This window comes from Hordeum vulgare, chromosome 6H (genome assembly GCF_904849725.1).
Source record: "Hordeum vulgare subsp. vulgare chromosome 6H, MorexV3_pseudomolecules_assembly, whole genome shotgun sequence".
Lineage (NCBI taxonomy): Eukaryota > Viridiplantae > Streptophyta > Magnoliopsida > Poales > Poaceae > Hordeum > Hordeum vulgare.
In genome coordinates, this window is record NC_058523.1 from 10,493,787 (window position 1) to 10,565,875 (window position 72,089).

The window sequence follows — 72,089 nt, forward strand, 5'->3', positions numbered from 1 at the left end:
TAAGTACACATCAATAACATGTATATCAAATATACCTGATTTTTCTTTGACCGCCTTCTTATCAGCCAGATACTTGGGGCAATTGCGCTTCCAATGACCCATACCCTTGCAACAGTAACACTCTGTTTCAGGCTTAGGTCCAGCTTTGGGTTTCTTCGTCGGATTGGCAACAGGCTTGCCGCTCTTCTTTGAATTACCCTTCTTGCCTTTGCCTTTCTCTTGAAACTAGTGGTCTTATTCATCATCAACACTTGATGCTCTTTACGGAGTTCAGACTCTGCGACTTTCAGCATCGCAAACAACTCGCTGGGAGACTTGTTCATCCCTTGCATGTTGTAGTTCAACACAAAGCCTTTATAGCTTGGCGGCAGTGATTGAAGGATTCTGTCAGTGATAGCTTCTTGCGGGAGTTCAATCCCCAGCTCAGCTAGACGGTTTGAGTACCCAGACATTTTGAGCACATGTTCACTGACAGACGAGTTCTCCTCCATCTTGCAAGCATAGAATTTATCGGAGGTCTCATACCTCTCGATCCGGGCGTTCTTCTGAAAGATAAACTTCAACTCCTGGAACATCTCAAATGCTCCATGACTCTCAAAGCGACGTTGAAGTCCCGGTTCTAAGCCATACAAGACTGCACATTGAACTACTGAGTAGTCCTCCTTACGTGCTAACCAAGCGTTCTTAACATCCTGATCAGCCGTAGCGGGTGGTTCATCTCCTAGCGCAGCATTAAGGACATAATCCTTCTTCCCAGCTTGTAAGATTAGCTTAAGATTACGAGCCCAGTCTACAAAGTTTCTTCCATCATCTTTCAACTTAGCTTTCTCTAGGAACGTATTAAAATTCAGGGTGACTGTCGCGTGAGCCATGATCTACAACACAAATATTTTCAAAGTGGACTTAGACCATGTTCAAGATAATTAGAGTTTAACTTAATCAAATTATTCGCTAAACTCCCACTCAAAAAGTACATCTCTCTAGTCATTTGAGTGGTTCATGATCCACTTACACAAGCTCAAGTCCGATCATCACGTGAGTTGAGTATAGTTTCAGTGGTAAGCATCCCTATGCTAATCATATCATCTATATGATTCATGATCGACCTTTCGGTCTCATGTGTTCCAAGGCCATGTCTGCACATGCTAGGCTCGTCAAGCTTAACCTGAGTGTTCCGCGTGCGCAATTGTTTTGCACCCGTTGTATGTGAACGTTGAGTCTATCACACCCGATCATCACGTGGTGTCTCGAAACGACGAACTGTAGCAACGGTGCACAGTCGGGGAGAACACAATTTCGTCTTGAAATTTTTAGTGAGAGATCACCTCATAATGCTACCGTCGTTCTAAGCAAAATAAGGTGCATAAAAGGATTAACATCACATGCAATTCATAAGTGACATGATATGGCCATCATCACGTGCTCCTTGATCTCCATCACCAAAGCACCGGCACGATCTTCTTGTCACCGGCGCCACACCATGATCTCCATCAACGTGTCGCCATCGGGGTTGTCGTGCTACTCATGCTATTACTACTAAAGCTACATCCTAGCAAAATAGTAAACGCATCTGCAAGCAGAAACGTTAGTATAAAGACAACCCTATGGCTCCTGCCGGTTGCCGTACCATTGACGTGCAAGTCGATATTATCTATTACAACATGATCATCTCATACATCCAATATATCACATCACATCGTTGGCCATATCACATCACAAGCATACCCTGCAAAAACAAGTTAGACGTCCTCTAATTTTGTTGTTGCATGTTTTACGTGGTGACCATGGGTATCTAGTAGGATCGCATCTTACTTACGCAAACACCACAACGGAGATATATGAGTTGCTATTGAACCTCATCCAAGGACCTCCTCGGTCAAATCCGATTCAACTAAAGTTGAAGAAACTGACAGTTGCCAGTCATCTTTGAGCAACGGGGTTACTCGTAGCGATGAAACCAGTCTCTCGTAAGCGTACGAGTAATGTCGGTCCAAGCCGCTTCAATCCAACAATACCGCGGAATCAAGAAAACACTAAGGAGGGCAGCAAAACGCACATCATCGCCCACAAAAACTTTTGTGTCCTACTCGAGAAGACATCTACGCATACACCTAGCTCATGATGCCACTGTTGGGGAACGTCGCATGGGAAACAAAAAATTTCCTACGCGCACGAAGACCTATCATGGTGATGTCCATCTACGAGAGGGGATGTTTGATCTACGTACCCTTGTAGACCGTACAGCAGAAGCGTTAGTGAACGCGGTTGATGTAGTGGAACGTCCTCACGTCCCTCGATCCGCCCCGCGAACCGTCCCGCGATCAGTCCCACGATCTAGTGCCGAACGGACGGCACCTCCGCGTTCAGCACACGTAGAGCTCGACGATGATCTCGGCCTTCTTGATCCAGCAAGAGAGACGGAGAGGTAGAAGAGTTCTCCGGCAGCGTGACGGCGCTCTGGAGGTTGGTGATGATCTTGTCTCAGCAGGGCTTCGCCCGAGCTCCGCAGAAACGCGATCTAGAGGTAAAACCGTTGAGATATGTGGTCGGGCTGCCGTGGCAAAGTTGTGTCAAATCAGCCCTAAAACCTCCGTATATATAGGGGGAGGAGGGGGAGCCTTGCCTTGGGGTCCAAGGACTCCCAAGGGGGTCGGCCGAGCCTAGGGGGGGCAACCCTCCCCTTCCAAACCGAGTCCAACTAGGTTTGGAAGGAGGAGTCCTTCCCCCTTTTCCCACCTCCTCCTTTTTTTTCTTTTCTCTTTGATTTTTCTTCCTATGGCGCATAGCGCTTTCTTGGGCTGTCCCACCAGCCCACTAAGGGCTGGTGCGCTACCCCCAAGGCCTATGAGCTTCCCCGGGGTGGGTTGCCCCCCCCCCCCCCCGGTGAACACCCGGAACCCATTCGTCATTCCCGGTACATTCCCGGTAACTCCGAAAACCTTCCGGTAATCAAATGAGGTCATCCTATATATCAATCTTCGTTTCCGGACCATTCCGGAAACCCTCGTGACGTCCGTGATCTCATCCGGGACTCCGAACAACATTCGGTAACCATCCATATAACTCAAATACGCATAAAACAACGTCGAACCTTAAGTGCAGACCCTGCGGGTTCAAGAACTATGTAGACATGACCCGAGAGACTCCTCGGTCAATATCCAATAGCGGGACCTGGATGCCCATATTGGATCCTACATATTCTACGAAGATCTTATCGTTTGAACCTCAGTGCCAAGGATTCATATAATCCCGTATGTCATTCCCTTTGTCCTTCGGTATGCTACTTGCCATAGATTCGATCGTCAGTATCCGCATACCTATTTCAATCTCTTTTACCGGCAAGTCTCTTTACTCGTACCGTAATACAAGATCCCGTAACTTACACTAAGTCACATTGCTTGCAAGGCTTGTGTGTGATGTTGTATTACCGAGTGGGCCCCGAGATACCTCTCCGTCACACGGAGTGACAAATCCCAGTCTCGATCCATACTAACTCAACGAACACCTTCGGAGATACCTGTAGAGCATCTTTACAGTCACCCAGTTACGTTGCGACGTTTGATACACACAAAGTATTCCTCCGGTGTCAGTGAGTTATATGATCTCATGGTCATAGGAACAAATACTTGACACGCAGAAAACAGTAGCAACAAAATGACACGATCAACATGCTACGTCTATTAGTTTGGGTCTAGTCCATCACGTGATTCTCCTAATGACGTGATCCAGTTATCAAGCAACAACACCTTGTTCATAATCAGAAGACACTGATTATCTTTGATCAACTGGCTAGCCAACTAGAGGCTTGCTAGGGACAGTGTTTTGTCTATGTATCCACACATGTATATAAGTCTTCATTCAATACAATTATAGCATGGATGATAAACGATTATCTTGATACAGGAATTATAATAATAACTATATTTATTATTGCCTCTAGGGCATAATTCCAACAAGGAATGCCTCCTTCCAAAATTTTAGTGGCATAAAAGCATGAGCAAGGAAGGATAGACCAACTTTGAAAATATTTCTATGTTTATGTTTGGCAGAAGCATTTTGATGATGTGTATGTGGACATGAATCATGGTGGATGATGCCAATTCGCTCAAAAAAGGAATGAGTTTTTCGTACTCACCACCCCAGTCAGTTTGCATAGTAAGAATTTTGCGATCAAAGAGGCGTTCAACATGTTGCTAAAAATTATGAAACTTCTCAAAGACATTGGACTTATTTTTGAGCAAGTATATCCAACTGAATTTGCTAAAATCATCAATGAAACTCACATAATACTTCTGTCTGCCAACAGAGACAGGTCCAGGACCCCAGGACCCCACACATCCGAAAAACAAGCTCTAAAGGAGGTTTTGACTCACTACTAGATCGAGAGAAAGGAAGCTGATGGCTCTTGGCCATTTGGCAAGAATCACATACTATAAAATGATCCTTTTTATTGGAAAATGGAAGGGAAAAATCTAACAGAATATTTTGGACCACAGGTAAGGTAGGATGCCCTAGATGTCTATGTCACCGTGAGGTGGATGGCTTTATCATGCCAAGGACTTGACGATGCGGCACCTCTTGGTGGCCATGGACAGGAAAGAGCCCACCCCTACTCTTGCTTTGTAGAATGGTTCTCCAAGTTTCCTGATCCTTAACAAAAACAATTTCAGGGTAAATTCAAGAAAGGCATGATTATCAATCATAAGTTGGTAAGCAGATAGAAGACTCTTATTAGCTTGGGGAGCATGAAGGATGTTACTAAGATCTAGGGAGCCATAGGGAGTAGATAGAACTTAATGACCAACATGTGCAATGTTCATACCTTGACCACTCGTAGTGTGGATTGGTTCCGTGCCCGTGTGCCGATCACGGATGACAAGCTTCTCTACTTCTCTGGTCACATGATCTGTTGGACCGGTGTCGAGATACCAATTGGTATCAACTCCATAGGAGCGATGTCAGCCACCACTTCTCGCGGGATTGCACACGTTGTTGTTGTAGCCACGATCATAACGCATCTTACAACGCCACACACCGTGTCCAAGCTGCTTGCAGATCTGGCACTTCTCACGTTTTTGGTCGCCGCGGCCACCATGGTCACGACCGCGCGTGGTCACCACCAAAGCCACCAGAGGAGTTGTCGGAGAAGCGGGTTCCCGTGTTGGTGTTGTTGTTGTAGCCACGGAAACCGTCGTTGCTGCCGGAGTTTTAATTTCCACCGCCAGAGCCGCCGCGGACGCCGCCCTTAGTGGCGAGGTTGGCAGAGTAGGCGGTCGTCTGAGCGGTGATGCGCGCCTCGACAACAAGTAGAAGCGAGAAGAGCTCACCGAGGCTGATGGGTTGGTCAGTGATGGTCTACGTAGAGATTGTGGTCACGAACCCGTTGTACTCCGGTTCGTGCATGAGTCCCTCGAGGATATGAGAGACTACGTCTTCTTCCTCCAGAGGCTTTCGGCAGCAGCTAGCTCATCTGCAAGGCCCTTCATCTTTGTGAAGTAAACAACGGCAGAGAGGTCCCCCTTTCGGGTGCTATCAATCTGGGATTGAAGCTGAATGATTCTAGCACAGATTGTGAGGAAAAACTTTGCAGCAGAGCAGTCCAAGCGGTGGTGGCGGTGGTGCACTTGCTCACATGAAGCAAAACTTCGCGGGAGAGCGACGCTTGCAGAAAGGTCAATACCTGCTGATCTTGCGAGACCCAGACAACATGCTCGGGGTTGGGAACGAGGCTAGTTTCCTTCTTTCCAGAGATTTCCTTCTCCAGGAGGAGCTCGACAGCTGGTTCCTTGATCGAGCCATCAAGAAACCCCATCATGCCAGCGGCCCTTGGATGGGGCAGCACCTATACCCTCCATATGAGGAAGTTTTCACGGTCCAGCTTGTTTGTGATGGTGTGGCCTAGCGTAGCAAGGGAGGGGACACCATGGCGATGGAGGAGGAGGACGAAGACATGTACCCTAGGTGCGATGGAAGAAAATAGCTTTGTATACCATGTAGAAAAACATAGGTTAAGTGTATGCTTGTTGCAGGGACGCGTTGCGTGTTATATAGGCATCGAGATTACATGTAAGATTTACATGGTTTGTTGGGCGGATTGATCCACAAGGATTCTATCTCAACAGCCAACAACCCGGCAACTTAAACCGTACATATACGGTTTATACAAACACCGTAGATTACATGTTGTTTAACAAAAGAGAAGGTGCTGGAATTTCAACCAGAGTGCAAAAGGATCCCGGGGGCACAACATTAGAAACAGAGGCATTGCAACCGGTCGACCACCAACCTGTGGCCTGCCATCCACATGACTAGAGCACCGAACACCAACCTCCACTGCCCGGAGCCTCTGTGGTCGACATTCGTACTCACCATGAACCAGGAACGACCTGATCTAGAGCCATAACAGCAGATCCGAGCAGCAGCAGCACAGCAGGACCAATGGAGACCACCTTCCTTGGCGCGCAGACATCGAGAGGTAGAGGAACGCGCATCCCGCGGATCAACCCGGATCTAGGTGTGGGTGTCATATCCGCTGCTGAGGGGAGGCACCCACGCATGGGGAGTAGTCATTGCGAACGGGACATGCGAGACCGCCCATGGGAATGTATCGGGTGCATCTGTACTTGTTGTGCTACTGGTGCACCAAACGTTTTAAACATTGTGAACAAAATCTAGCATGTTAGCGCAACATCAATGTATGATGTCACAAAAATTCGTATAAAAATTTAAAATATTTTTTAAGATATGAAAATAAAAAATTTGACATTGGTGTGATAATGGGCCGAATCTAAAGCCCAGTTATCTTGTGTACTATTCAGTATTGAATTTGTCATTTTTATTTGTCAAGTTATGTTTCGAATTTTGACTTCAAATTTTGTGACAACCTACATTAATGTTCTATGAATGTGCTATTTTTTCAAATTGTTTCAAACATTTGAAAAGCACAATGTAAGTTCGGCGCACCGGTAGCACCACAAGCTCCGGTGCACCATATATTTTCCCCCTCCCATCCCAGTAGTAGGAGCATGAGCATCCACCACGACCATTTGCTCTCCCTGAGCCTCCTTTGGAAACTGGGGGTTGTTGCCACCTCAGCTAGGACGAAGATGATGGTGGAGGAGATGGGGCGCTGGAGGGGTTGACCTGCTAGCGGCAGCTATGGGTTTCCCCCGAACCGCTTGGGAGGAGTCGGATGGGGGCGTGAGCGGAGGGACAGAGAAGTATCCTTTTCCGTATCCACAATAGTGAATTGGCTGTTAGATAAAACGAGATTAACGAGGCACGAGAGACACGGATTTTTACGTGGAAACCCTTGCAGGAGAAAACCACGGACGCACGAAGGCGCAATCATTATGAGGGTGGAGTATTACAAGCATGAGACGACATGCCGTCTTTAGGTGCGACTACATGGAGTATATATGAGGGGAAATATATGAGAGTCCTTGGAGGACAAGTAAACGAGTTGTACTCGTATGCGTCGGTACCAACGCAAAGGCCCACACCGTTTGTACTACGTCTAGTCCAATACGGTAGAATTTGGATCATAATTTAACAATCTCCACCTTGAGCTAAATTCCCTCCAGTAGTCGAAGAAAGTGAATAACTCCATCCAAATCAGCATAAACACCTTGTGCGTCAAAGTCCATCGAACTAGTGAGAAATACCAACTAAGCTTGAGCAAAGCTCAAACTTATTGGTAGGAACTGGCTTTGTCATCATATGAGCTGGATTATCATGAGTATTTATCTTGCATACCTTCAAATCACCTTTAGCAACAACATCTCGAACATAGTGAAATCTGACATCAATGTGTTTTGTTCTCTCGTGATACATTGGATTCTTTGTAAGATATATAGCACTTTGACTGTCAGAAAATATGGTAGGGCAAGATGAATCTCCACAAAGCTCAGTGTACAAACCTCTCAACCAGATAGCTTCTTTGCATGCCTCAGAAATAGCCATATACTCGGCATCAGTAGTGGAACAAGCCACAATAGACTGCAAAGTTGCTCTCCAACTCGCAAAACAACCACCAATGGTGATAACATAACCTGTGAGCGATATTCTCCTATCCAAATCACCATCAAAATCAGAATCGACAAAACCAACAAGTCCATCTCCAGTTTTCCCAAACTGTAAATAAGCATTAGAAGTACCTCGCAGGTATCTAAAAATCCACTGAACTGCTTTCCAATGCTCTTTTCCAGGATTAGCCATGTATCTACTAACAACACTCAGCGCATAAGATAAATCCGGACGAGAACAAACCATGGCATACATAAGTGAACCAACTGCACTCGAATAGGGAACTCTAGACATGTACTCAATATCTGCATCTGACTCAGGACATAAGGCTGATGATAATTTGAAGTGCGCAGCTAACGAAGTACTTACTGTCTTGGCATTATGCATATTAAAACGATGAAGAACTTTATCAATATAACCCTTCTAACTGAGATATAATTTTCCAAATGGTCTATCTCTGGATATTTCCATGCCAAGTATTTTCTTTGCTGCACCCAAATCCTTCATCTCAAATTTATTACTCAATTGCTTCTTTAGTTCATCAATCTCTGACATGCTATTTGCAGCAATTAACATATCATCAACATAAAGGAGCAAATAAATAGCTGAACCATTGACAGTTTTCAAATAAACACAACTATCATAATTAGACCGATTGAAACCTTGAGAGAGCATAAAGGTGTCAAATCTCTTGTACCACTGTCGAGGGGATTGCTTCAATCCATAAAGAGATTTCTTTAACTTACAGACAAGTTTTTCTTTTCCAGGAATAACAAAACCTTCATGTCGTTCCATATAAATATCCTCTTCTAATTATCCATGTAAGAATGCAGTTTTAACATCCAATTGTTCAAGCTCAAAATCATTCATGGCAACAATACTAAGTAAAGTGCGAATAGAGCTATGCTTCACAACAGGAGAAAAGACTTCGTTATAGACAATACCTGGAATTTGGCTATAACCTTTAGCAACCAACCTTGCTTTATATCTTGCCTCATCATTAGGAGAAACACCTTCCTTTATTTTGAAAACCCACTTTCAACGAATAGGTTTCTTCTCTCCAGGTAATCTTACTAAATCCCAAGTGCCATTCTTTTCAAGTGATTCCATCTCATCATGCATAGCAGTCATCTACTTATTACTATCACCAGAAATAATAGCCTCAGAATATGAAGAAGGCTCAACATTACCTTTAATTTCTTCTGCAACAGATAAAGCAAAAGAAACAATATTGCACTCCTCAATTAACCTTTCAGGTGCATTAATACCCCGCCTAACTCTGTCATGAGCAAGATTCCAACTGGGTGGAACAATAGGCTGATTTGGAGTGACATGTTCATCATCAAAGACGGGTTCATCACGTGCATCAACATTTTCCTTATCACAAGTATCACCTGAATCGATAACATGCTCCACCTGAACAATAGGCTGCTGAACAGTAGACTGTTGTTCACTCTCAAGAGGAACATTAGTAGATGGAACATCATGTAACATAGCAGATTCATTAAAGATAACATTTCTGCTAATAACAATCTTTTGTGTTTCAGGATTCCACAGTTTAAAACCTTTAACACCAGATTTGTAACCAAGAAAGATGCACTTAACAGCCCTAGGCTCCAACTTCCCATTATCAACATGAGCATAAGCAGTGCAACCAAAAACTCTCAACTGTGAATAATCAACAGGTGAACCAGACCATACCTCAATTGGAGTTTTCTTATTAAGAGGAATAGATGGTGAACGGTTGATGAGATAACAACTAGTGGAAACGGCCTCAGCCCAAAAACGCGTATGCAAACCTGCATTGGACAACATGCAACGGGCTCTGGAAATAATGGTCATGTTCATACGCTCAGCAACACCGTTTTGTTGAGGAGTATAAGGAACGGTGGTGTCTGACAATGCCTTCAGACTTGCAATAATTCCTAAATTGCTTATAACAGAATTCCATACCATTATCAGTGCGAAGTATTTTTACCTTCTTTTCAGTTTGTCTCTCAATCATAATCTCCCACTCCTTAAAAGCTGAGAAAGCTTGCCATTTATGCTTCAAGAAATAAGGCCAAACCTTTCTCGAATAATCATCAATAATAGTCAACATGTAACTAGCACCACCTAGTGACTTTTTGCGAGATGGTCCCCATAAATCAGAATGCACATAATCAAGAATACCTTCAGTTGTATGAGTGGAAGTGTTGAACTTCACCCTCTTGTGCTTGCCGAAGATACAATGCTCACAAAATTTCAATATACCAGTTTGGTATCCTTTGAGAAGACCTCTCTTATTTAACTCTGCCAAACCAAGTTCACTCATATGTCCAAGACGCATATGCCAAAGGTTAGAAGCATCACAACCAGAATTCTTTGAAATAACTTGAGTAGCGTTACCTGAAACGGTAGAACTTCGAAGGTAATAAAGACCATTCATCGAACTTAAGTCACCTTGCATCACAATGAGAGAACCTTTGGTGACCTTCAAAACGCTATCTCCACCTGAATACTTGTAGCCCTTTGCATCAAGGGCACTCACAGAGATAAGATTTCTCTTCATCTTCAGAATATACCGAACATTTGTCAAAGTTCTGATTGTGCCATTAAACATCTTGATTCGAAAGCTATGCCTTCAATCTTGCATGGTGAATTATCAAAACCCAAAACGGAACCAGCAGTAGTAGTAGAATCAAAAGTAGTAAACCAATCTCTATGCGGGCACATATGAAAAGTACACGCAGTGTCAAGTACCCTCCCATCATTGGTCTCAGCACATCCAACAATAACAACAAGAGCATCATCGAAACTTTCATCACGAGCAACATTAGCAGAATTTTCACCTTGTTTGTTACCTTTCGGTTTATACGTACCATTCCTCTTTTCCTTGTTCTTCAACTTGAAACATTCTGAGATATCATGCCCGTCTCTCTTGCAATACCTGCAAGACTGCTTCTTGTCTCTGGATTGTGACCGGCCCCTCTGGCCGTTCTTACTTTTGCCACGGTTTCCATTATGTGAGTTCTTCTCCTTTGTCCTGCCACGAACAGATAATCCCTCGGCTTGGGATGAACTTGAACCATCATGAGGCACCATTAATTTCATCTTCTCCTTAGAGTTCAAAGCTTCATAAACTTCATTTAGCGTGAGAGTATCACGACTATATAATATGGTGTCTCGAAAATTGGTATAAGAACTTGGCAGCGAACAAAGTAACATTAAAGCAGTATCTTCTTCATCATACGTAACCTCGATTGCGGCTAGATCGGATATGATCTCTTTAAATTCTGAAATATAAGTCAAAACATTACCTCCCTCGGGTAACCTGTGCATGAATATTTTTTGCTTCAAATGCATCTTGCTGGTGAGATCTTTTGTCATGCAAATCCCTTCCAGCTTTAACCATAGAGCGGCGATAGTTTTCTCACTTAAAAGTTCCTGCAAAATATTATTATGCAAATGGAGTTGAATTTGTGACAAAGCCTTACTGTCGTGGGTATAAGCCTGACAGTAGATGTGTAGGGTATGAAAGGATGGGCAGAGCCTTAGCTACGGCGAGGTTGTATGAGTTCAGGCCCCTCTACGGTGGAGGTAAAAGCCCTACGTCTCAGTGCTCTTGGGAGCTTGTTGTCGAGTGGAATATGGATTACAGTGAATTGCTAACCCCTGCACCAGTGGGGAAGGGCGGCTTATATAGAGTGCGCTACCCTTCACAACGGTTCGGTGCGCAGGGGTGGAGTAGTGGTGAATAACTGCATACGTTACAGGTAACGTATGTCTTAAATGCTAATAAAGGTATATGGAAACGTATGACTGTTGCCCTCCACGGGGGTTACGATGTACAGAGTGGAATCCAGTCGGTAAGCTTGATACGCTCCGAATGCTCATCTCCGACTGGATGATAGAGGAATCGTCACCGACTGGATGATGGGAAGTCCTTAATTCAGTCGGAACTGACTAAGAGCCTTATCCTTCATGAAGGGTAGTCCTTGGGTAGGCCCCACAGGGCAGGCCTATGACCCTACCCTAGGACTATAACCCCATCATTAGTCCCCGAAATGGATTGGGGTTGGAACGACCAAGCGATGCTTGGAGTACGGATCCGACTGGTACGGATGCGACTTTGGCGTTGTTTGCCTCGATGCATTTTATCTTCTTGACCAGTGATCCGAGTGGATGTATTTGTGAAACGAACCGTCAGGGACCGAGTGCTTCCGTGGTATCTTTTGATGTGACCGGTCAACTGACAGCGGCGGATCTTTCGGGATCCTCAAATTTCGGTTGCCACGCGCTCGGCGGGGGTGACGACATCGCAATCGAGTAGTATCTGCTGCCTCGATTTCTGCGCCTTCATCTCTTCCACTAATATCGCAGCGACCGGTCGGGGGATAAGATTTCGGGGCCACCTACTAGTGACCCAATCGGAACCTTATTTAAACCTCTACAGCGAGGGTTTTTCGTTGCGCTCAATTGATAGCTCGCACTTGCCCCGCTTCTCTCGCCACCTCCTGCGCATCTCAAGCTCTTTCCTTCTCCTTCTCCCCCGCGGGTGTGCAGCCTCCACCATGACAAAGGGGCAGACGAGCAAGCTTGAGGCGCGGAAGAAGAAGGGGAAGGCGGCGGCTCCTGCTCAGCGGCGGCAGCGAGCACTGCCGGCGGGTTGGATCCAGGAGGACTTCCTCCCCTCCATGGTGACGGAGGAGGACATGCTGGAGCTGGTGGAGCACGGCATGATCGAGCACAAGACGTGGAGGTTGCCGGCGGAGGGCGAGACCGAGCCGGCGCCCCAGGAGGGGGAGCACGTCTTGTTGCTCAGCCACGTGCACCGAGGCGTCTCTCTGCCTCCTCATCCCTTCTTCAGAGGTATCTTGAACCACTTCGGGGCGCAGCTCCACCATTTTCCTCCTAACGTGATAGCTCATCTCTCTGCCTTCGTCGTGCTGTGCGAGTGCTTTATCGGCTCTCCTCCCCATTGGGGGCTTTTTAAGAACATCTTCTCTGCTAGATCTCAAACCATAAAAAGGCTGAACCAGTCGGATGACAAAACTCACCTCCTCCAGCTCTGCGGAGGCTTAGGCTTCCAAAAGAAAAGTAAAAGTAGCTATCCCGCTCTCCAGCTGTCTGAATCCGTTAGGAACTGGCAGTCGACTTGGTTTTACTGCCAAGACGTTGCTAGCCCGAATGCGACCACTGGACTACCACCTTTTAGCTTAGACCGAACGGCTCTGCCTAGGCAACTCGCGCTCTCGAAGATGGAGAAGATCCAGATCCAGCCTCTGGTCGATGAGCTTGTAGAGGTCGTCCGAAAGGGGGTCACTGGCATAGACTTGCTGGAGGTTTTTCTGGGTCGGCGTATCCAGCCTCTCTAAGCTCGACACCACGCCATGTGGCACTACACGGGGCCTCGTCAGCTTCTCCCATGGTTCCGAGTGCTCGGAGCACAAAGAGGACCAGGGACTCTGCTGCTGAGCCCGCGGGCCAACCCTCTAAGGTGGCCAAACCGAGTGGATCTAAACCTCGGAAGGCTTTGCCGCGGATGAGGATCGCCGTTCCCGTCGCCTCAGCGTAAGTGCATTGTTCTTCCATCTTCTTCCAGTATTTGATTGAACTCATGCTTATCGGTCGAATGAATTTAACTTGACAGAGCTGCCACCTCTACCACTTCTGTGCCGCGCCAGGAAGACGATCCCATGGACACGGACAATGTTGTCACGTCCCAGCAAGGTACATCGTGGCGACTCCGAGAGCTTACATTATTATTTCGCGAATTCCGTCTTTGGTCTTGTCCTTTTTCCTATGGTCTCACGTCGTTTGGTCGGGCTTCCTTCAGAGGTGATCCATGTGGAGGATGACGATCAGAAGAGGTCCGAGCAAGCTGTGGCGCCCGTCATTGAGGCCGTTCCGTCTATTACCACTCCTGCCATGGAAGTGCCGCCAACTGAGACGATGCCGTCGACTGACACGGCGCTCATCGTTGCTGAACCAACTGGAGCGGGACTTGGGATGCCCAAGGAGTCTCTTGGGGTGCCAGGTCCGTCGACTCTCCAGTACGACGCCCGACGCCTCCCAGAGGATCAGGTGGGAGCTGCTAAGGAAGCCATGGTGCAGGCGGAGTTGATGGCAGGCGATGCCAAGAGAGCGTACGACTCCATCGCGCCTGTGTACAAGCGAAGCTTGGTACTCAGGGACGATATCCGAGTAAGTGGGCTAGTAAGTATTTTCTTTCCCCTTGTAACCCACTGGGTGTTTAAGCCAGATACTCGGATACCGAATGTTTAGTTTGCGGTGGGTTCACTCTTAGTGAACCCAGTGGGTGTTGTCCCCGAGACTTCTGTCGAGTGCTTGCACCGGCAGTTGTCTTTATATAAAATTTCTTTTAACTCAATCAGATCAAAACTAATCTGTTCGAATGTTACTGGTAGGGGCATTCCGAGTGCACCTACTGGATTAGTCCTCGAGAGTAATTTTACTCAAGTCGGGTAGTAGTAGCCTCATAGGCTTGTTTTTTGTTATGTATCTCAATAGGGCGGACCTGTTTGAGCGTCATGCCAGTGGGGTCACTCTTAGTGAACCCACTTGGTGTAGTCCCCGAGACCGCTGTCGACTGCTTGCGTCGGTAGGGGTCTGAAGAACTTTGAGTTTATATTGTTGTCCTTGCTGAATCTGTCTGATCGTCTCTTCGCGCTGACATGCAGAAGACTTGCGAGATGGCATCAGCGTACAAAACTCTGAGAGCTGAAAAGATTCAGTTTGCTGCGGAACTAGATGCAGCAATGCTTGCCTTGGCTGGTATGAAGGGTGTTCTGGCTGAACGAGAGAAGTCCTTGGAGGAGTCCCGTGAAGCAAAAAAGGCATTGGTTGCCGAAGTGGAGAAGATGGGTAAACAAAGAACTGAACTGATGGGACAGATGCTGGTGCTGAACAGGCGGTGCATAGCACAGGAGAAGTACGTCAGTGACTGGGCAAGGCAGATGATTGCGCTTCTCGGTGGTAAGTTCTGTTTTTCCGAGTGTTTGTTGACCGTGTAGTTCATTCTGCGCTTACTTGTTGCTCGTCTTGTCTTTGCAGATTTTTGTATGGACGCTGAGGCTGAAGCAGCTGACGTGGAGCGGTCGGTTATTCCGAACGTTCCACTCAGTGACGACGCCAATCGAGATATGCTCCGAGCGCACATTCGCCTGGGTAAGGTGGGACCTTTCATCGGGCGACTGAGAGAGGTCGTCAGCCGAATCGACAAGGAGCTATGGCCCGAAGACGAGTCTCGGCAAGAGATGGAAGGTTTGATGAGTCGGGTGGAGGAGGTCCCGAACCGTGTGCAGGCGTGGAAGAAGTCTGCGGCTCGTTGTGGTGCGGACGTGGCGCTGTCGCTGGTCCGAGTGCACTGCAAGGAGGCTCGCGAAGAGAAGCTAAAGGCGTTGCATGTCGCAAACACGAAGAAGCTTCGATTCGAAGATTTCATGGAGACCTTCCTTGAGAGCGCCACTCGCATCGCACACGGGATCGACCTCGACACTTTCGTCGAGCCTGCCAGTCCCAGTGCCAGTCCTGATGAGTCTTGAGAAAACTTTTTACCTCGGTATGCCGAGTGTTAGTTGTATGAAATTTTGGCCACTTCTGTTGGCCGTCACATTTGTGGTTCGGTGTGGATAAGCTTGATCTACACCGAACCAACTATCTTTAAACGAACTTTGAATTTGAATCGAATCGTTTGCTCTTCCTTTGCCAAAGAGTTGCTGACACGATTTTGGCTCGTGGTTTTTGTTTGGCGTTTCTTGGTGAAGCCAATGGCAAACATGCGGAGCATGTAATTGTCAGTTGTCTTGACATCTGCATGAGCCTCACTGAGGGTCTGCTGGGTCGCCGAGTGGATCTGTAGGATACACTCGAAGGCAATTGTGTACTTAGGCGATTCGTGATCGCGGCTAAGTCTTCGAGTGCGACTGTAAGGTCATACTCGGAGCGAGTTGTTACTCATGTATTTGTTAGTTGTCTTGACATCTACATGAGCCTCAATGAGGTTCTGCTACTCATGTAATTGGCAGTTGTCTTGACATCTGCATGAGCCTCAATGAGGGTCTGCTAAGCCTCCGAGTGGATCTGTAAGATACATTCAAAGGAAGCTTACTACTTAGGCGATTCTTGATCGCAGCTAAGTCCCTGAGTGCGACGTTTAGTGTAGACTCGGAGAAGGTTTGTACTTAGGAGATTCTTGATCGCAGCTAACTCCCCGAGTGCGATGTTTAGTGCACACTCGGAGAAGGTTTGTACTTAGGCGATTCTTGATCGTAGCTAAGTCCCCGAGTGCGACGTTTAGTGCGGACTCGGAGAAGGTTTGTACTTAGGCGATTCTTGATCGCAGCTAAGTCCCCGAGTGCGACGTTTAGTGCACACTCAGAGAAAGTTTGTACTTAGGCGATTCTTGATCGCAGCTAAGTCCCCGAGTACGACGTTTAGTGCACACTCGAAGAAAGTTTGTACTTAGGTGATTCTTGATCGCAGCTAAGTCCCCGAGTGCGACGTTTAGTGCACACTCGGAGAAAGTTTGTACTTAGGCGATTCTTGATCGCAGCTAAGTCCCCGAGTGCGATGTTTAGTGCACACTCGGAGAAAGTTTGTACTTAGGCGATTCTTGATCGCAGCTAAGTCCCCGAGTGCGACGTTTAGTGCACACTCGGAGAAAGTTTGTACTTAGGTGATTCTGGATCGCAGCTAAGTTTTTTTTTGAGACCGGAGTCTGCGACCGCGGAAGAATTTTGAAGCTGCAAAAACTCAATCTGCTTTGTATTACTTCAACGATACTTGTTCTTTACATTGCTTCAGTCGACGGTCACGTGTAGAAGCGCTTCAAGAGATCTCCGTTACATGCTCGCGGCTCGTCCGTTTCCCTGTCGAGGTTGTAGAGTCGATAAGCTCCGTTGTTCAGCACCTTGGATATGATGAAGGGTCCTTCCTAGGCGGGGGCCAACTTGTGAGGTCTCTGCTGATCCACTCGAAGCACCAGGTCGCCTGCTTGGAATGTGTGACTCTTGACGTGTCGCGCGTGAAAACGCCGCAGATCTTGTTGATAAATGGTTGAGCGAGTCAGTGCCATCTCGCGCTCCTCCTCTAGAAGATCCCCTCCGTCTTGCCTTGCTTTCTCTGCTTCAGCTTCGGAGAAGAGTTCAACTCGTGGAGCGTTGTGAAGCAAGTCACTCGGAAGGACTACCTCTGCTCCGTAAACGAGGAAGAACGGGGATCGCCCTGTAGATCTGTTTGGGGTTGTATGGAGACCCCAAAGCACCGAAGGCAGCTCGGTGACCCATGCGCCGGTGGCATGCCCCACTTCTCACAGGAGTCGAGGCTTCAAACCTTGCAGAATAAGTCCATTCGCCCGCTCTGCTTGCCCGTTTGTTTGTGGATGCGCCACAGATGCAAAATCCACTCGGATACCTTGGCATGTACAAAAACTTTTGAATCTGTCCGAGTCAAAGTTTGTTCCATTGTCAGTGATTATGCTCTGAGGTACCCCGAATCTGGAGATGATGTCCCTGACAAACTTGATGGCCGTAAGGGCGTCGAGCTTTTTGATGGGCTTGGCTTCAATCCACTTTGTGAACTTGTCGACTGTCACCAACAGATGAGTGAATCCCCCTTGGCCTGTCCTGCATGGACCGACTGTATCTAGTCCCCATACTGCAAATGGCCAAACAAGAGGGATTGTCTTCAACGCAGACGTTGGTTTGTGGGACTTGTTAGAGTAGAACTGACAGCCTTCACATCGATCGACCATATCTTTCACCATTTCATTCGCCTGCAGACAAAAGAAGCCAGCTCTGAATGCTTTGGCGATGATTGCTCTTGAGGAGGCGTGATGACCGCAGGTTCCCGAGTGAATTTCTTCCAGGATCAACTGTCCCTCCTCAGGGGAGATGCATCGTCGAAGGACGCCTGAAACGCTTTCCTTGTACAACTGGCCATCAATGACAGTGAACGACTTTGACCTGCGGACGATCTGTCTGGCTTGGACTTCGTCTTCTGGTAAGCCTCGGGATGTATGCAATGAATGGCACAGTGCACTCGGGGATGATATCAAGAACCTCCATGATCAAATCAACTACAGCAGGGACTTCGACTTCAATCGGATCTGTCGAGCTCTTTGGTTGTACTGGTTCCTCTGTGAAGGGATCTTCTTTAACTGAGGGAAGGTGGAGGTGCTCGAGGCAGACGTCACTCACGACTGGTCTCCGAGTGGATCCGAGTTTCGCCAACTCATCAGGTGCTTTGTTTTTCAGTCGCGGAACATGGTGAAGTTCCAGACCTTCAAACTTTTTCTCGAGCTTCCTCACTGCATTGCAGTATGTGGTCATGGTGGGATTCCTGATGTCCCACTCCTTCATCACTTGATTGACCACCAAATCCGAATCGCCATAGACCATCAGGCGACGGACGCCGAGTGCGATGGCCATGCGCAGTCCATAAAGGAGAGCTTCATACTCTGCCTCGTTGTTGGAGGAATCAAAGTGTATCTGCAACACATACTTGAGTTTGTCGCCCTTTGGCGATACGATCACAACGCTAGCGCCAGAGCCATTCAACATCTTGGACCCATCGAAGAACATTGTCCAATGAGCCGAGTAGATGTGGGTCGGTTGCTGTTGTTCTACCCATTCTGCTATGGAGTCAGCCAGAGCTTGAAACTTTATAGCTTTCTTGGCCTCGAACCTGATGTCACAGTATAACATCTCCATTGCCCACTTCGCCACTCGGCCCGATGCGTCCCGATTGTGTAGGATTTCTGACAACGGGCATCAGAAACGACAGACACCGTGTGGTCTTGAAAATAATGAGCCACCTTCTTCGCAGTCATGTATATCCCGTAGATAAGTTTTTGATAATGGGGATACCTGTGCTTGGAAGGAGTCAGGACTTCGGAGACATAATACACTGGCCGCTGAACCTTGTATGCTTTGCCTTCTTCTTCCTGTTCGACTGTGAGAACAGTGCTGACGACTATAAGAAGGGGTTCTTTACTGAGCGGAGCAGTAAGAACCGGCTGGGTGGAAAGTAGGACTTTGAGGTCGTCGAATGCGATTTGGGCTTCGTTTGTCCACTCGAAAGTATCTGATTTCTTCATGAGTCGGTACACAGGAAGTGCCTTCTCGCCGAGTCGACTGATAAATCTGCTCAAAGCCGCTAGGCAACTTGTGAGTCTTTGAACATCGTGTATTCTGACCGGCCGCTCCATTCGGACGATGGTACCGATCTTTTTGGGGTTGACATCGATCTCTCGTTCGGAAACGAAGAAACCGAGTAACTTTCCGCTGGGAACGCCGAATGAACACTTGGCCAGATTGAGCTTGATATCGTACCTACGAAGGTTGGCGAATGTTTCTGCCAAGTCAGTCAGCAGGTCGGAACCCTTGCGTGACTTGACTACGATATCATCCATAGACGCCTCCACATTCCGACCGATCTGGTCGAGGAGGCATTTTTGGATCATGCGCATAAAGGTTGTTCCTGCATTCTTCAAACCAAATGGCATAGTGATGTAGCAGAAGCACCCGAATGGGGTGATGAAGGCTATTTTTAATTCATCGGGGCCATACAGACGGATCTGATGATAGCCCGAGTAGGCATCAAGGAATGACAACCGCTCGCAACCCGCAGTCGAATCGACAATTTGATCGATGCGGGGGAGCGGAAAATGGTCTTTCGGGCAGACCTTATATAGATGCTTGAAGTCGATGCACATTCGGAGCGACTTGTCTTTCTTGGGCACCATGACAACATTAGCGAGCCACTCGGAGTGGTGTACCTCGCGAATGAAGTTGGCTGCCAAAAGTTTAGCCACCTCTTCTCCGATTGCCTTCCTTTTGTGCGCGGCGGACCGACGCAGGCGTTCTCGGACAGGCCGAGCGGCGGGATCCACATGCAGTCGGTGCTCAGCCAACTTCCAGGGTACACCTGGCATGTCAGTGGGCTTCCATGCGAAGATGTCCCAGTTCTCACGGAGGAATTGGGTGAGCTCGGCTTCCTATTTAGGATCGAGGGTGGTGGAGATGTTCATCGGGGCGGCGGTGTCGTCCGTCGGGTGGATGCTGACCTTCTTCGTCTCTCCCGCCGACTGGAATGCGGACTCCGAAGCTGGCTTCTTCGAACGCATCAAGTCAGCGGGGTCTACTGTCTTCTAGTACTCGTTAAGCTCGAGGACAGCCATCTGCTGATCGGCGATCCTCGATCCCTGCTGCAGACACTCCTCAGCCCGCTGCTGATTGCCTGTGATAGTGATCACACCTTTTGGGCCTGGCATCTTCAGCTTTAGGTACACGTAACAAGGCGGCCCAGAATTGCGTTGTACGCACTCTGGAAGTCCACCACCTCGAACGTCAGCTTTTCCTTGCGGAAGTTCTTGTCGGAGCCGTAGACGACGTCCAACGCGATCTGGCCGAGTGACTTGGCCTTTCGTCCCGGGACGACTCCGTGGAACTGCATGCTGCTCTTAAGTTTGGACATCGGAATGCCCATCCCCTTGAGAGTGTCAGCGTACATGATGTTTAAGCCACTGCCACCGTCCATGAGGACTTTGCGCAGTCGGACTCCTTCCACCACCGGGTCGACGACCAGAGCCTGCCTCCCTGGGGTGGGTACGTGTGCTGGATGATCCGACTGGTCAAAGGTGATCGCAGTCTGAGACCATTTGAGGAACGTCGGGTTGGTTGGCGTGGCCATGTTCACCTCTCTGTTCACCAGCTTCAGTCGACTCTTGCTCTCAATGTCAGCAAAAATCATCAATGTTGCATGGACTTGGGGGAACGGATCCTCCTTGTCCTCCTCATCCTGTTCATTGCCCTTTTCACTCGATTGTCCTTCGTCGAACCCCTGGATCAGGAGACGACATTGCCAAGTGGTATGCTTCGGATATATGGCGTTGCCCTCTTCATCCATCTTCGTGTGAATTGGACATGGCTGGTCCAGGATGGGGTTTCCGAACGGCTTCTTCTTGGGGGTGAACTGAGCCTTCCCCTTGCCCTTGAACTTGGCATTGGTAACGGCTGCGGCCTCTGCCTGCGGAGTGGACGGGGCTTTCTGCTTCTGCTTCCGAGTGCCGTTCCCATATCCGTCGGCGACTGCTTTCTGCTTGCCGCTACGAATGCGGTCCTCTTCTTCGCCATTTGCATAGCGTGCCGCTGCCTCCATCATCTTACTCATGGAGATGTCGCCTGTTCGACCGAACTTCAGGTAAAAATCTCTGTACCGCACGCCTGCCTTGAAGGCGCAGACTGCTTGGTGCTCTGTGACGTTCTCCACCGTGTGGTAGAGGGTCGTCCAACACTGAATGAAATCGCGCAGGGGCTCATTCTACTTCTGGACACAGTGCTGGAGCTCCACGAGGCCAGTAGGGCGTTTGCACGTCCCTTCGAAGGTCCTAATGAAGACTCGGGCCAGATCTGCCGAGCTGTAGATGCTTGAAGGAGCCAACTGATTCAGCCACGCTCGTGCCGAGCCGTCGAGCATCAGAGGTAGGTGTTTCATTGCGACGTGGTCGTCCCCTCCTCCGATCTGGACTGCCACTTGGTAGTCGTCCAGCCACGTTTCTGGCTTGGATTCTCCTGTCAACTTGCTGATCCCCGTCACCAAACGGAAGTTGGGAGGGATGTCAGCTGAACGGATGGCTCGACTGAAACACTCGGGGCCAGAGACGATGGTCCTGCTTCCACTCGGACGGTCCATATCGTGGCCATCGCGGTGGGCTCGGCCCCTGTCGACCCTCCTCTGGGCGATATGCCCTCTCGCGTCGGGCCTAGGATCATAAGTGTCACCGACTGAACGCCGATCATCATGATGTCGGGACCCATAGGGCCCACCCCGCGGAGGGGTGCGTGAGCGGCGACGATCTTCGGGATTCATGGAACGGCTGCCTCCCCTATGTCGCTGATGAGAACCGGGGCTGTGAACAGACCGATGCATGTTCGCGTGAATAGAACTATTGTGAATCCTGTTGTGCGACTGGGAGACCGCTGAATTTTGCTGTTGCGCCGTGTGTAGCAGGGCACGGATTTGCTCGATCCCTCTGCGAGACTCTGAATCAGTCGGCTGGAGAGAATCGACTATCTTGGCGGCGTCAGCCAGGTTGAGGACGGGTGTGCGGTACACCTCCACGTTGCTCCGTCGAGTGTGCCGACTGGCAGAACGGAGGGGCTGACGGCGAGCGCCGGATGTTTCGCCGACCTCGTGCTCGTTCCGGCCAGTTTGGCGGGGACTTTCATGGGAGTTGGCCATGTGCACTTCAGCTGCAGGCCCACGACCCAAGTACTCGAAAGGAAACTCAGTCGGAACTGAGTCCGAGCGCTGGGATGGCGGTGCAACCACAACCGACTCTAGGACCGCCACTTGTGAGGACGCGTTCTGGCGCGCCTGGGCGTGTTGCACCCATCGCTGGAGCCGCGGACGGCGGGACCGCTTGTTGCGGCGCGCGATGACGGCGCAGGTCGACACCGGAGCCGACTGCTGGAGAAGAAGAATACCACGGGCACCGGCACGGAAGTGCGTAGCCCCGCGGATGGGGAGCGCCTCGACGTCGAGAGGGGCATCCCAAAGCCATGCCGAATCATCGACGATGAAGGAGAGAGCGCCGAAGAGGATCTCGTGACCCATGCTCAGATCTCCACCGGATGACATGATGAAAAGATGTAGTCGCAAGCTCGCCGGAAGTCGCTTAGACGCCTGCCCCACGGCGGGCGCCAACTGTCATGGGTATAAGCCTGACAGTAGATGTGTAGGGTACGAAAGGATGGGCAGAGCCTTAGCTACGGCGAGGTTGTATGAGTTCAGGCCCCTCTACGGTGGAGGTAAAAGCCCTACGTCTCAGTGCTCTTGGGAGCTTGTTGTCAAGTGGAATATGGATTACAGTGAATTGCTAACCCCTGCACCAGTGGGGAAAGGCGGCTTATATAGAGTGCGCTACCCTTCACAACGGTTCGGTGCGCAGGGGTGGAGTAGTGGTGAATAACTACATACGTTACAGGTAACGTATATCTTAAATGCTAATAAAGGTATATGGAAACGTATGACCGTTGCCCTCCAGGGGGTTACGATGTACAGAGTGGAATCCAGTCGGTAAGCTTGATACGCTCCGAATGCTCATCTCCGACTGGATGATAGAGGAATCGTCACCGACTGGATGATGGAAAGTCCTTAATTCAGTCGGAACTGACTAAGGGCATTATCCTTCATGAAGGGTAGTCCTTGGGTAGGCTCCACAGGGCAGGCCTATGACCCTACCCTAGGACTATAACCCCATCACTTACGATCCCTTCTTTTCTCATCAGCAGTCCAGTCCTCAATTCTATTCTTCCCAAAACTATCCAGTGCATCATCATAGTCGGCCTGTGCGAACAATGCTCGTATCTTGAATTGTCATAGGGTAAACCTTGTGTCACGGTCCAACAACGGAAGATCATACTTCATGGGTGTCATGAGTAGATAAATCTGTGTACACAAAGTAGTACAAGCCGGTAGAAATTATTTTGATAGAATTAATTTACGGATCAAACGGAATAGGATAAATAGCACCTGGTAGTATGTCTCGGATGTAGACGTAGCAATTGGAGAAAAAAGAAACAAAGTCGAACTACTAGTTAGTCTTCACGAGCGGTTGGTATCTCCACGTCAAAATAGTAGCACAAACTTTGCTTGATTTTTTTTTTGAAAAGGAGGATGAGCCCCCGGCTTCTGCATCATGATGATGCATGCAGCCATTTTATTTAGTCGCAAAGGTTGAACCGTAGTGCAAGGTACATAAACAGCCAGAAGTCTACCGAAAAGGAAAAATAAATACATGCCAACATGGGCTAAATCAAGCTCAGACTAAGATGCCTATACACCTAGCCTGTTAGTGTGCAGCCATCCATATCGGTTGAAGATAGCCCGCGCTGCCGTCTCCCACCGGTTGCACCCAATAGCCAAACGATCCCTGAACTCCGGAGGCGTGAGTAACAACCACGTACGGATCAAGGAGGTTGCTCTGTATATGACCTGTAAGAAGTTGTTGAATCTATTATTGTTAAAAATCATATCATTCCTGCTATTCCAAATAGCCCATAATAAAGCACATGATCCAATCCTAATTTGCTTGGCTATATTGTCTTGCACTCCATTAAGCCACGTCCCAAATAACATGTTCATACTTAATGGAGTATTAATATTAAAAGCTATATGAATAGTGCGCCATAAAAGTCTAGCCAATGGACAATCGAGAAAGAGGTGTTTTATCGTTTCGTTGTTATCACAGAAGCAACATCTAGGGTTACCCACCCATCTTCTTTTAATCAAATTATCTTTCGTGAGTATGACCCCTTTGTGAAGAAACCACATAAAAATCTTAATTTTTAGTGGTACTTTAATTTTCCAAATATGTGAAGAGGTAGGAATTGTTCCGGTATTAATGGTGTGTGTGTACATCGATTTCACTGTAAAACTACCACTTGTAGTTAACTTCCAGTGAATTTTGTCTGGTTGGTCAGATAGCTGTACATTCATAAGCCTTCTTACCAAGTGTAACCAATAATCCCATCTTTCTCCCAGCAGTGACCTCCTGAATTGAATATTTAGGGGGGTTGTCTGCATAACTGTAGCGACATAATCCTGTTTACGCCGTACAATATTATATAATACCGGATACTGCGCAGATAGTGGTGTATCTCCCAACCACGTATCCTCCCAAAATCTGGTCGTGGTACCATCGCCTATGTGAAACTTCACCATACGGAAAAAGGATTGTTTTATCTTCATTAACCCTTTCCAAAACCGTGAATCCGTGCGTTTCACTGTCACTTGTGCCAGAGTTTTGGTTTGTAGGTAGTTATTACGCAATTTGCACCCATATTCCTTCCGTCTCCACTGAAAGTTTATAAATCCATTTGCTTAATAAGCACATGTTTTTCACCTGTAGGTTTTCTATTCCTAACCCTCCTTGATCCTTCGGCCTGCACATCATGTCCCATTTGGCAAGCCTATATTTCTTCTTACTTTCATCACTTTGCCAAAAAAATCTAGATCTGTAAAAATCTAGTCCTTTTCGTACCCCTACAGGTATCTCGAAAAAAGATAGGAGGAACATTGGTAAACTTGTTAACACTGAGTTAATAAGCACTAGCCGGCCCCCATATGACATAAGTTTGCTCTTCCAGCAACTTAGTCTTTTCTCAAAACGATCCTCAATGCTTTTCCATTCTTTATTTGTAAGTTTTCTGTGGTGAATAGGTATACCCAAATAAGAAAATGGCAACGATCCCATCTCGCAACCGAATAATTGTTTGTAGGATTCTTGTTCCTCCTTGGCTTTACCAAAACAGAACAATTCGCTTTTCTTAAAATTAATCTTTAGCCCCGAGAGTTGTTCAAACAGGCACAGTATAAGTTTCATATTCTTAGCTTTGGCTATGTCATGCTCCATAAAAATGATTGTATCATCCGCGTATTGTAAGATGGACACTCCTCCATCCACCAAATGTGGAATCAGTCCCCCAATAAGTGCCTTCTCCTTGGCTCTATTTATTAGGATCGTCAACATATCAGCAATTATGTTGAATAGAATTGGGGACATAGCATCTCCCTGTCTTAATCCTTTGTAAGTTTGGAAATAATGACCCATGTCATCGTTAATCTTTATCCCTACACTACCTTTTTGGATAAAGGTCTCAACCTGTTTCCTCCAGGCTTCATTGAACCCTTTCATTCGCATCGCTTGCTGTAGAAAAGGCCATTTCACTTTGTCATATGCTTTCTCAAAATCCACTTTAAAAACTACTCCATCTAGTTTCTTAGAGTGTATTTCGTGTAACGTTTCATGCAGTACGACAACCCCTTCCAGGATGTGTCTACCTGGCATGAACGCTGTTTGAGTTTCTTGAACAACCGAATGTGCTATGTGTGCCAATCTATTCATTGCAACCTTTGTGAATATTTTGAAACTGACATTTAGCAAACAAATTGGCCTAAATTGCTCAATTCGAATGGCTCCTTCTTTCTTTGGTAGTAAAGTTATGGAGCCAATGTTTAAGTGAAATAAATGGAGCTGCCCGTTAAATAAATCATGAAACATGGACATAAGGTCATCTTTTATGATGTGCCAGCAGCGTTTGTAAAACTCAATTGGAAACCCATCTGGTCCAGGGGCTTTGTTCTGTTTCATTTGCATAATTGCATCAAACACCTCTTTCTCAGTAAACGGAGCTGAAAGGACCCCATTCTCATCGTCATTGAGTTGAGGTATATCCTCTGTAGCAGTTTCATCTAATGTTACAGAGTTCACTTCGGGAGTACCAAATATTTTTTTGTAATAGTTTGAGATATACATTTTTAGGTTCTCATGCCCAATAATTGTAGCCTCATACTGTTCAAGTTGCAATATTTTCTTCTTTCTACGTTTGCCATTGGCTATCATATGAAAAAATTGTGTGTTATCATCCCCATGGACGACCGCAGACACTTTAGCTCTTAATGCCCACTTAATCTCTTCCTCTCGAAGTAACTTTCGAAGCTTCTCTTCTGCCTCAGATTTACTACTCCTATCCGCAATATTTAGCGGTGCAATCTCAGCTTTCAATTCCAAACTATTGATAAGCTTAATCAATTCTTATTTTTGAATTCTATAATGCCCACTTTGGTTTGTGCCCCTGTGGCTGGGAAGTAGCAGCGCAGCGATACTTGATGTCCTCGGGACTTGAGCTTGAACGCGGTGGATCAGCGGTGGAACTCGGCGACTTGCAGCTTGTACAGCACGCGGTGATGCGAGAAAGCGAAGGCTGGTAAGGGCACTTGCCGCCGAAACCCTCGATCAAGACTTGTATCCTGTGCACAGCAGCGGAACTCGCGGATATATACTACGCCGCGTACGACAGCTGCAGCAGCCTGTCGAACTCGGCTCCGTAATCGATCTGGCGATCGCCAGGTCGCGTCGGCGGTGGCTCACATGATGCCGAACCCTATCTCTCGTCTCAAATCTCATATGTTTAGAACCTCAACTCTGTATACCATTTGTTAGATAAAACGAGATTAACGAGACACGAGAGATACGGATTTTTACGTGAAAACCCTTGCGAGAGAAAACCACGGACGCACGAAGGAGCAATCACTATGAGGGTGGAGTATTACAAGCACGAGACGACAGACCGTCTTTAGATGCGACTACATGGAGTATATATGAGGGGCAATGCATGAGAGTCCTTGGAGGACAAGTAAACGAGTTGTACTCGTACGCGTTGGTACCAACGCAAAGACCCACATCATTTGTACTACGTCTAGTCCAATACGGTAGAATTTGGATCACAATTTAACAGTGGCATTACATTCATGCATTAATATTTTTTTTGGATTTATTTGGTTTACTCCAAATAAAATACATTACTTCATTTAAACAACCATGGTGTCCGATTCTTTTAATTTTTTTAACCCACGAAAATCAGGATGTTACAATTCACAATGCCCAACCGTCAGGTCCAGACATAATAATATGGTAGATCCGTACCATAACTTCACTTTTTTTGGGGCAATAACAAGAATGGAACTTTTTCAATCTGAATACTAGTATAAACCGGACATTATTTACTGCATTATACAGACTATACTTTACCCTCTCCATCAAACGACAAAAAATAATATAGCTCTTCAATAAAAAAGGCAGACAACCACACATTAATGTTGAGAACATGATCAGCTAGCGCGGGAGAGTCGCCGATGCCATGAACTCTTGCTCCAAGCTGTAGCAATTTTGGTTCCTTTGAGAAGCTATATTAACTCGGTCTACTCTACCACTCGGAGCAGTCAACATCGGAAGAGTGTCTTGGCTTTGTCCACTTAACAAGGGTTGCATGTCTTCATTTTTCAGAACAACCTGAGAGGATCTCAACCTATTAGATCGCACAGACTGCAATTTCATCTCCACTTGTTTCATTGTAGGTCTCTCTTCACCTCGTAGTTGCAAGCAAGTCTCCGCAAGATTGGCGACATCATTAATCTCTTCATTTGTTGCTTCCTCGAGAACTTGAGTAGCTACTATTTTTGCAAGTGGTTTCTCCCTCATCTCCCAAAGGAAGTAGTTGGACAAGTTTTGCGCTAGCCCAGAGTCACTTGTAAAAATAGGCTTCTTTCTGAGCAGCAACTCTACAAGTACTACACCAAAACTGTAGACATCACTCTTCTCATTCAACATACCCGTGTGGTAATATTCCGGATCCAAGTATCCAAATGTGCCTTGTATATTTGTAACAACGTGAGTTTGGTCAATAGGAACCAACCTTGAAGCACCAAAATCTGATACTTTTGCAGTGTAATTTCCATCTAAGAGTATGTTAGTGGACTTCACATCACGATGAAATATCGATACCGAAGCAGCTGAGTGGAGGTAATACAGTGCTCCAGCAGCTTCCGCAGCAATTTTCAAACAATCATCCCAGGAAAAGATAGAGCTGCTAGTGGTACCGGCATGAAGGATTCCAAATAATGAACCATTAGGGATGAAGTCATACACTAGCAGTGGGACTTCGGTCTCAAGACAACAACCCAAGAGCTTCACAATATTCCGGTGATTTATTTGGGAAAGAACTGCAACTTCATTGATAAACTGGCTTATCTCAACTTGCTCAATGACTTTAGACTTCTTTATGGCCACTACCCGTTGATCGGATAAGATGCCTTTATAAACCATGCCATGCCCTCCACGACCAACGATACGTGTGGGATCAAAATTATTTGTTGCCTTTTCTAACTCTGATAGTGAGAAAATCTTAGTGTTGTCACTTGCATTTTCATCTGACAATATCAATTGTTCGAGGAGTAGACCTTGGTTCTGCTGAAAATGCTTTCTTCGCAGTTTCTTCTTGATGTCTGTTTTCCATCTACGGATGAGTAACATTACAATTGACATGAGAAGTATAATTCCAAAACCAACGCTAATCCCAATGGCGATGCCTGTAATGATTATGCCTGTCATCACTGTTCAGGATTTTATGTAACTCATTAAGTGGAATTGGTTGTACCATGGACTCACCTAGTACCAGATTTTGTTTTTTGGTCGATGTGCACATCCTTGTTGCAGCGTGAAACACTGTATCATTAGGACATTCAGTGCAACGGTAACTTCCTTCCGTGTTATCACAAGTCCCATTACATGTGCCTGGTTTCGTGCACTCGTCAACATCTGCAACAATAAGTATGTATAACGCAAGATTAAAATACATAAGTATTGTAATTAAGTTTCCCATTAGTGTCTGCACGTAATACTACCGTAGGTTATTTGAGCTTAATGTAATTTGAATATTAGGGGCAGAACAGAAATTATAGAATGAACCCATACAGATCTTTGTTCATAGACAACTTATAGATGTTACCATGTGCACAGAGTATATATAGAGGTCGAGCTTGAGCACGTTTTTGCATATCTATATTTTGTTTACTTTGAGATTGTTTGGAGATATAAAGGTATCACTTCTCGAGAAGGTGTGTGATTACCCATTCATTATGGCATTTCCCTAATAGAGGAGGAGGCGGAGAGATGCAGTGTGTACCTTTGCACCCGTCGGAGATATATGGATTCCCGGCAGAACCGGCCATACATGTGCAACGGTAACCATAATATTCTCCTTCGGAGTTGACAGCCAAGCATTCGCTATTCGTGCTGACACATGCATATCCGGTCTTATTCGCCTGTGCCTCGGGGCATGTTAAATTGGCTACGGCCCACTGTTGTGGTACTGGATCTTGATCTACATTCACTAGCCCCTCCAAGATATTTATATACTTTACATAAGTGATGTATTCTGTATTGCCGTTCATAACAAGAAACTGGAGGGTAGACAATTGAGCTGAAATGACATCCTTGCAGAACAACCGTCCTCTAGGCCAAATGGGAAAGGGACATTGATTTCCCCACACCATCTAGAGCAATTGGTCTTCCATTGTATCGGATCATACCCTGATTGAATAAAAAAAAGTCAGTGCATATATTTTGAGATTACCTAATACAAGAAGAAAATCCTACCTAATACAAGAGCTCACGTGATCAACTCCTAAAGATCCTAACAAATTAATGACACGACCAACACAAACAGTTTCATATGTGGAATATTTTCATATTTTCATACCATGACCAGAATTTCTGAAGTCCATCATTGAGATATTTGGAGAAGAATATTTTCGAGCTGCAAATGAAGCGGACATCATAAGAATTTTTGAGACGGGTTCATCAAAAGGCTTTCTATGAATGCTTGAAAGTATCAATTGCATGCACTGAAAGTGGAAGCTTTGCCCTACTGCATAGCATGGACAGTTCAAGGAAAAGATAACGATGCAACTATAATTCTAGACCTGACTGTTCTGCAAAGATCTCATCGCTTTTCAAGGCTTTCTGTTGGCGAGGAACCTCCTGTGAATTTTGAAATTAATGGCCGGGAATACAACATGGTATATTATCTTGTTGATGGATCCGGCATGGGCAAATTTTGTGAAGATAATTTCAAAGCCTCAAGGTAACAAGAATACTCACTTTGCTAGGAGACAAGAAGCATGTAGAAAGGATCTGCATGCATTCGGGGTCCTCAAAGCTCATTTTGCAATCTTTCATGGTATTGGTCGCTATTGGCATAAAAAAACATGTGGCACTTCATGACCGCGTGCGTCATATTGCATAACATGTTCTGTTGGAAATATGCCCTAAAGGCACTGATAAAATAGTTATTATTATATTTCCTGTTTCAAGATAATTGTTTATTATCCATGCTATAATTATATTGAATGAAAACATAGATACATGTGTGGATACATAGACAAAACAATGTCCCTAGCAAGCCTCTAGTTGGCTAGCCAGTTGATCAAGGATAGTCAAGGTTTTCTGACTATATGCAAGTGTTGTCACTTGATAACTGGATCACATCATTAGGAGAATCATGTGATGGACTAGACCCAAATTATGAACATAGCATATGATCGTGTCATTTTGTTGCTATTGTTTTCTATGTGTCAAGTATTTATTCCTATGACCATGAGATAATATAACTCACTGGCACCGAAGGAATACCTTGTGTGTATCAAACGTCGCAACATAACTGGGTGACTATAAATGTGCTCTACAGGTATCTCCGAAGGTATCTTCGAAGATGTCCGTTGAGTTAGTATGGATCAACACTGGGATTTGTCACTCCGTGTGACGGAGAGGTATCTCGGAGCCCACTTGGTAATACAACATCACACACAAGCCTTGCAAGCAATGTGACTAAGTGTAAGTCACGGGATCTTGTATTATAGAACGTGAAAAGAGACTTGCCAGTAACGAGATTGAAATAGGTATGCGGATACCGACGATCGAATCTCGGGCAAGTAACATACCGAAGGACAAAGGAAATGACATACGGGATTATATATATCCTTGGCACTGAGGTTCAACCGATAAGATCTGCGGAGAATATGTAGGATCCACTGTGGGCATCTAGGTCCCGCTATTGGATATTGACCGAGGAGTGTCTTGGGTCATGTCTACATAGTTCTTGAACCCGCAGGGTCTGCGCACTTAGTGGGCTGGTGAAGCCAGCCCAAGAGGGCTATGGCGCCACAAGTGAAAAAACCAAAGCAAAGAAGAAAAAAAGGAAAAAGGGAGGTGGGAAGGGTGAGGAGGACTCCTCCTTCTCAAATCGAATTGGAGAAGGAGTCCTCCTCTCCACTTCGGCCGGCGCACACTTGGGGCCCTTGTGCCCCAAGGCTAGCCCCTCCCCTCCTCCTATATATACTGGTGGTATTAGGGTTATATAGACATAACTTTGCCACGTGCAATTCAAACTTATACCACATAGTTTTACCTCTACATCGTATTTCTGCGAAGCTCGGGCGGAGCCCTGCAGGATTAGATCATCACCACCACCGGAGTGCCGTCACGCTGCCGGAGAACTCATCTACTTCTCCGTCTCTCTTGCTGTATCAAGAAGGCCAAGATCGTCATCGAGCTGTACGTGTGCTGAACGCGGAGGTGCCGTCCGTTCGGTGCTAGATCGGAACGGATCGTGAGACGACGGTGATTTGAATCACGAAGCTGTACCACTACATCAACCGCATTTCTTAACGCTTCCCGCTTAGCAATCTACAAGGGTATGTAGATCGAATCTCCTCTCGTAGATGGACATCACCATGATAGGTCTTCGTGTGCGTAGGAAAGTTTTTGTTTCCCATGCAACGTTCCCAACAGTGGAATCATGAGCTAGGTGCATGCCATGTTATCTCGAGTAGAACACAAAAGGTTTTGTGGACGTTGATGTTCGATTTGCTGCCCTCCTTAGTATTTTCTCCATTCGACGGTATTGTTGGATTGAAGCGGCCCGGACCGACATTACTCGTATGCTTACGAGAGACTGGTTTCATCGACCGACATGCAACTCGTTGCATAAAGATGACTGGCGGGTGTCGGTTTCTTCAACTTTAGTTGAATTGGTTTTGACCGAGGCGGTCCTTGGAGAGAGGTTAAATAGAAATTTGCACATCTCCGTTGTGGTTTTTGCGTAAGTAAGATGCGGTCATACTAGATACCCATAGCAGCCACGTAAAACATGCAACAACAAATTAGAGGACGTCTAACTTGTTTTTGCAGGGTATGCTTGTGACATGATATGGCCAATGACGTGATGTGATATATTGGATGTATGATATGATCATGTTGTAATAGTAAATATCGACTTGCACGTCGATGCTATGGCAGCCGGCAGGAGCCATAGGGTTGTCTTTAAATTAACGTTTGTGTTTGCAGATGCGTTTACTATATTGCTAGGTCATAGCTTTAGTAGTAATTGCATAGATAGCATGACAACCTCGATGGTGGCGCGATGATGGAGATCATGGTGTGGCGCCGGTGACAAGAAGATCATGCCGGTGCTTAGGTGATGGAGATCAAGAAGCACAAGATGATGGCCATATTGTGTCACTTATGAATTGCATGTGATGTTAATCTTTTTATGCACCTTATTTTTCTTAGTACGACGGTAGCATTATAAGGTGATCTCTCACTAAAATTTCAAGATGAAATTGTGTTCTCCCTGACTGTGCACCGTTGCGACAGTTCATCGTTTCGAGACACCACGTGATGATCGGGTGTGATAGACTCAATGTTCACATACAACGGGTGCAAAACAGTTGCACACGCGGAACACTCAGGTTAAACTTGATGAGCCTAGCATGTGCAGACATGGCCTCGAAACACATGAGACCGAAAGGTCGAGCATGAATCGTATAGTTGATATGATTAGCATAGAGATGCTTACCACTGAAACTATTCTCAACTCACGTGATGATCGGACTTGAGTTAGTGAATTTGGATCATGTACCACTCAAATGACTAGAGAGATGTACTTTTTGAGTGGGAGTTTATCAGTAATTTGATTAGTTAAACTCTAATTATCTTAAACATAGTCTAAGTCCACTTTGCAATATTTGTGTTGTAGATCAATGGCTCACACAGTAGCAACCTTGAATTTTAATACGTTCCTAGAGAAAGCTAAGTTGAAAGATGATAGAAGAAACTTTATACACTGGGCTCGTAATTTCAAGCTGCTCCTGCAAGCTGAGAAGAAGGATTATATCCTTAATGCTGCGCTACGAGATGAACCACCCGCTACATCTAGCCAAGATGTTTTGAACGCCTGGTTAACACGTAAGGAGGACTACTCAGTAGTTCAATGTGCAGTCTTGTATGGCTTAGAGCCGGGACTTCAACGTCGCTTTGAGCGTCATGGAGCATATGAGATGTTCCAGGAGTTGAAGTTTGTCTTTCATAAGAACGCCCGGATCGAGAGGTATGAGACCTTCGATAAATTCTATGCTTGCAAGATGGAGGAGAATTCGTCTGTCAATGAACATGTGCTCAAAATGTCTGGGTACTCAAACCGTCTAGCTGAGCTGGGGATTAAACTCCCGCAAGATGCTATCACTGACATAATTCTTCAATCACTACCACCTAGCTATAAGAGCTTTGTGTTGAACTATAACATGCAAGGGATGAACAAGTCACCAGGCGAGTTATTCGCGATGCTGAAAGTCGGAGAGTCAGAACTCCGGAAAGAGCATCAAGTGTTGATGGTCAGTAAGATCACTGGTTTCAAGTGAAACGGCAAAGGCAAGAAGGGTAACTCCAAGAAGAGCGGCAAGCGTGTTGCCAATCCGACGAAGAAACCCAAGGCTGGACCTAAGCCTGAAACAAAGTGTTATTATTGCAAGGGATTGGGTCACTGGAAGCGCAACTGTCCCAAGTATTTGACTAATAAGAAGGTGGCCAAGGAATAATCAGGTATATTCGATATACATATTATTGATGTGTACTTAACCAACTCTCGTAGTAGTTACTGACATTTATAACTCGAAGCAGGAACTAGGGAATAAACGAAGGCTGGCGAAGGATGAAGTGACGATGCGCGTGGGAAATGGTTCCAAGGTTGATGCAATCGCCGTCCGCACAGTCTCACTTATGTTACCATCAGGATTAGTTATGAACTTAAATAATTGTAATTTACTGCCTGCGTTAAGTATGAAAATTATATCTGGATCTTGTTTATTGCGAGACGGTTACTCATTTAAGTCAGAGAATAATGGTTGTTCTATTTCTATGAGTAATATCTTTTATGGTCATGCACCCAATTTGAGAGGATTGTTCATATTGAATATTGATAGCAATGATACACATATACATAACATTGAGACCAAAAGATGTAGAGTTAACAATGATTGCGCCATGTTTTTGTGGCACTGCCACTTAGGTCATATTGATGTAAAGCGCATGAAGAAACTCCATTCCGATGGGCTTTTGGAGTCACTTGATTTTGAATCACTTGACACGTGCGAAGCATGCCTCATGGGCAAGATGACTAAAACTCCGTTCTTCGGAACAATGGAGCGTTCAAGTGACTTGTTGGAAATCATACATACCGATGTATGCAGTTCGATGAGAGTGGAGGCGCGCGATAGATATCATTATTTTCTCACATTCACTGACGATTTGAGTAGGTATGGATATATCATCTTGATGAAGCACAAGTCTGAAACGTTTGAGAAGTTCAAGCAATTTCAGAGTGAAGTGGACAATAATCGTAACAAGAAGATCAAGATCCTACGTTCTGATCGTGGGGGTGAATATCTGAGTTTCGAGTTTGGTGCTCACTTAAGACAATGAGGAATTGTTTCATAGTTGACACCGACTAGAACACCACAGCGTAAAGGTGTGTCCGAGCGTCGTAATCGTACTTTGTTAGAGATGGTGTGATCTATGATGTCTCTTACCGATTTGCCGTTATCGTTTTGGGGTTATGCATTAGAGACAACTGCATTCACTTTAAATAGGGCATCATCAAAATACGTTGAGATGACACCATACGACCTGTGGTATGGCAAAAGACCAAAGTTGTCGTTTTTTAAAGTTTGGAGATGTGATGCTTATGTCAAAAAGCTTCAGCATAAAAAGTTGGAACCCAAAGCGGAAATGTACGTCTTCATAGGTTACCCAAAGGAGACAGTTGGGTACACCTTCTATCTCAAATCCGAGGGCAAAGTGTTTGTTGCTAAGAACGGAGCTTTTCTTGAGAAGGAGTTTCTCTAGAAAGAGTTGAGTGGGAGGAAGATAGAACTTGATGAGGTTGTCGAACCTCTAATCCCTCTAGATGGTGGCTTGGGGCAAGGGGAAACCCGTGTCGAAGCGACGCTGGTTGAGGAGGAAGTTAATGATGATAATCATGAAACTTCGGATCAAGGTCCTATCGGACCTCGCAGGTCGACAAGATCACGTAGTACTCCTGAGTGGTACGGTAATCCTGTCTTATCAATCATGTTGTTGGAAAACAATGAACCTGCGTATTATGAAGAAGCAATGGTGGGCCCAGATTCCAACAAATGGCTGGAGGCCATGAAGTTCGAGATAGGATCTATGTATGAAAACGAAGTGTGGACTTTGGAAGTATTACCTGAAGGCCGCAAGGCTATTAAGAACAAATGGATCTTTAAGAAGAAAACGGACGCAGATGGTAATGTGACAGTTTATAAAGCTCGACTTGTGGCAAAGGGTTTTTCACAAGTTCAAGGAGTTGACTATGATGAGATGTTCTCATCGGTAACGAAGTCCGTCCAAATCATCTTAGCAATAGCTGCATTTTTCGATTATGAAATCTGGCAGATGGATGTCAAAACGGCGTTCCTTAAGGAAGAATTGTATATGATGCAACCCGAAGGTTTTATCGATCCAAAGAATGCTAACAAGTTATGCAAGCTCAAGCGATCCATTTATGGACTGGTGCAAGCATCTCGGAGTTGGAATAAGTGCTTTTATGAGGTGATCAAAGCATTTGGGTTTATACAAGTGGTTGGAGAATCTTGTATTTACAAGAAAGTGAGTGGGAGCTCTGTGGCGTTTCTAATATTATATGTGGATGACATATTGCTGATTGGAAACAACGTGGAGTTTTTAGAGCGCGTAAAGGATTACTTGAATAGAAGTTCCTCTATGAAGGACCTAGGAGAAGCTGATTACATTCTAGGCATTAAGATCTATAGGGATAGATCGAGACGCGTGATAGGATTTTCACAAAGCACATACCTTGATAAAGTTTTGAAGAAGTTCAAAATGGAACAGTCCAAGAAGTGGTTCTTGCTAGTGTTATAAGGTATAAAATTGAGTAAGACTCAGTGCCCAGCAACTGCGGAAGATAGAGAAAAATGAGTTCCGTCCCCTATGCTTCAGCCATAGGTTCTATCATGCATGCAATGTTGTGCACTAGACCGGACATCAGCTTGGCCATAAGTACGGAAGGCAGGTTTCAAAGTAATCCAGGAGTGGATCATTGGACGGCGGTCAAGAATATTCTGAAGTACCTGAAAATGACTAAGGAAATATTTCTCGTTTATGGAGGTGACGAAGAGCTCATCGTAAGGGTTACGGCGACGCAAGTTTTGACACCGATACGGATGACTCTAAGTCTCAAACCGCATACATATTTATTCTTAATGGGGGTGCAGTATGCTGGTGCAGTTCCAAGCAAAGCGTCGTAGCAGATTCTACATGCGAAGAGGAGTACATGGCTGCCTCGGAGGCAGCAAAACAGGTGCCATTGCTTTAGCAAAGGAACCAAGGTGCCTCCAGAAGTAGTTCACGACGGATCTTGGAGTTGTGCCGAGCGCACTAAATCCAATAACTCTGTTCTCTGACAACACTGGTGCCATTGCTTTAGCAAAGGAACCAAGGTTTCACAAGAAGACCAGGCACATCAAACGATGCTTCAACCTCATCCACGACTACGTCGAAGGAGAGGACCTGAATATTTGCAAAGTCCACACGGATCTAAATGTAGCAGATTCGCTCACTAAACCTCTTCCACGGGCAAAACATGATCAACACTAGAACTATATGGGTGTTAGATTTATTACAATGTAAATCGCATGGCGATGTGAGGACTAGATTATTGACTCTAGTGCAAGTGAGAGACTGTTGGAAATATGCCCTAGAGGCAATGATAAAATAGTTATTATTATATTTCCTGTTTCAAGATAATTGTTTATTATCCATGCTATAATTGTATTGAATGAAAACATAGATACATGTGTGGATACATAGACAAAACAATGTCCCTAGCAAGCCTATAGTTGGCTAGAGAGTTGATCAAGGATAGTCAAGGTTTTCTGACTATATGCAAGTGTTGTCACTTGATAACTGGATCACATCATTAGGAGAATCATGTGATGGACTAGACCCAAATTATGAACATAGCATGTGACCGTGTCATTTGTTGCTATTGTTTTCTGCGTGTCAAGTATTTATTCCTATGTCCATGAGATCATATAACTCACTGACACCGGAGGAATACCTTGTGTGTATCAAACGTCGCAACGTAATTGGGTGACTATAAATGTGCTCTACAGGTATCTCCAAAGGTGTCCGTTGAGTTAGTATGGATCAAGACTGGGATTTGTCACTTCATGTGACGGAGAGGTATCTCGGGGCCCACTCGGTAATACAACATCACACACAAGCCTTGCAAGCAATGTGACTAAGTGTAAGTCACGGTATATTGTATTATAGAACGAGAAAAGAGACTTGCCGGTAACGAGATTGAAATAGGTATGCGGATACCGACGATCGAATCTCGGGCAAGTAACATACCGAAGGACAAAGGGAATGACATACGTCATTATATGATTCCTTGGCACTGAGGTTCAACCGATAAGATCTTCGAAGAATATGTAGGATCCAATTTGGGCATCCAGGTCCCGCTATTGGATATTGACCGAGGAGTGTCTCGGGTTATGTCTACATAGTTCTCGAACCCGCATGGTTTGCACACTTAAGGTTCGATGATGTTTTAGTATAGTTTAGTTATATGTGTGGTTACCGAATGTTGTTCGGAGTCCCGGATGAGATCACGGACGTCACGAGGGTTTTCGGAATGGTCCGGAAACAAAGATTGATATTAAGGATGGTTTCATTTGGTCACCGGAAAGTTTCGGGCATTTCCGACAGTGTACCGCGACTGACGAATGGGTTTCGGGTGTTCACCAGGAGGGGCCCACCCACCCGGGAGTGAGCCCAGTAACCCCAGTGTGGCGCACCAGCCCTTAGTGGGCTGGTGGAGCCAGCCCAAGAGGGCTATGGATCCACAAGTGAAAAAACCAAAGGAAAGAAGAAAAAAGGAAAGAGGGAGGTGGGAATGGAGAGGAGGACTCCTCCTTCCTAAACCGAATTGGAGAAGGAGTCCTCCTCTCCACTTTGGCCGGCGCACCCTTGGGGCCCTTGTGCCCCAAGGCTAGCCCCTCCCCTCCTCCTATATATACTGGTGGTTTTAGGGTTTTTAAGACACAACTTTGCCGCAACTCAAACCTATACCACATAGTTTTACCTCTAGATCGGATTTCTGCGGAGCTCGGGCGGCGCCCTGCAGGAGTAGATCATCACCACCACCGGAGCACCGTCACGCTACCGTAGAACTCATCTACTTCTCCGTCTCTCTTGCTGGATCAAGAAGGTCGAGATCGTCATCGACGGCCGTCACGCGTGTGACTGAGTGGTGTGTCCTAAGGCATTATCTATTTTTTTTAATTAAAAACTAAATAAAAATATTCAGGGAAGGAAGATTAAATGAACTCGTAACAGTACCACTCGTACAAGTCACCTAAATTTAACAGTCATGTGGTAAAATCTATTTTATGAGTAGTTTTTTGAGGTAAACATTTGGGGCCGGCGCTTTGGACGGCTCACATGCCATGCTGGCCCCAACGTCCATGAAAACCATCCCGCGTAAGACGCGTGTACTGGTGGGCCTTCGCACAACCACCCCCTCTCATATCCTTATTCTTTTCCAGGCCTTCCCTTTTTCTTTTCTTCTACCTCCAGCCGGGACTCCCTATCCACTATTTCTCTCCTCCCTGCTACTCATATACCACTGCAAGCTCTCCTCGTTGCCGGCTAGATCTGTTCGGATCCACGCCATCGGAGCTCTACCTGCCTCGTCGGACACGGCCACGTCGGAGCTACAACCTCCTGCCGGCGGAGCATCAAGGCTTGTCGGTCACCACGGTCATCCATCAATTTTGCTACAACCGGTGTCGACATTTCCTACAACCGGTGTCTGATTTTGCTACATTGCACAAGCTGACGTCAGGATTTTTTTTGCTACAACCGTTGTCATGCCATGCTACAAAAGACACATAGGATTGCTACATCCAGCACGGTTGATCCGCGGGTACGACTTTTTTGCTGCAACCATCGTAGCTTGTTGCTACATTCGGCAATGAAGTTTGCAACATCCATATTCATTCAGATGCAAAAATGCTGCTATCTCTAACGGCGAGCTACTACCGAAACAATGACAATGACTTATTTGCTGCAACAGTTGTCTAAGAAAGCTACGTCCGTTGATGGAAAAACCTTCTACTGGAAGCAAAAAACCTTTAAATTGTCAAAATAGCTTCAACCGTTGTGAAAATAAAGCTTCAAGAGACATGGAAAAGAGCTCAACCATGGAAAAAGTTTCAGCCAAAGTGACAAAAGCTTCAACCGAAGTTTAAAAAACATTCAACTCGGGGGCAAGTCTGTGCACGCACGAGCATTGATGGTGACGAGCGATGAACGGCGAGGGGAGAGGGCATGGGGTGCTGCGACGAGCTGCGACGATGGGGAGAAGACGCAGGTGCTCGTGGAACAGGAGGTCGGAGGCGCATGGGGCGGAGGCTCATGAGGACAGAGGTTGAAGACGAAGTCAAAATGAGGATGAGATGCCAGATCTTATTGTTATTGAAGCCCAGATAGAACGGCTGCTATCCGAACGACCGAAAATTCGGTCGGTGCAGAGTGTTGCCAGAGTTGTTGCAAGGGAAACTCCAACGTCGTGCGTTAAATTGTACACATCAAAGCGTTAGGATTTGACCGCGGACAGTGCACAGGGAGGCGGCCGGCCAGCCAACCTGGTGCACCAAAAGTCCGAGCTAGTTCAAGTTGAATAGATTGATTCCTTGACAAGTATTACAAAGGGTTACGAGAGGTATATATGAGGGGAGAGCCACGTCCTATACAAGTGGCTAGTGGCCAACGTGGTCTTCCCCTGATCCTACTTACAAGGAGATGATACAAGTGCTCAAGTAATCTAACACCCCCCCCCCCCCCGCGCGCAGCCGGAACACCGTTTGGAAGGATGTTCAGGCTGTACCAAAAATCGGTGAACACTTGTGATGGTAAACCCTTTGTAAAGACATCAGCAAATTGAGAACTCGATGGTACGTGGAGAACGCGGACTTCGCCAAGTGCCACACGATCACGTACGAAGTGTAGATCGATCTCAATGTGCTTGGTTCGTTGATGTTGTACTGGATTTGAAGCAAGGTAGGAGGCACTGATGTTATCACAATACACCACGGTTGCGCGTGTGGGCGGTAGATGAAGCTCATGGAGAAGTTGACGTAGCCAACACGATTCTGCCACACAATTTGCCACGCCACGATACTCAGCTTCGGCACTGGAGCGGGATGGTTGGCTGGCGTTTGGAGGACCAGGAAATGAGGTTGGAGCCCAAGAAAACACAGAAGCCCGAGGTGGACTTGCGAGTATGTGGACAACCTGCCCAATCAGCGTCCGTATAAGCAATGAGCTCACGAGAGGGCGACCGGTACAGCTGAAGACCATAGTGTGATGTGCCCTGGAGATATCGAAGAATGCGTTTCACGAGTTGCATGTGTGTGTCACGAGGGGCGTGCATGAACAAGCAGACTTGTTGAACAGCGTAGGTGATATCAGGTCATGTGAGAGTGAGGTACTGTAGGGCGCCGGCCAAACTTCGGTATTTGGTGGGATTAGAGAGAAGGTGGCCGTCATGGGAAGAGGTCTTGGAGCTAGTGTCGATGAGCGTGGAGACCGGCTTACAGTTGAGCATGTTCGCACGATCAAGGATCTCTAGTGTATATTGTTGTTGACATAGGAAGAGACCGGATGTATTTGTGGTGACATTCATTCCCAAGAAGTGATGGAGAGAACCGAGATCCGTCATGGAGAACTCGGCCTTGAGGGAGGCGAGGACGGAGGAGAGTGTTGCCGAAGAGCTGGCTGTAAGGATGATGTCGTCGACATAGACCAGCAAGTAAGCAACAGAGGTGCCATGATGCATAATGAAGAGAGAAGAATCGCATTTGGATGCGTGTAATCCCAAGGAGAGGAGGAAGGCTTGGAACCTAAGAAACCACGTGCATGGAGCTTGCTTGAGACCATATAGCGACTTGCGGAGAAGACATACATGGTCGGGGCGCGTGTGATCAACGAAGCCGGAGGGTTGAGAGCAGTAAACCGTCTCGTGGAGATCACCATGTAGAAAGGCGTTCTTGACGTCCAGTTGGTGAATTGGCCATGAGTGGGAAGTGGCAATGCTGAGAACCACACGAATGGTAGACGGCTTGACCACCGGACTAAAGGTTTCGCCATAGTCCACGCCTTCTCGTTGAGTGAAACCACGAACAACCCATCTGGCCTTGTAGCGCGCCAAGGATCCGTCATTGTTGAACTTGTGACGAAAGATCCATTTCCCCGTGACGACATTCAGACATACAGGCTTAGGCACCAAAGACCACGTAAAGTTATCCATTAGGGCATGATATTCATCGAGCATGGCTTGTCGCCAATGGGGGTCTTTGCGAGCGGACTTGTAGGTGGGTGGAATGGGTGAGATGGCGGTGGAGGAAGCAGCCGTGAGAAACAAATGTTTGGGCATGAGATAACCCGCCTTGGCACGTGTGGACATTCGGTGTGCATTGTGGGGTGGATGTACTGGAATGGCATGTGCGGGTAGATGTGGCATATGGGGTGTGGCTGGAACGGAAGGCGAGGCTGATTCTATGGGGCCCGCTGGTTGTTGGGAGGTAGTGGCCGGCGAATCTGGTGATGACTCCGAGGAAGTAGCAGAGGAGGTGACAGACGAATCGGGCGCGGCAGGCGAGGTGGATAGGGGAGGCGCGTGATTCGGTGGGGCAGGGCGACCAGGTGGCCCGGGCGGTGGGAACGAAGAGGAGTGGGCGGACGACGCGGTCGAGCCAGCTGGGCAAGGATACGCAGCAGGGGAGTGCGCGGGCGCCGGTGCGTTGCATGCGGGAGTGGGCGGTAATGATTGGCGGGGCCCGGGCGGATCAGGTGGTGCGTGATCCAAGAGATTCGGATGTGGGGGAGCGGCTGCATGGGGATTGTTTGAGGACGTGGTTGGCGTGTGAACTGGTGGGTGTGGCTGGTAGGGAAATAGATGCTCATCAAAAATTACATGGCGCGAGACAATAACCCGACGGGATGTGAGGTCGTAGCAGCGATACCCTTTGTGCTCTAATGGGTAGCCGAGAAAAACACAAGGGGAGGAACGTGGGGAGAGTTTGTTGTCCATAGTAGCATAAAGATTCGGGTAGCATAGGCAGCCAAAAACACGTTGGTGATTATAATCCGGTTGCACGCCATGGAGTACGTAGTATGGTGTGTATGGGGTGATGGCACGAGAGGGTCACCGGTTTAGGAGATAAGTGGCGGTGTGGAGAGCCTCAACCCAAAAGGGTGGAGTGAGGTGGGCTTGGAGAAGAAGCGTGCGCAAGATGTCATTGATAGTGCGGATGATGCGTTCTGCTTTGCCGTTTTGTGGTGAAGTGTGGGGGCAAGAGAACCGATATGCTATGCCGTTGGAGGAGAAGAAGGAGCGAAGAGAGTTGTTGATGAATTCACCACCGTTATCACATTGCATGCTTTTGATGACGACATGAAATTGTGTGTGGACAAATGTGAAGAAGCGCTGGAGTACAGTGGATGTCTCATGTTTGTTACACAAGGGAAACGTCCAGGAGTAGTGTGTGTAGTCGTCAAGGATGACCAAATAGTATTGAAACCTGGAGAAGCTCACAACAGGGGAAGTCCATAAATCACAGAGAATTAAATGAAAGGCAGCATATGTTTTGCTAGAGGAATAAGAAAAGGGAAGACGTGTCTGATGCCCAAGTTGGCAAGCACTACAAGGCGAGTGGGGAGCTTTATTACAATCATGAAGAAAATCTCTAGTAGTAGAAAGGGTAGATGTGCTGGGGTGACCGAGACGACGGTGCCATAGGTCCGAAGTGGTGGCGAGGAGAGCGGACGGCCGAGCTGGTTTGTTGCCGTTGAAAGGGTATAGGTCGCCGGTACTAGCGGAGATCATGAGAACCTGTCGAGTGCGAAGATCCTTCACAAGAAAACCACAAGGAAAGAATTCAATAGAGCATGAGTTATCAGTGGTAAATTTGCGAACGGAAATAAGACTAGTAACGACGGTGGGAGAGACCAACACGTCGGTGAGGCGAAAATGGTGTGGGTGGAGTGTGGTGGAGCCAGTGGCTGTGACAGGAATGTGGTGACCATTGCCAACAAGGATGCTCGAGGGAACATGCCGTAACGAATGACTAAGCGAGGTCAGGTTACCTTGTGTGCCAGTCACATGGGAGGAAGCGCCGCTGTCCAAATACCACTCGGGGTTGGGGTTGGAGGTGATGTCGGAGTTGGTGAAGGCGGCGTTGAGCATGGCGAGATGCTCCCACGACGGCGGCCCGGCGTTGTACGGTGCAGGTTGTGGTGCTGGGTGGTACATGGGGTAGGTGTTGGAAATATGCTCTAGAGGCAATAATAAATTAGTTATTGTTATATTTCTTAGTTCATGATAATCATTTATTATCCATGCTATAATTGTATTGATTGGAAACACAATACTTGTGTGGATACATAAACAAAACACTATCCCTAGTAAGCCTCTTGTTGACTAGCTCGTTGATCAAAGATGGTCAAGGTTTCCTGGCTATAGGCAAGTGTTGTCACTTGATAATGGGATCACATCATTAGGAGAATCATGTGATTGACTAGACCCAAACTAATAGACGTAGCATGTTGATCGTGTCATTTTATTGCTACTGTTTTCTGCGTGTCAAGTATTTGTTCCTATGACCATGAGATCATATAACTCACGGACACCGGAGGAATTCTTTGTGTGTATCAAACGTCGCAACGTAACAGGGTGACTATAAAGATGCTCTACAGGTATCTCCGAAGGTGTTCGTTGAGTTAGTATGGATCGAGATTGGGATTTGTCACTCCGTGTGACGGAGAGGTATCTCGGGCCCACTCGGTAATACATTATCACACACAAGCCTTGCAAGCAATGTGACTTAGTGTAAGTTACGGGATCTTGTATTACGGAACGAGTAAAGAGACTTGCCGTTACACAAGATTGAAATAGGTATGCGGATACTGACGATCGAATCTCGGACAAGTAACATACCGAAGGACAAAGGGAATGACATACGGGATTATATGAATCCTTGGCACTGAGGTTCAAACGATAAGATCTTCGTAGAATATGTAGGATCCAATATGGGCATCCAGGTCCCGCTATTGGATATTGACCGAGGAGTCTCTCGGGTCATGTCTACATAGTTCTCGAACCCGGAGGGTCTGCATACTTAAGGTTCGACATTGTTTTATGCGTATTTGAGTTATATGGTTGGTTACCGAATGTTGTTCGGAGTCCTGGATGAGATCAGGGACGTCACGAGGGTTTCCGGAATGGTCCGGAAACGAAGATTGATATATAGGATGACCTCATTTGATTACCGGAAGGTTTTCGGAGTTACCAGGAATGTACCGGGAATGACGAATGGGTTCCGGGAGTTCACCGGGGGGGGGGGCAACCCACCCCGGGGAAGCCCATAGGCATTGGGGGTGCCGCACCATCCCTTAGTGGGCTGGTGGGACAGCCCAAAAGATCCCTATGCGCATTGGAAGAAAAATCAAAGAGAAAAGAAAAAAAAAAGAAGGTGGGAAAGGGAAGAAGGACTCCACCTTCCAAACCAAGTAGAATTCGGTTTGGGAGGGGGAGACCTTCCCCCTTGGCTCGGCCGACCCCCTTGGGAGTCCTTGGACCCCAAGGCAAGTCTCCCCCTTCCTCCTCCTATATATAGTGGGGTTTTAGGGCTGATTTGAGACAACTTTGCCACGGCAGCCCGACCACATATCTCCACGGTTTTACCTCTAGATCGCGTTTCTGCGGAGCTCGGGCGGAGCCCTGCTGAGATAAGATCACCACCAACCTCTGGAGCGCCGTCACGCTGCCGGAGAACTCTTCTACCTCTCCGTCTCTCTTGCTGGATCAAGAAGGCCGAGATCATCGTCGAGTTGTACGTGTGCTGAACGCGGAGGTGCCGTCCGTTCGGCACTAGATCGTGGGACTGATCGCGGGATGGTTCGCGGGGCGGACCGAGGGACGTGAGGACGTTCCACTACATCAACCGCGTTCACTAACGCTTCTGCTGTACGGTCTACAAGGGTACGTAGATCACACATCCCCTCTCATAGATGGACATCACCATGATAGGTCTTCGTGCGTGTAGGAAAATTTTTGTTTCCCATGCGACGTTCTCCAACAGTGGCATCATGAGCTAGGTTCATGCGTAGATGTCTTCTCGAGTAGAACACAAAAGTTTTTGTGGGCGGTGATGTGCGTTTAGCTGCCCTCCTTAGTCTTTTCTTGATTCCACGGTATTGTTGGATCGAAGCGGCTCGGACCGACATTACTCGTACGCTTGCGAGAGACTGGTTTCATCGCTACGAGTAACTCCGTTGCTCAAAGATGACTGGCGGGTGTTAGTTTCTCAAACTTTAGTTGAATCGGAATTGACCGAGGAGGTCCTTGGATGAGGTTAAATAGCAACTTATATATCTCCGTTGTGGTGTTTGCGTAAGTAAGATGCGATCCTACTAGATACCCATGGTCACCACGTAAAACATGCAACAACAAAATTAGAGGACGTCTAACTTGTTTTTGCAGGGTATGCATGTGATGTGATATGGCCAACGATGTGATGTGATATATTGGATGTATGAGATGATCATGTTGTAATAGTTAATATTGACTTGCACGTCGATGGTACGGCAACCGGCAAGAGCCATAGGGTTGTCTTTAAACTAACGTTTGTGCTTGCAGATGCGTTTACTATTTTCCTAGGATGTAGTTTTAGTAGTAATAGCATGAGTAGCACGACAACCCCGATGGCGACACGTTGATGGAGATCATGATGATGGAGATCATGGTGTGACGCCGGTGACAAGAAGATCGTGCCGGTGCTTTGGTGATGGAGATCAAGGAGCACGTGATGATGGCCATATCATGTCACTTATGAATTGCATGTGATGTTAATCCTTTTATGCACCTTATTTTGCTTAGAACGACGGTAGCATTATGAGGTGATCTCTCACTAAAATTTCAAGACGAAATTGTGTTCTCCCCGACTGTGCACCGTTGCTACAGTTCGTCGTTTCGAGACACCACGTGCTGATCGGGTGTGATAGACTCAACGTTCACATACAACGGGTGCAAAACAGTTGCGCACGCGGAACACTCGGGTTAAGCTTGATGAGCCTAGCATGTGCAGACATGGCCTCGGAACAAATGAGACCGAAAGGTCGAGCATGAATCGTATAGTTGATATGATTAGCATAGAGATGCTTACCACTGAAACTATTCTTGACTCATGTGATGATCGGACTTGAGATAGTGGATTTGGATCATGTACCACTCAAATGACTAGAGAGATGTACTTTTTGAGTGGGAGTTCTTAAGTAATATGATTAATTGAACTAATTGTCATGAACATAGTCTAATGGTCTTTGCGAATTACGATGTAGCTTGCGCTATAGCTCTACTGTTTTTATATGTTCCTAGAGAAAATTTAGTTCAAAGTTGATAGTAGCAAACTTTGCAGACTAAGTCTGTAAAACCGAGGATTGTCCTCGTTGCTACGCAGAAGGCTTATGTCCTTAATGCACCACTCGGTGTGCTGCACCTCGAGCGTCGTCTGTGGATGCTGTGAACATCCGACATACATGTTTCTGATGACTACACGATAGTTCAGTGCAAAATACTTAATGGCTTAGAAGCAAGGCGCCGAAAACGTTGTAAAACGTCACGGAACATAAGTGATGTTCTAAAGAGATGAAATTGTGATTTCATGCTTGTGCCCTTGTTAAGAGGTACGAGACCTCCAACAAGATTCTTTGTCCACAAAGTAAAGGAAAAAAGCTCAATCGTTGAGCGTGTGCTCAGATTGTCTGAGTACGACAATCGCTTGAATCAAGTGGGAGTTAATCTTCCAGATGAGATAGTGATGGTTCTCCAAAGTCACTGCCACCAAGCTGTGAGAGCTTCGTGATGAACTATAACATATCAAGGATAGATACAATGATCCTTGAGCGATTCGCGATGTTTGACACTGCGAAACTAGAAATCAAGAAGGAGCATCAATAGTTGATGGTTTGTAGAACCACTAAATTTCAAGAAAGGCAAGGACTAGAAGGGATACTTCGTGAAATGGCAAAACAGTTGCTACACTAATGAAGAGACCCAAGATTAAACCCAAACCTGAGACTGAGTGCTTCTGTAATGAGGGGAACAGTCACTGAGGCGGAGCAACTCTAGATACTTAGTAGATAAGAAGGCTGGCAAAAGTCGAAAGAAGTATATTTGATATACATGATATTGATGTGTACTTTACTAGTACTCCTAGTAGCATGAGGGTACTGGATATCGGTTCAGTTGCTAAGTGATTAGTAACACGAAATGAAAGCTACGGCATAAATGGAGACTAGCTAAAGGCGAGGTGACGATACGTGTTGAAAGTGTTTCCAAGGTTGATATGATCAAACATCGCACGCTCCCTCTACCATTGGGATTGGTGTTAACCTAAATAATTATTATTTGGTGCTTGCGTTAAGCATGAACATGATTGGATCGTGTTTATTGCAATACGATTATTCATTTAAAGAGAATAATGGTTACTCTATTTTCTTGAATAATCACCTTCAATGGTTTATTGAATCTCGATCGTAGTGTTACACATGTTCATGATATTGGTGCCAAAAGACACGAGGTAATGATGATAGTAGCACTTACTTGTGGCACTGCCGCTTGAGTCATGTTGGTATAAATTGCATGAAGAGGCTCCATGCTGATGGTTCTTTGTACTCACTTGTTTTTGAATCACTAGTGACATGCAAATCATACCACATGAGCAAGGCCTTGTTTTCATTGAGATGAAACAAGATAGTAACTTGTTGGAAGTGATACATTTTGATGTATGCAGTCCAATGGGTGCTGAGGCACGCAGTGGATATCATTATGTTCTTACTTCACTCACGATTTGAGTACATACAGGAGTATTTACTTGATGAATCACAAGTCTGAAATATTGAAAAGTTCAATTCCGTTTCAGAGTGAAGTTCATCGTAACAAGAGGATAAACTGTCTACGATATGATCATAGAAATGAATATCTGAGTTACGAGTTTTGGTACGCAGTTAAGACAATGTGGAAATTGTTTCACAGTTCATGCCACCCGGAACATCATAGTGTGATGATGTGTTTGAACGTCATAGCCATGCACTATTTGGTATGGTGCATGCTATGATGTCTCTTATCAAATTACCACTATCTTTTATGGGTTAAGCATTAGAGACAACCGCATTCACTTTAAATAGGGCACCACGTATTTCCGTTGAGATGACACATTATAGACTGAGGTTTAGAGAAATCTAAACTGTCGTTTCTTGAAAGTTTGGGGCTTCGACACTTATGTGAAAAAGTTTCAGTCTGATAAGCTCGAACCCAAAGCGGTTAAATGCATCTTCATAGGATATCCAAAACAGTTGGGTACATCTCCTATCTCAGATCCGAAAGCAAAGTGTTTGTTTCTAGAAACAGATCCTTTCTCGAGGAAAGGTTTCTCTCGAAAGAATTGAGTGGGAGGGTAGTAGAACTTGATGAGGTTATTGAACCATCACTTCAACCAGTGTGTAGCAGGGCGCAGGAAGTTGTTCCTGTGGCGCCTACACCAATTGAAGTGGAAGGTGATGATGGTGATCATCAAGCATCGGATCAAGTTACTACAAGCCTCGTAGGTTGACAAGGTCACGTACTACTACAGAGTGGTACGGTAATCCTGTCTTGGAGGTCATGTTGTTGAGCAACAGTGAACCTACGAGTTATGAAGAAAGCGATGGTGGGCCCAGATTCCGACAAATGGTTGGAAGCCATGAAATCCGAGAGAGGATCCATGTATGAAAACAAAGTGTAGACTTTGGAAGAACTACTTGATGGTCATAAGACTATTGAGTAAAATTGATCTTTAAAAGAAGACAGACGATAATGGTGATAAGTCACTATTAAGAAAAGCTCGAGTTGTCGCAAAGATGTTTTGGACAAGATCAAACAGTTGACTATGATGAGACTTTCTCACTCGTAGCGATGCTAAAGGTCTGTTAGAATTATGTTAGTTGTTGATGCATTATTTATGAAATATTGCACGTAGGATGTCAAAACATTGTTTTCTCGACGTTTCCTTCAGCAAACATTGTATGTGATACAACCAGAAGGTTTTGTCGATCCTAAAGATACTAGCAAGTATGCAAGCTCCAGTGATCCTTCAATGGACTGGTGCAAGCATCTCGGAGTTGGAATATACACTTTGATGAGATGATCAAAGATTTTGGGTTTGTACAAGGTTTTTGAGAAACTTGTATTTCCAAAGAAGTGAGTGGGAGCACTATAGAATTTCTGATAAGTATATGTGGTAGACATATTGTTAATCAGAAGTAATGTAGAAGTTCTGTAAAGCATATAAGGTTGTTTGAAAGGAGTTTTCAAAGGAATACTTGGATTGCGCTACTTGAACGTTGAGCATCAAAGATCTATGGAGATAGATCAAAAGCGCTTAATGAAAGTTTCAATAAGATGCATACCTTGACAAGTTTTTGAAGGAGTTCAAAATAGATCAGCAAAGAAGGAGTTCTTCGTTGCGTTGTAAGGTGTAAATTTGAGTAAGACTCAAAACCCGACCATGGCAGAATAAAGAGAATAGACGAAGGTCGTCTTCTATGACTTAGCCGTAGAATCTAAAGTATGTCATGCTGTGTACCGCACCTGATGTGTGCCTTGACTCAAAGTATGTTGAGAGGTACAGAGAGTGATCCATGATTGAATCACTAGCAGCGGTCAAAATTTATCCTTAGTAACTAATGGACTAAGGAATTTTTTCTCGATTATGGAGGTGGTTAAAGAGTTCGTCGTAAAGGATTACGTCGATGCAAGCTTTGACACTAATCCGAATAACTATGAGTAGTGAAACGGATTCGTATAGTAGAGTAGATATTTGGAGCATTTTCGAATAGCACGTAGTAGCAGCATCTATAAGATGACATAAAGATTTGTAAAGAACGCACGGATCTGAAAGTTTCAGAACCGTTGACTGAAACCTCTCTCACGAGCAAGACATGATCAGACCCCAGAACTATATGGGTGTTGGATTCGTTGGAATCACATGGTGATGTGAACTAGATTATTGACTCTAGTGCAAGTAGGAGACTGTTGGAAATATGCTCTAGAGGCAATAATAAATTAGTTATTATTATATTTCTTAGTTAATGATAATCGTTTATTATCCATGCTATAATTGTATTGATTGGAAACACAATACTTGTGTGGATACATAGACAAAACACTATCCCTAGCAAGCCTCTAGTTGACTAGCTCGTTGATCAAAGATGGTCAAGGTTTCCTGGCTATAGGCAAGTGTTGTCACTTGATAACGGGATCACATCATTAGGAGAATCATGTGATGGACTAGACCCAAACTAATAGACGTAGCATGTTGATCGTGTCATTTTATTGCTACTTTTTTCTGCGTGTAAAGTATTTGTTCCTATGACCATGAGATCATATAACTCACGGACACCGGAGGAATGCTTTGTGTGTATCAAACGTCGCAACGTAACTGGGTGACTATAAAGATGCTTTACAGGTATCTCTGAAGGTGTTCGTTGAGTTAGTATGGATCGAGATTGGGATTTGTCACTCCGTGTGACGGAGAGGTATCTCGGGGCCCACTCGGTAATACATTATCACACACAAGCCTTGCAAGCAATGTGACTTAGTGTAAGTTACGGGATCTTGTATTACGGAATGAGTAAAGAGACTTGCCGGTAAACGACATTGAAATAGGTATGCGGATACTAACGATCGAATCTCGGGCAAGTAACATACCGAAGGACAAAGGGAATGCCATACGGGATTATATGAATCCTTGGCACTGAGGTTCAAACGATAAGATCTTCGTAGAATATGTAGGATCCAATATGGGCATCCAGGTCCCGCTATTGGATATTGACCGAGGAGTCTCTCGGGTCATGTCTACATAGTTCTCGAACCCACAGGGTCTGCACACTTAAGGTTCGACGTTGTTTTATACGTATTTGAGTTATATGGTTGGTTAACGAATGTTGTTCGGAGTCCCGGATGAGATCACGGACGTCACGAGGGTTTCCGGAATGGTCCGGAAACGAAGATTGATATATAGGATGACCTCATTTGATTACCGGAAGGTTTTCGGAGTTACCGGGAATGTACCGGGAATGACGAATGGGTTCCGGGAGTTCACCGGGGGGGGCAACCCACCCCGGGGAAGCCCATAGGCATTGGGGGTGCCGCACCAGCCCTTAGTGGGCTGGTGGGACAGCCCAAAAGAGCCCTATGCGCATTGGAAGAAAAATCAAAGAGAAAAAAAAAGAAGGTGGGAAAGGGAAGAAGGACTCCACCTTCCAAACCAAGTAGAATTCGGTTTGGGAGGGGGAGACCTTCCCCCTTGGCTCGGCCGACCCCCTTGGGAGTCCTTGGACCCCAAGGCAAGTCTCCCCCTTCCATCCTTCTATATATAGTGGGGTTTTAGGGCTGATTTGAGACAACTTTGCCACGGCAGCCCGACCACATATCTCCACGGTTTTACCTCTTGATCGCGTTTCTGCGGAGCTCGGGCGGAGCCCTGCTGAGATAAGATCACCACCAACCTCCGGAGCGCCGTCACGCTGCCGGAGAACTCTTCTACCTTTCCGTCTCTCTTGCTGGATCAAGAAGGCCGAGATCATCGTCGAGTTGTACGTGTGCTGAACGCGGAGGTGCCGTCCGTTCGGCACTAGATCGTGGGACTGATCGCGGGATGGTTCGCGGGACGGATCGAGGGACGTGAGGACGTTCCACTACATCAACCGCGTTCACTAACGCTTCTGCTGTACGGTCTACAAGGGTACGTAGATCACACATCCCCTCTCGTAGATGGACGTCACCATGATAGGTCTTCGTGCGCGTAGGAAAATTTTTGTTTCCCATGCGACGTTCTCCAACAGTAAGCCTGGGCATGCGCACCAGGGCGGGGACCCAGGACGCCTGCAGCGTTGGGAGGGATCCAGCCAGGGCGTGGTGACGGAAGAGCCATGCCGTAGGGGGCGAAGTACCCAGTGAAGGGTGAAAGGGCCGGCGGCGACGGATGGCCACGTCCAGAGGAGTCCCCGCGGCCACGACCACGTCTGCGGCCACGACCGCGACCGCGGTCACCATCGCCGGAGCGGTCACCGCGGCCACGACCAGGGGGCGTCTGGGAAGGATGCGGGTGACCCTGGGCGCGATCGGCAGTGGGGCGATCTGGAGCGGAGGAGCCACTGCTCTGGCCGCGATCACCGCCAGTGATGGCGAAGGCAGATGCACTTTCCTCGGCAGCACGCTGGGTCTGGGATTCCTCGGCGAGGACGACCCGAGAGAGCACGGCGTCGAAGGGGAGCTCCTGGTCGCCGAGGACGACACGGATGGTGTCGAGCCGCTTGTCGAGGCCATGGAGAAACTGGGTGGTGAGGTCGCATTCGGTGACGGCGTGATCGATGTCGGCGAGACCGTCGGTGAGGAGCTTCATGCGGCGGGCGTATTCGGAGACGGAGAGGTCACCTTGCTTGAGGTTGCGGTACTGCCGATTGAGCAGCATGAAACGAGCGGCGCGGTTGGCGAGGAAGAAGTCGCGGATCTTCTTCCAGATGGCGTAGGAGGTGGTGGCACCGACGACATGGTCGATCATGGGATCGGCAAGGGTGGCATAGAGCCAGAGCGCGACATGAGCGTCGAGCTCACGGTAGGCCCCGTCGGCGTTGGATGGTGGTGGGTGCTCGATGAGTTAGAGAACGCCGTAGCGAACGAGGACCATGATGGAGAACGACTTCCACTTGTGATAGTTGTGGTCGGCGGGATTGAGGAAGAACTTGATGTGGTTGGTGATGTGATCCGAAAAAAATGGGGTGGCGAGGGTTGGTTGGCGACGGCGCAGGAGCCGGCGGTGCAGAGGAGAAGAGGGGGGCGAACTGAGATCCAGAGGCGGCGGTGGAGCCAGAGAAGACGAACAACGGAGGTGGAGGAGCCGAGGTGGCCGAGGACGCGGCAGCGGCGGCGGCGGCAGTGGCCGGAGAGGAAGCGGTGTGCGGCAGAGCGCCGGGACTGAGGGCAGCGGAGGAGTGGGAGGAGGCGTCGGCGTCCATGGCGGCCTGGTAACTGATACCAAGTTGAATAGATTGATTCCTTGACAAGTGTTACAAAGGGTTACAAGAGGTATATATATGAGGGGAGAGCCACGTCCTATACAAGTGGCTAGTGGCCAACATGGTCTTCCCCTGATCCTACTCACAAGGAGATGATACAAGTGCTCAAGTAATCTAAAAGTTCAAACGGACGATTCAACAAGAAGGACAAAATTCATGCAAACTGGATCTTATTTGTTAGTTTTTGATATATTTACACCAAAAAAGACAAAATTTAACAAAGTTCAAGTGGACCTAAGGTAACTTGAACTAAATTTAAACTAAACTAATTAACTGAGGTATGAGACGGTAACCTCGTAGCCATGGCCTTTGAGGCCGCCGACACCTCCCTCGTGGTTGTCCTTCCAACGGCGGAAGGCCCTCGGGCCACGACAGCCTTAATGATATCGGCCACAACTCCACACTCTTAACGCAGCCGGTCAGCCTTCGCCTAGCGCATACGCTTGGCGAACGCATCCCATTTCTCCGGTCTTGGAGCACCTTCTCACTTGCCTCCTTGTTAGATGCTGTCAGGGAGCGTGAGGACGTGGTGCGGCCGCCACGTCGAAGGTTGTGCAGGAGGCGGCCACACGCGTTGGTGATTGCTAGGCTGGGTCGTGATGCGATGCCATTTCCTTGGCGTGTTGAAAATTGTGCGGCCAAGACGAGTCCGTACTAACCACCCGTCCAAGCTAAGCGACAACGATGGCACCTCTTTCTTCATGCGACAGCGACGGTGGCACTAGACCATGGACGAAGAGCGGACTTATGAGAACGAGGTCGTGATTTGGTGCATACTCCTCTTCAATCAGCACGACCTCGATGAGGAGGGGTGCCTCATGCTACTCATCGTCATCGTTGGAGATCACTGCTCCTCCTTAACCATGTGCACTCATAGAGTGGTGGCCGCTGACGGGCAAGGAGACAGTGGCCGGAGTCGCTGCAATCCAGATGACCCCATAATCCACCTGCAAGCGCAAAGAACCAACCAAAGCCATTGCCGTTCTTGCCCATCTCTGCAGTGTGTGGACGATAGAAAGGAGAGGCGGTGGTGCATAGAGTGGAGATGGGGTTTGTGGGCGAGGTCAGCCCGCTTAGGGTCGGTGTCGCTTCAATGCAGGTGCAGCAGCCGCTAGGTTTACCCATCGCCATGAGCACACCGAAGTGGCGCATGTCAGTCGTCCGATACGCACGTTTGACCGGCATCAATGTGGTAAGAGGCGAGCGGCCTGAATGTGCGGCGAGGCTTCTACTCCCTCCGTTCCTAAATATAAGTCTTTTAAGCGATTTCACTAAGGGTCTACATACGAAACAAAATGATTGAATCTATACGCTAAAGTATGTCTATATACATTCGTATGTAGTCCACTAGTGAAATCTCTACAAAGACTTATACTCCGTATTTAGGAACGAAGGGAGTAGAACGTAACGCGTGGGGAAGGTTTTGGGTGGAACTGCTCACTCTGACAGCTACGTGGTGGACCTCTGGATGCCCACAAATAGCCCCCGGGTTTGAGACCAGTTTGCGGGAATTTAAAAAAGCGGACCAGTTTGCGAACGTTTGATGCATGGCATTGGATGGCAAGAAGTATACAGACCACGGTCTTGGAGTTCCCTAGGAGACACCTTAGAAAAGGTCGAATAATCCCACAACTCATCATGAAATAAAAGAACCTAAAGATGCCGGAAATTCAAAACGAAGCTTGTACTCATATGGTCCTGCATGTACAAAATCCAAAAAATGGTTTGAAGAAGTTTTTTTTTTTTGCAATGGCCATTTTTGTTTCCTCTATACATGTCAAAATTTTTGTGAGAACAGACACTAGAGATGAAAGTGCCCTTCTACACCCGAGCTCAAATGAACCTGAGCCAACAGTAAATTCAAAAAATATTGAAAAAATAATAAAAAACCAAATCTGATTTTTTTGCAGCAAACTTTCACAATTGTTCTAAGATCTTGCAAAATTCAGTACAAAATCACATTTGTGGAAGTCGTTGTAAAAAAACAAAAAGTTTTTCTTTGCCACGACTTCCACAAATGTGATTTCACGATGAAACTTTGCGAGCTCTTAAAACATTTTTCATAGTTTTTTACAAAGAATCAGATTTTTTTCATAGCATGTATATGCGAGCATGTGGGGACAAAATTGGTTACTGTTGCAGACTATTTTTTGTTGGTGAATGCTGTTGAAGAAATTTGCTGTATAAGAGAAGTACACTAATAAAAAAACTATGCTTTTTATCTGAGAGCAATTACCTTTGTCACGGGAGCAGCCATCCGTTATGTATGGATTGCCTCCGTAACCACCGTGGCAGTAACAAGAATACCGAGTAGCACCAGCATAACTGCTGCTATGGTTGCTGAGACATGCATAATCTGTGGGGCCACTAGGTTCATCAACGGCGATACCCCAGAAGATAGAGGCGTGATCAGTGCTTACATCAATTGTATCCCATATGGAGCTTCGGTTACCGTGCGCTTTGAGCATCAGCTTTCTAATCTTGTGGCGGGCGAACTTGATGTCGAAGCCGGTAGTAGACTCGGATCTAAGATGGATGGAGCAACATCCTGTACCGTTGCAGTCCTGCCTGAGGCTGACCACCTTATCCGTGATGTCTTCGTCAGGGCATGTAGTATTGCACTGACTCACCGTCTTGTTGGTATCGTGATCGAGCACATACATGTCGAAGTCGCAACCAGTGAAGTCTAATTGTAAAGAATAGCCACCGGGAGATCTCCCAGGATTCCACGAGATGCTGTATGCATCCTCCTCAGGTCTCACGGAGACGGAATGGGAAAACGATACCTTGATAGACTGTGGGGCATAAACATCGCCGGGTTTGATGTTATTGACGACCTCGGTGATGCCGTCGTGCAGGAAGAGTCTGGGGCGCTGCGACGCACCGTCGGTTTTGTTGCAGAAGAGCTCAAAGTCTCGCCGCGGCGGCCGGAAGCAGCCCGGCCCTATGCCGAACGGGTAGTCGAAGCTGAGGTTGCCACAACTCTTGTGACAGCCGGCCAGGGAGGGAAGATCACTCCTGTTCCCGCCCTGGCTTCCTTGCACGCCAGAGGATGCTCGTGCTGTTGCCGTCCATAGCAACAGCAGCACGAGCAAGCAGAGGAGCCTCATTTTGTGGGAAAATGGTGTATTGAGTTTAGGTGTCTCGCTGCTTTAGCTTCCAGCATTGGTTCTCTTCTAATGCTAAACGGAATTATACTCTCGTCCTCCTTTTTCAAACAGAATTACACGTTCCGTCGCTGTTGTGGTGAAAAAAGAAGAGACATTTTCCGAACTTGCTTTTGTAAGGCAGGGAACGTCTTTGAAGCATTCAGTATATCCCCTACCACGGGTTAGAATGTTGTACAGTATTAATTTCTGATGTAACACATATTTGTGGCAAGAACAAGTCCGTGTATTCTCTGCCACTGAACGGCTTTGGATATTTCGGTACAATTCAAAACTCTCCTCTCGCATTGACTGACTTTGTGGAGTCTCGAGTCTTTGTTTTCAAGTGGAGATCAGGACATACGGGGTAGCTTTCTTATTTAATTAGCAGACGGTCGGCTTATTTTTCAATGCGACGCATACATAATTTCAATTACCTGGCAGCACGGCAAACATCGTAACCGTAACTCTTATATCAACTGCAGTAACATCTTCCAGCTGCCAAATGGCTTTCTGGAACCAAACAAGAGCCTCCGACAAGTGACGAGAAGGAGGAGGAGGAGGAGGAGGAGAAAAAAACTGTTTTATCGTGTGGTAAAGCGCTCGGCTTATCGGCATATAAGCCTTGTTCTCCATAAAAACACCCGATAACAACAAATCACTCAGCTTATGCTATCATATAAGCCGTGTGATCCGAAAAAGCTCTCGGCTCATAAACGAGACACGGTTTCTACGTAAAAAACACTCGGCTTCTAGCACATCACCCGATAAAAATACCTACCACGTGTCTTCAATAGAAACGGCTGACGGTGCCGTCACGTCGTAAGCTGTAATCCGAATGTAACCAGCAGGGCAAACATGGCTGGCAACCGAAATTCTTACATCAACCGATAACATTTTCCAGCTTCCAAACGGCTCTCTCTGGAACCAAAACAAAAACCTCCAACCACGGGGAGCTGATCGTCCACAGCCAACCCAACGGCATGGATGCAACCAGCACTGCCATAGCATGCAGCAGACATGCCGCCAGGATCTTTCCCTATCCTCTTGGAGCGATCGAGCAGCAGGTCCATTACGTACCAATATGTTTTTGCTGGTATTGATCCAGATTCCGATGCTCAAGTGGAATTTAGGACATTTCAAAATGTGGGCGATCCAACTACAAGGAAACAGGGGTCTTTAGCATTATTATTATTTATTAGTGCCAAGACAGATAGATGGATGCGGCATTTTTCCAACGGTGTTGCGAGACTAGACTACTATAGACAGGCCGAGCTGCTTGCATGATAGAAATGTAAATCGGTGTCTTCTGTTATTATTGTCGCAAGAGAGAAAATTAGGAGCTAGCACGGAGATAACACCAATAAAAAACAGGGTTTTAGTTCTGGCCAGATAAAAGCAACAATCCACTACCGGAATAACGAACGCTGCCGACGGCCTTATCTACGCCGACAGCTCCCGTCGGCATAGATTGAGGTCCGCCGACGGCAAGGGAAAGAATGTAGGCACAATAAAGCCGTCGGCATACATCCATCTACACCGGCTGGGGCGGTCGGCGTAGCGGTCGGCGTAGACAGGGCCGTCGGCACATATGTGGGTCCGGCTTCCCTGGATCGTAAGTTAAGGTGGTTAAAACTATGCCGACGGCCCTGACGGCGGACATCGGCATAGCTATTTTCATTCTTTTTTAATCAAAATCCATGTGGCACATCTATGCCAATGGCCAGGCGGTTGGCATACATATTATACGTATCTTTGTTTTTATTTTATATTTTATACATATTATACATATTATGGCCAGGCAGGAAAATGCCGCCCGCCCTAGAGGTGGTGAGACACCCCTGGTCGTCGTACCACTCCCTAGTCACCGCATGGACTGAATTTCTCCACCTCCGGCGCAAAACCGTCCGCTGAATCGCCAAATAGATCGTCACCTCACTTGATTTGGAGTGGGGAAAGGAGAATCGGAGGAGCCGAGCGAATTGTTGTTGTGGTTTCGAAATGCTCGCCCCTGGTGAGGAGAGGTGGACGCAATGAAGAGGGGAAGTTATGGGTTTTAAAAAAAATCTGAAAATTTGAAAATAAATATGCAAGTAAAGAAAGATGTTATGTTTATGTGTGTAAATTTTTAAGATGAAATACCTTGAAATACTGTCTACACAAAAAAGAAAAATTCATAGCCTAGAATTGTTGAACATATCACGCATCATCACTAAAGGAATCAGTCATTTTACCGTCAGGACGCTACAGACGACAAAAAATTGCCGTCAGCCATGACGGCAAATAATGCCAACGTCCACCATGCCCGCAAAGGGTAGTTTTACCGTCAACGTATGCGAGAGCAGACGGCAAAAAAATGCCGTTAGTGAAATTATTTTGCTGTTGGCAGGATCGGTAGACGACAAAAAATTGGTACCAGACGGAACGTCCAGCCGGACAAACGACGTTAGTCCTTTTTGCCGTCAGCCCATGGTAGTCCTGGACTGCAAAACCCCCATTTTCTGCCCTCATCAACAGAAACTTCAGACGGCAAAACACCCCAGATTTTATAGAAAATATCAAAGTTGTCCAGAGGGAAACGAACTGACGAGGAAAACCACGATATCCGTGAGCACTGCTGTTCCAAGAATCAACAACGAAGGAAATAATTTCACTATACAGAAATATTCATCATCACTTGCTGATCCAAAACAAAACTACTCCGTTTAAAAAGATGAGCGTATTACACAAGAACGGATTACACTGCAGTGTACATAGTTCGATCTGGAGTACACCGACGCGCCAACGACGCCTGAGGAGCTCAAACCGTCCGCCGCCTCGCCGGAGCTCGCCAACCTCGTCCGATCGCTGGATCCATTGGACCCCGCCAGCTCCGTCGACACCAAGCCCCGCCGCCGACAGAGGAAAGCAGAAGAGGCGTAGGCCCGCGACACGGGAAGGCGGCGACACAGGAGAGCAACAGAGACCGAGGCAGGCGCCTACGGGTGGTGGGAGGCAGGCGGCATCCGAAGTCGAGCATCGTGCTGAGTACACCGATGGCTTCTCGGGGCGATGGGGACGGGTCGAAGAAGGGAACGGGTCGTGACCGGTGGTGCTAGGGAGCAGGTGCAAGACAGATAGATGGATGCGGCATTTTTCCAGCGGTGTTGCGAGACTAGACTACTATAGACAGGCAGAGCTGCTTGCATGATAAAATAAATCGGTGTCTTCTGTTATTATTGTTGCAAGAGAGAAAATTAAGAGTTAGCACGAAGATAACACTAGTAGAAAACACGGCTTTAGTTCTGGCCAGATAAAAGCTGAGGTTGCCACACCTCTTCTGACAGCCGGCCAGGGAGGGAAGATCACTCCTGTTCCCGGCCTGGCTTCCTTGCACGCCAGCGGATGCTCGCACCGTTGCCATCCATAACAACAGCGGCGCGAGCAAGCAGAGGCGCCTCATCGTCTTCATCACAGTATTTGTGGGAAAAATGGTGTATTAAGCTTTAGGTGTCTCGCTGCTTTAGCTTCCAGCATTGGTACTCTTGCATATTTATGTACCTGTCCAGTATCACCATTTTCAAACGGAATTGTACACTCGTATTCCATTTTCTAACGGAATTACACGTTCCGTCGCTGTTGTGGTGGAAAAAGGACAGACATTTTCCGAACTTGATTTTGTAAGGTAGGGAACGTCTTTGAAGAGTTCAGCATATCCCCTACAACGGGTTAGAATGGTGTACAGTATTAATTTCTGATGTAACACATACTTACTTGTGGCGAGAACAAGTCCGTGTATTCTCTGCCACTCAACGGCTCTGGATATTTCTGTACAATTCAAAACTCTCCTCTCGCATTGACTGACTTTGTGGAGTCTCAAGTCTTTGTTTTCAAGTGGAGATCAGGACATATGGGATAGCTTTCTTATTTAATTAGATGATGCTTCACGCGTTGCTGTAGAAACATTGCTAAAAAAGGAATACGTAGCTGTTTGAAAAAATTTAAAACTAATCAAAGCGAATGTAAGCTTGAAAACAATAAAGGGAGCCACTACACAGGGACCCCGCATGAGCACTTTTCCATGCGGCGGGTTTTCCAACATGCATGCAAACTAGTACATCAGCAAAGGTTATTTTAATGTTGAATTTTTAAAAGGTTTTATCTTTTAAACTATAAATCCAATTGACGATCCGTTTTCACCGTTAGCTTTCTCGCAACGAGATCTTTAAAACTAGATCCCATGTCGACATGTTTCGACAATATTTTTTTTCGTCGATAGTTGTCAGATTACTATTATTTAGTTGTTACATTATGAGACACTTAGTAGCCACATTTAATTAACTTAGTTGTCAACTTGGCAACCGTGTGTATAGATTTTTGACAACTACGCTTGCTTAAACCCGACGACCATGTTTGACAAATCATTGTTGCCTTGTAGCAATTTGCATTATACATGATATAAACGCATGTCATAGGTTTGATTTGTCAATTTAAATATGTCAACTTGTCATATTTACATACAACTTTGCTAGAATTTTTTGTGTATGTTTTCTAGTTTAACTGTGCCGACTTGTCATATTTATTAACAATTACCAAAAACAAAAAAGATTTCTTGTGGTCGTCGGTTTTAAATATGGTGAGTTGTCATATTTTTGCACGTTATCGTTTCAAAAAAGTTGTTTGTGCTTGTCTGTTCGATTATGTCGAGATGTCATATTTATACGCAATTTTCAAAAAATATGGCGATTAAGTTACTTTATCAGACAAATAAGTACTTACTAATATGACAAGTAAGTGCAACAAATGTGGTAAGTACGAGAAAAAAAAATATTGTCAAAACATATCGACATGGGATCTAGTTTTGAAGATTTCGTCGAAACAAAGTTAACGACGAAAACGGATCATCGATCGAATTAACGGTTTAAGAGATAAAAATTTTTAAATTCTGACCATAGAAACGAAATCTAAGGTGAGCCCGCTGCATGGGAGCACCCGCGTACGCACGCTTCTCTTTAGATTTTTCCAACAATAAAATACAAAGCATATAAAAAGTGAGTAAAAATTATAGCTAAAATGTATTTTCTAAGCAAATATGGAGGATGAACTCTAATGCAAAAAACTACTTATGACTAATATACATGAATTGAAGATGTGAAACCATTGCATGCATAGAAAAATGCAAAAAATTTATATCTTGCATCGCATACTTACTTACGTGTCATGATTGCATGGCTAGGAAACTTAGGTACTGGGTTGTAGTTATTTAGGAATAGAGAATTAGCAGACGATTGTCTTATTTTTCAATGGAACACATACATTATTTCAATTATCCTGGCAGCACGGCAAACATCTCTGGCAACCGAAATTCTTACATCAACGGGTAACATCTTCCAGCTGCCAAATGGCTCTCTCTAGAACAAACAAAAACCTCCGACAAGGAGGAGCTGATCGTCCATAGCCAACCCAACGCCATGGATGCAACCAGCACTGCCATAGCATGCAGCATGCATGCCGCCAGGATCTTTTCATATCCTCTTGGAGCGATCGAGCAACAGGTCTGTTTTTGCTGGTATATATTGATCCGGATTCGGATGCTCAAGTGGCATTTAGAATATTTCAAAAAATGGGACATCCAACTACAAGGAAACAGGGGTCTTTGGCATTAGTGTCAAGACAGATAGATTGATGCGGCATGGTTCCAGCGGTGTTGCGAAATTAGACTAGACAGGCAGAGCTGCTTGCATCGTAGAAATAAATCGGTGTCTTATGTTATTATTGTTGCAGGAGAGAAAATTAGGAGCTAGCATAGAGATAACACTAGAAGAAAATAATGCTTTGGTTCTGGCCAGATAAAAGCAACAGTCCCAGTCGTACTATCAACGGAGATTAATGGAGTCCCGATTCGAGCGGTCAGTACGCCGGCCGGGCCTCTGTTTACCTCTTGTGAAGTCCTAGCTAAGCTAGCAGACGAGATTAGACTAGTCGTCGTCGATCGATGACCGATTAGCTAGCCAGTCCATGCATTGCTATAGATATAGAAAGCAGTACACATCTTGGGCGCCGGCCGGCTTGACTTCTCGGTGATTATGTTGATAGATACAGCTGATTCCACAACTAATTAACATCACCACTAACTCTGATAGATCCGTGACAAGTTAGCTCGAACTGGGGAGTAGCTTATAGTCTAGAAAAGGAGACGAGAAAACAACTCAACCAAGGGAAAGGTGCACGCAATGCGACACGCATGCAATCAAAAGGAGAGAAGACATGCCAGCCACTGCCATATCAGGGTCCAACACGGTGCGGTTTTTTTTCACTGTTTTGACCCACCACTAGTGGGGACAGGGTCTATAGCCCCGGCCCGTAAGGTGCTTTAGTCCCGGTTCACCAACCGGGACTAAAGGGGCAGGACTAAATGCCTAACCTTTAGTCCCGGTCCTGTTTCAAGCCGGGACCAAAGGTGCTCCACGTGGACGCCTCGGAGCACCCTCAGGGGCAGGCCCTTTAGTCCCGGGTCTTTACACGGACCGGGACTAAAGAGTTTCAGATTTTGTTTATTTTTGGGTTTAGGGTTTTAGGATTTAGGTGTTCGGGAGAATAACGTGATGCCTCGTTTGGTGTTCGGGAATTAGTTTTCATATAATTCTAAATAGAAATAATTATGCATATATATATATATATATATATATATATATATATGATTAACTTATATTACAAGCGAGCATATATATACAATTATATGGAGATCTGAATTATCGGGACTAGAGCCCGTCTATTCGATTACATGGACCAACATCAGTAATGGCCCCTAGCTACACTAAATCGTCCTTTGTCATCTATAGCTTCCGTCCTCAGAAAGGACGCAAGCTCTTCTGCAACAGCAATCGCGCGTTGCTCTCGTAGGGACTTCTCCCTCATGATCGTGTACTATATAAGAAGAAGAGATGAATATGAATATCAATCATGATAACAAAGAATGACGGGTAAAAATAGAGGTGTGAATGTTCATTGCTTACGTCGTATGTGTGATCCTTGTGCTCAGAGGTAAACGTGCGAATGGTCTCGCAAACATAGCATCCGCATAGATGCGTCCCCCGTGGCTGCTGGTCGCACTTTACGAGAATAGAATATATATAATCAAAATAATAATCTAGCATCATAAATGTATTGAAAATAAATGTATATCATACTACTACTTACCTGAGCCACTCTAAAGGTCAGCTTCTCAGGCTCGATACCGGGAGTCACGCACTTGAACCGCTTCCAAACCCTGCCTGACAAGGATAATGATTTGTTAAGTTTTTTATTAATTGATATATCAGAAAATCATCGAAAGAGACCGATAGAGCGCAAGAATGATTGAAATTACCCTTGGAGCATGTCATGCAGGCTTTGGAACTGTTCCAAGGGTCTCGATAAATGGTCGAAGGCATCAACTCTTCCCTTATAAATTTGAATGTCCAACAGAATCCAATGGAAGCTGCACATGTATATATATATATGTGTGTGTGTGTGTTAGTAACTTATCAATTACACTTATAAGTGAATGGACACAACAGAGTAAAGACCCTCACCTGAAGTTGTATGGAAATAGTATGTGGTCACAGAAATTTTGATCTGTTAGAAATCTTAGAAGGTTTTCCTCCATCTCCTTGGGTTTATCAGTTAGCGTCGCTATATGTATTTTATCCGGGTCAATAAACTCAATATTTAGGATGTTCCTATTTTTACAATCCAGAATCTTCATTCTGCATAATAGAGTACAAGTTATATATAGACAATGAATTGAAATAACTAAACAAGTTATATGTAGACAACGAATTGAAAAACTTACAGACAATAGCAACTCATAAGCGATTTGTCGAGGGCGTCGGCATTGTACATCTGGAAGAGTTCATTAAAGTCGATATGGATTTCTTCGGGGCGGCCGTAGTACTCCCGTGGGACACTCACCATGATCATCGTTCTCCCATTCTTTGATTCACTTAAGTACCATGTATGCAAGTAACGCATATTTGTTGGGAGATCATCTTTGCTGACCAAAGGTGCTCCCATGACAAACTGTGGCTTAGGGGCTACCACAGCCTTGGGTAACCCCTCGTCTTGGGAAGCCAGAATGTCTTCAACCGGGATACCCCATTCATTCGCCCACTTCTTTGCTAATTCCAAATCTTGCCCCTGCACCAGAGGGGGGACATTCTCGGGTAACACCCTGAGGGGTGGGATCGACTGTTTGGCCTGTTGTCCAAGCTGAGGAACGTCTGATCTTTTTTTGCTTGTAGTTGAACTTGATTTGCTCCCACTTGCTCTTGCACGTGATCTGCTCTTTTTCACTTCCTTCTGCAATGTGCGTGTATAGTCATCAGGCTTATGGCGTAAGTCATACTGTGATGGAAGGTTCGTGAAGTATTTTGCAAATGCTATTTGCTTCTCGGTGTATTCCAGGCGGGGCTCGGGTTCCTTCTTTTTCATCTGTGCATCATGATGTTCCTTTGCTATCCTGGCGTTTTCCTCGGGGGTACGATGATAAGGTCTGATAGGAAGATTAGCATGAGGTACCTTTGGGAGGGGCGACAATTTGCGCTTTTGGGGGCTCCGTCCCTTAGAAATCATCGGCGGAGCGTTCTTGCTGGCACGCTTCCGCTTAGTATCCGGAGCGGGCGGCGGCGGAGACGGACGACCCAAGTCCGGCGGCGGTGATCGAGATGGACTCGTGTTGTGCTGGCCGACGTCATGTGGAGGGCTTGGAGGTGATGGAGGTGTAGGTGACCTGCGACGACTCGGAGGTGGTGTTGTCCTTGGGGCCGAGCCTGGAAGCTTGATGTAGTTCTTGTCCCATAGGATGACTCTACCCAGTACTTCTCCGAGTGTCCTCTCATCTTCGGGTCCATCTATGTCGAGCTCCATCTCATGAACCCCCGCCATGATTTCATCCACCCAAACTTTAGCAAAGCCAGCTGGAATCTCACGGCCATGCCAGCGTGCATCAGGGCCAGAAGGTAAAGCTTGTCCGACGGCCACCTTCATGGATATGTTCTTGAATTTCTGATGGAGTTCACATGATGTTGACTACTTGATTCCATCCACGGGGTAGCCGGGACCGCCCTCTATCATTCTTCGTGCATCGTCGGGCGGGGCCTCAGATTCAGCCATGCTGCTTTTCCGCTTAGATGGGGCGCCGGTAATATCGAGTGCAGGATCTTCCTGGCGCGCTACTCCTCTAAGCTCATCAATCTGCTTCTGTTGCTCGTTAATCCTGGCAAGCAACTGGTTGAACTTGTCATTCTCCTCATCCTGCTGCCGCTTCTTTGCTCTCGCTCGACTTCTGTAAGTGTCTTGGTCTCTGGCAAACCCAAGTCACCACGGGTAAGAAGGACCGAAGCCTCGCGTTCGTCCTCCATGTTTGTCATTGCCGAGGACCAGTGTGAGCAAATCTTTCTCTCTATCTGCAGTGAACTGTCTTTTCCCTCCTTAATTTCTTTCACTATCTTTTCCAATTCTCCGTGAGTATCCTAAGACCGTCACTGCAGATGAGGTCCCCTGTTTCTTCGTCGTACGAACCACCATGCGCAAGGAACCAATTTCTTGCTCTCAATTCCCACTCATCACGGAGTGGTTCAGGTATGATGCCTTTAGCTAGCAGATCTTGCTCTTTCTTATCCCACTTTGGGATTGCAGTCTCATAGCCCCCTGGCCCCAGCTTGTGGTGATATTTCTTCTTGTCGGCATTTTTCTTGTTCTTTTCTGATAGTATCGGCGGTTTCAGAAGCATCACGAGCATTGGCAGTAACTCTAGCAATATGAGCATCAAGGAACACTCCTAGTGGCACATCAGACAAAGTAGCATCTCTAGCAGTATCAAGCATAGCATCATCAGGCAAAATAGCATCTCTAGCATCATCAGGCAAAGCAGTATCAAGCATAACATCTCTAGCAGTATCAGGCATAGCACTAGGAATAGTATCAAGCATAGTATCTCTAGCAGTAGCATCATAAGCATCATCAAGCACACACGACATATCAAGATTTCTAGCAGGAGGTGATGTCGCAAACTTACTCATAACTGAAGGTGAATCAAGTGCAGAGCTAGATGACAGTTCCTTACCTCCCCTCGTAGTTGAGGGCAAGACTTTGGTTTTTGGATCCTTCAGATTCTTCATAGTGATCAGCAGATATAAATCCCAAGTGACTCAGAGAATATAGCAATACCTCCCCGGCAACGGCGCTAGAAAAATGCTGACTCTGACAACAGACCTTCCCCTGCAACGGTACCAGAAGAATGCTGCTAGCACTCTCCGGCAATCGAAACTAGAAGAATGTTGTTGACGGCCCACCAGCGTATGGGATCGCAGCAGTTTTCGAGGGTAGAGTATTCAACCCAAATTTGTTGAAACGCCAAAAGGAGGTGAGAGGATACTCTCGAGTATTAGCAGCTTAATTTATCAGATTCAACCACACCTGAAAGTTTAGTATCTGCAAGCAAAGAGTCAGTAGTAAAGTAGTATGATAACAACGGTGTCAGAAATGATTTGTTGACGTCAGACTATTCCTAACGATTGTATCAATGGCAGCTATTCAAGAACAATACTAAAAAAAATGATTTGGTCCCAGCTATGCTGGAGCAAGCAAGAGTGACCCTGCAGAAATGTGATGGACTTCCCCTCGCAATATTGACTATCGGTGGATTCCTAGCGAGCAAGCCAAAAACTGCTATTGAATGGAGAAAGATGAATGATCGAATTGGCACTGAACTGGAGATAAATCCTGAACTTATAGGACAATAAAGACAATTCTTATGAGGAGCTACGATGGTTTGACATACCATCTCAAATCTGCTTTCTTATACCTATCCATATTTCAAGAAGACCAGAGAATTAGATGGGATCGTTTGGTGAGGCGGTGGACTGCAGAGGGTTACTCAAGAGATATGCATGGTATGACTGCAATTGAACTTTTCAGAGGTACTTTGATGAGCTCTTGGATAGGAGTATGATCCTGCCAGGGGAAGGGACGGACCAATACAGCCAGAAAATCAATTCTTCCCAACTTCATGATTTTTTTGTTTGAAAAAGAGGAAACGAGGCCCGGCCTCTGCATCAATCGATGCATACAGCCATATTATTGACAATCGAAATTAAGAACATAGTTCGAGATAAGTCTGTAAGTCGTAAATAAAAAGAATCTGAAAATAAATCAACTCTTAAGAACTTGCCACATCCGACGTAACTAATATCAGACTACGATGCCTATACACCAAGTCTATTACTAGCACGCCATCCAAACCGGTTGAAGATAACCCGTGCAGCCATCTCTTATTGGTTGCACCGAGTAGCCATAAGATCCCTGCTGTCCACATGACTGAGTAATAACCACGTACGGATCCAGGATGTTGCTCAGAATATGACCTGCAAAAAATTGTTGAATTTCTTCCCATTAAAAATTATGTCGTTCCTGGTATTCCATATAGCCCACAAAAGAGCACATATGCCAATTCTGATAAGTTTAGATTCTCTAACGTCCACTCCATTGAGCCACGTTGTAAAAATCGAATTGATGCATGTAGGTGGTATTACATTAAAAGCAATATGAACAGTACGCCAAAGTAGTTTTGCAAAAGGGCACTCCAAGAACAAGTGTCTAATTGTTTCATGTTGATCACAATAACAACAATTAGATCTACCTCTCCACCTACGTTTAATTAGATTATCCTTGGTTAATACCACGCCCTTGTGTACAAACCACATAAATTTTTTAATCCGTAGTGGCACTTTAATATTCCAAATATGCAACGATCTAGATAAAGTTCCTGTATTAGTCAGATCTGTGTACATGAACTTTACTGAGAATACCCCATTCGCAGTTAAAATCCATCGAATGCTGTGTCTGGATGATCTGACAATTGTACATGCATAAGTCTTCTTACTAAATGCATCCATGCCTCCCAACGTTCCCAACTTCATGATATGTTCTGTGAAATTTGCATCTCAAAGGCTAGGGAGGAAAACCTTGTTTTCACGCTGGAGGAAGGATGTTGTTTGAGTGACACATAAGGTGCAATACGTGATCTTGTCATTGGCAGCAACTGGAAAAGGGATAGAGATGTGCTGGACGCCAGGCTAGACTTGTCACACGTACGGCCATTGACCGTTTTCGGAGAGTGGAGATCGTTTTTCATCTCTTACAATATGAGGTTCCTCCGAGTACTTGACTTAGAAGACACACTGGAGTTAAAAGATCACCATCTTGATGATATTGGGCAGCTCCTTCACCTCAAGTATCTTTCTCTTCGAGGATGCCGGAACATTTTATGCCTGCCTAATTCTTTGAAAAATTTGAGGCACCTTGAAATGTTGGATGTTAGAGGTACGCATATATATGAGTTGCCAACAACAATCACCAATCTTCTGAAGCTACAACACCTCCATGGAGATAGTTATTACTACAATAATCTTAATGTCAAGGGAGAGGATGAAATAGTTGAGAAGTATAAAACTTACACTAAACATAATTCCACAGGTCGAATATGTGGCATTTGTCTCTGCAAGGGCCATCTTTTCTTGAGACCCCAAGTTCTAGATTCTAGTTTGAACAGGCATGATATATCCAGAAGATGAAGCTAGATGGCGTTATACTTCCTATAGGGATCGGTAAATTGTAGGCCCTTCATGCACTAGGTGTTGTGGATGTTTCCGGGAGAAACGGAAATGCCACTATAAAAGAGTTTGGAGAGCTTACTCAGCTACGTAAGCTTAAAGTGAGTGGCGTGAGGTACAGAAACATCAATGAGTTATGGTCAGCCATTGCTGGTCATAATCAACTTCAATCTTATCTGTTGATGAAACGCGTAGCCTGAAGAAAGGGAGGATTGAGTTAGATGGCTGTTTGGGTGAGGATTTGTCGCCACCAAGCAGCCTGGAGAGCCTCGCTCTGAATGGTAAGCTAGTCAATGTGACACAATGGATCCATAAGCTTCAGAATCTCACCAATTTGGTGCTCAAGTGGAGCGGAATGGAGAAAGATGATGCCACACAAGCCCTCGGGGTGCTACTGAATATAGCGGTTCTGCGCCTGAGCAGTAAGTCGTTTGAGGGGAGACATCTCCATTTCCCGAGCCTCTTGGTGCTGGATTTGTATTTTTTTTTTGGAAAAGGAGGAAGAGCCCCCGGCCTCTGCATCAATCGATGCATGCAGCCATATTATTAACAATTCAAAGTAACAACATAGTTCGAGATAAGTCTGTAAAACGGAAATGAAATTAATCTGAAAATAAACCAACTCTTAAGAACCTGCCAATCCGGCATAACTAATATCAGACTACGATGCCTATACACTTAGTCTATTACTAGCACACCATCCAAACCGGTTGAAGATAACCCGTGCGGCCATCTTTCATTGGTTGCACCGAGTAACCATAAGATCCCTGCTGTCCACATGACTGAGTAATGACTACGTACGGATCCAGGACGTTGCTCGGAATATGACCTGCAAAAAATTGTGAAATTTCATCCCATTAAAGATTATGTCGTTCCTGGTATTCCATATAGCCCAGAAAAGAGCACATATCCCAATTCTAATAAGTTTAGATACTCTAACGTCCACTCCATTGAGCCACGTTGTAAAAATTGAATTGATGCATGTAGGTGGAATCACATTAAAAGCTATATGAACAATAAGCCAAAGTAGTTTTGCGAGAGGGCAATCCAAAAACAAGTGTCTAATTGTTTCATGTTGATCACAGTAACAACAATTAGATCTACCCCTCCAACTACGTTTAATTAAATTATCTTTGGTAAATACCACACCTTTGTGTACAAACCACATAATTAAATTATCTTTGGTAAATAATAGGTACAGATTGTAAGACTGTGGACACATAGTCCTGCTAACGCTGTGCAATATTGTAGAGCATGGGATATTGTAAAGCAAGTGATATGTCACCAAGCCAAGTATCTTCTCAAAATCTTGTCGAGGTACCATCCCCTACAATGAATTTCACCCTTTGAAAAAAAAATCTTTATCCTCATTAACCCTTTCCAGAAAGGAGAGTCATCGGGCCTAATTGTTGCTTGAGCTAAACTTCTTGTGTTAAGATACTTATTTTTTAATATTTGAATCCACATGACTTCTGTCTCAGTGGATAATCTATACAACCATTTGCTAAGTAAGCATTTGTTCTTAACTTCTAAATTTTCAATTCCAACACCCCCCTCGTCTTTGGGTCTACAAATCATATCCCAACGCGCTAATCTGTATCTTTTCTTATTCACATCAGATTGTAAAAAGAAACGAGATCTATAAAAATCCAGTCTTTTCCGTACCCCTTTAGGTATCTCGAAAAAAAGACAAAAGAAACATGGGTAGGCTTGTTAACACAAAGTAAATTAAAACCAGCCTGCCTCCATATGACATAAGTTTGCCCTTCCAGCAACTTAGTTCCTTTTCAAATCGTTCTTCAATACATTTCCATTCTTTAATTGTTAAACGTCTGTGATGTATAGGAATCCCAAGATAGCTAAAAGGTAGAGAACCCATTTCACAACCAAATAGCTGTCGATACGCGACTTGCTCTTCTCTTGCCTTCCCAAAGCATAAGAGTTCACTTTTGTTAAAACTGATTTTCAACCCCGATAGTTGTTCAAATAAACACAATATTAATTTCATATTCCTCGCTTTCTCCATATCCTGTTCCATGAAAATAATTGTATCATCCGCATATTGTAAAATGGACACCCCTCCATCTACCAAATGTGGAATAAGGCCACCTATTTGACCTTTCTCTTTGGCTCTTTCAATGAGTATTGTCAACATATCTGCTACTATACTAAACAATACAGGAGACATTGAATCACCCTGTCTTAACCCCTTATGGGCTTGGAAGAAATGAGCAATGTCGTCATTAACTTTAACTCCAACACTCCCTTTATGAATGAAAGTGTCAACCTGCTGTCTCCACTTTTCATTGAACCCTTTCA

General features: G+C 45.9%; 1 pseudogene; it reads right to left on the reverse strand.

The window, feature by feature from the left end:
• Positions 1-28,047: 28,047 nt before the first annotated feature.
• Positions 28,048-57,102, reverse strand: LOC123404880 (annotated as a pseudogene).
• Between the last annotated feature and the right edge of the window lie 14,987 nt (positions 57,103-72,089).